This window comes from Gossypium arboreum, chromosome 5, assembly GCF_025698485.1.
Source record: "Gossypium arboreum isolate Shixiya-1 chromosome 5, ASM2569848v2, whole genome shotgun sequence".
NCBI classification, from domain to species: domain Eukaryota; kingdom Viridiplantae; phylum Streptophyta; class Magnoliopsida; order Malvales; family Malvaceae; genus Gossypium; species Gossypium arboreum.
The window spans coordinates 86,827,247-86,899,335 of NC_069074.1; the positions used below are offsets into that span (position 1 = coordinate 86,827,247).

Below are 72,089 nucleotides of genomic sequence, written 5' to 3' on the forward strand. Positions count from 1 at the left end.
AAACTGTAGCTCTGATACCAATAAATGTAACACTCCTTACCCGTACCCGATGCTGGGACAGGGTATGAGGCATTACCAGACTTAAACAAAAATAGACATGCAAAACTGGGCCATAAAATTTCATCCAATCTAAAACCAATCAAATAAAGTTAAATTGTCCATATTATGGACTTACGATGCCCAAAACATATATTATTGGCAGTCCAGGACTAAACTGAGAACTTACAAAAATTCTAAGAAAATTTCTAAGTTTTAGCCTCACACGCTCGTGTGGAGGCATTGCACACGCCCATGTGCTTGGGGACACGCCCATTGAGTTATTTGATTTATTTTCTATTTCGAACCTACAGGGGCTTTCACACGGCCGAGCACACACCCGTGTCCCTCACGCGGCCTGGCACAAGCCCGTGTGGTAGCCCGTGTGATTTTTAGCGAGCATTCTGTTTATTACGTCGTCATATAATTTTAAGGTACACGACCAAGAACACACCCGTGATCAAAGGTCGTGTCCTTCATACGGTTGAGACACACGGTTGTGTCTCTTCCCGTGTGTTTACTACCATGCATTTTAACCTAAAATTCAAGGTGCAGGGACACACGACTGAACGACACGCTAGTAGGGCTGTTCGTGTGTCACACACGGTCTAGATACACGCCGTGTATCTACCTGAGTAGACCACTTGGAGGTTATTCTCTAAGCCTTTAGTCACCCTTAAACAATCATTCACTCCCATATTTTCAATTGCTAACTCCATGATATACTTTGGACACTTAGACATGCGATGTTATAGTATCATTATAACTCTTTTTATACTAATCCATTAATATTCACACAACCTTATCTTTTAGCCATTCCACACCAATTTCATGGTTTACCACATTCCTTATTATTAATCCATTACGGGTGTTGAACCATGCATCCATATACAAGTAGATAAACAGCTATCTACCAAACAAACACATTGACAATACATACACATCTTAACATGAATGCAATGGTAACTTAGAGATACATCCCAATCATTAATATGAACCAATTCACATGGCTATATACAAAAGAATTGATGCCCAAATGAGCCATTATATTTGGATACTTCAACATGACACATATACACAAAATTGACAAATTTCCTATACATGCCATGGCCAAAATAATTAAACCCTTTTATACCAAAATTTCTTGAAGATAGTGTGATCCGAGCTCCAATGTCCCCCGATCCTTCTAGCTAGCTTGACGTATCTAAAGGGAAGGAAAAAGAGAGGAGAGTAAGCTTAGCTTAGTAAGTACATGTACAAATAATCTACATTTTTCAATTATTGATAATCTAAGCACACATACTTATACATTATGATGCCTTTCATCATGTCATATATATATATATATATAAATATATATATACTTACCTCCTATATTCACATGCACATGCTTATCCAAATACATATCTTTTCATGATATCATCATATACTAAGTTCTCATAAAGTTTTAGTACATAACTGTGCCATCTTGCATACATATGGCTTACTTAAATTTTATTTTTGAAATTCATATTACGTTACCCGTTAAACACTTGGAATACGAATCGGACACACAAAAGAAATGCATCGAAGTGCCTGAACGTAGCCTTGACTACCTAACAGAATATGCACCGAAGTGCCTTATATCACAGAATCACATGCTGCTTTCAACGGGGGCTACTCTTAGAGCTAAAGAGTATCCGAACACTACTTAGGATACCCAGCACCCGGACCTAGCATGTATCACATATCAATTGAGCTCATGAAACACATAAATATTGTAGTGACATGTCACTTGTATCCTCAACTATTCCTAAGGTTTAAACAGGATTTTAGACTTCCAGACCTTTACCGAGTGTACTCGTATAATTGGTTTCTTTCACATGGCCAACATCTCATATTCATATAGCAAGGCATCAAAACATGTTATATTATCAACATTGCCAAATAAGCATACAAATATCAATAAATCATTTTATAATAATTAATGTATTTATTTGCATATGTACTTACCTCAATACAAAATATTAGAAATCGAGCCTAAACCTCGTAAAGCTTGATTCTCTTGATCTATAATACCAAATTTAGCTAGTTTAATACATATATTACTCAATACGATCTAAATTTCATACTTGGGTAAAATTACTATTTTACCCTTATACTTTCATATATTTTCAATTTAGTCCCTAGGCTCGGATAATGCAATGTATGAGATTTCTTGGTTACCCAAGCCTAGCCGAACATTTTTCGTGTTCACAACAGCCCACATTTTCCTTCATTTCACATTTTTCTACCCTTTTCTACGACTTTTACAAAATAATCCTTAAAGCCCTTTTCATGAAAAACTACTTAGTAAAAGTTGTTTACCATCCTTTAAACTCTCATATCCCTCCATAAATCATCAAAACATAAGCTTTTCATGCATGGGTAAATTTCTAAACATGAACCCTAGCATGAAATATGGGTAGAAATAGAGAGAGCAAGTTACTATGATTTCAAAAATACGAAGAACATTAAAAATGGGGCTTGGGAGTACTTACTATTGAGCTTGGAAAGCTTGAAAACCCTAGCTATAGAGAACCCTAAAATTTCGGCAGCAACATGGAGAAAATGAGCTGATTTTTTTGGCTTATTTTCCCATTTTATTTCATTAATATACCAAATGACCAAAATGCCCCTAATGCATTTCCTTCAAATTTTTCCATACAAGCCTATTTTTGTCCAAAAACTTATAAATTGGGAAAATTTATCTTTAATACCTCCTAATTAATAATCCAAAGCAATTTCATACAAATTACTTCTAGAACACAAATTTTGCAACTTATTCAATTTGGTCCCTAATTTTCAATTGGACACCTTATACTTAGAATTTCTTCATGAAACTTTAGCACATGTATATATTCATATTCTAAACCTTGTAACAATCATAAAATCAATATTTTAACGTTGGATTTGTGGTCTCGAAACCACTATTCTGACTAAGCCCTATTTTGGGATGTTACATTCAAAATTATGAAAAAAATATTTAAATGAATATATATTTTCTCATTTCCTAATAGGAAATTTACTTATTAAAATAATAATTTTATAAATAAAACAATTAAATGGAAAAAATAATGAAGAAGACTTAAATATATTTAACTTTTCCTTTTTTTTCAAGATTAATGACCATTATGTTTAGGTTGGATTAAAAACTAAACTCGAGGATGAAAAGGGTAAGAATCAATGCCTTTAGGTTGTTAACCAGAATAAGTTTGTTGCGTTTGAGGTTGTGTTTGAGGGGGGCATGACTGGAGATATATAGGTAAGAATGAGGTCTTGGAGACTCAATAGGTGAAAGATCATGTTGGTAACTCCATAATCAATTACTAATTCAAGATGGCATGATAGTGAAGGATATGGAAATCGAAGAGTTCGAAATAAATGTTATTGGTGCCTGTGGTTGTGAGCAAAGGAAGTGCCCAGTGTTCGACAAATTTGGTGAGGACTAAGAAATAAGGTCAAATGTATGATGAATAAATTATTATTTAAAAATGGAAATGTTGTTTGTGGGGATTTTTTAAAATATTTTATTTTATTTATAAAATTAATATTTTAATAAATAAATTTCATGTTAAAAAAAAGAAAATTGGGTTCTCATCTATCTATAATTTTTATGTATTTTTATCAAAAATGAAGTTTTAAATACTTTTAATTTTTTACTTTTTCGAATCAAGACTACATTGATAAATTGTGTAAAGTTGAGAATTAAATTTGCTGAATTTTTAGTATTGAGACCAAATTGATAGAATATATAAACATTAGAGGATAAATTTGTTATTATGCTAATATAAAACACCACATCAACATTACATTAGTGATTTAATGAATGAGTGACCAAAATATTAAATTACGATAACATTAGGGACTAAAATAAAAAATTTTAAACCTAAATGACTAAAACAAAAACACGCTAATAGTTGGGTGACTATTTATATGGTTTACCCTTTTTTCTTTATGGGAAGGAAGGGTAAGTGAAAAAAGGGCATAATGAAAAATTTAGTCTTCAATATTTACATTTTTTGTCAATTTAGATCTTATTCTTTTTTTAGCTAAATTTGGTCATTGACCTTTCAAAAAGAGTCAATTCGTTTTTAATAAATATTTACTAAAACATTAAAATTTTTTTAACAATGTAAGCATCAAATGCAAAACTAGAAATTTGGTAACGGAGGCAAAAGTGAAAATTTAGTTTAAAATAGACTTAAATTAAATACTTTACAATTGAAAAGGGCTAAAACTGATATTTTACCACTTAGTTAAAGGGAGGGGGCAAGCCCACTTTTTGCCCCCTCTAGCCACACCCTTAGTTAACATGACAACTCGTATGGTAGTTCACGTGTTCTTCATAATAACATGACATTATTTATCTTATATATTATATCAACAAATAATTTAAAATTAGAAAATATTCAAAAGAATAAAAAAAAACCAAAAGTATGAAGTATATGCGGATTGTCATACGAGCTACCAGTATAAGAATTTAATGTTGTTGTCAGTATTTCCATTAAAAAATTAACAATTCAACTTTTGGGTCAAACTTAACTAAAATAATAATAAGGGTCAAATTGACAAAAGATGTGAACATTAAAAGCTAAATTTATCATTAAAAATTAGCTAAAGGGTACACTTTAACAAAAATATCTATTAACGAAAAATGCCCTCAATTAAACCCCTAAATTAAAAAAAAATTATATCAATTAAACCCCTTTATTGATGGTTTCCATCTTTTTCAATGATTATCATAAAGTACTCAGAAGTATTCTTGATGGTTGTAGGAGTCATGGTGCATAGCATATACAGAGTGGCAGCAAGGGATTCTAGCCAACATCCATTCTCTGCTTGTACAAGTCATCAACTTCAAGTCAACAATGTGCTGGTTGTCTTGATGGCTCACCTCAAATCTCTCATCACCATTCCATATCAGCCTACTGTGGGTGGATTGCTCTATATTTTTCTACAACTTCTCAAGAACCCTTAGTGCTATGTTTGTTCTCCATTTTGCTTCCCCGAGTCCTCTTAAGATGCATCATTTATATCACCAGTATTCTGATATCTTCCAACATTGTTATAATTGAATTGCACCTTGCATCCAAAAGCCACCCATTGAAAGTTTTTGCCAAGTTATTGTCTGCTCTTGTTGGTACCCTTGAAGTAGGCCTTAGACCAATGCTCAATTGGTGTTTCTAGAAGATCATTACTTCAATTATGACCCATTCTTCAACTCTTCATCCAATTGTTCAACAAATATTGCCCTAACACACTTCCAAAATTGGAATTTTCTATTTATCTCTTTCCGTTTCTTGTGCCAATTTGTCTGGCACACATTCTATGCTCGAGTTCTGGGAAAAACTCATTGAGTATAGGCAGCAGACCTTACTATAGGCATATAACACAACTAAGTAAATTCATTTGGATGATCTAAATCCACCATCAGATTTTCTAAAAACCATTTCCATGACTGTTTGCCCTCCCCTTCAACTGCCCATGCCACAGGGAACATTTGATTGTTGCCATCCCTGCCAACAACAGCTAGTAGTTCCCTTTTGCAAACTGAGTTCAAGAAGCAACCATCAATCACAATGAATGGTTTGTAACCCTCCTTCCAACCTTGCAAAATAATAAAAAAAAAAAGTTACACCAACTAATGGTACATACATTCTTACTAAACCAAAAAATAGATTCAGCAAAGTAAATACCATACCTTGTTTCAAACCAGCTAAGCAGGCATACAACCTGTAAAATATTGCTTTGCCATCATTGTCTCTGTATACTTGAATTGAGACAGTGCTACCAGGGTTACTAGAAATCAATTCAACAGCATACCCCCACAGATTGACATATTCATCTATGTAAAACCCCTTCTTCTCCTTAAGAACCCCTTTCCGACCTCTCTGACATATGTTATAAGTAGCATAAACTCTTAATTCATTTTTGCAAATCTCCTTTAGCGTGGCCACTATCATTCTTGGATCGGCTAGGATTTTGTCCTTCAACACTTTTTGGATATACTTGCCAGAGATAATGTTGTTCTTATTACTCCTAACACACTCAAGGACATGATTGTAACTTTTAACCATATAGCAGTCATACTTATTGTCGAAGCTAGTAAATAACCTCCAAGGACAACCATCCCTACAACCAACCCTTGTCCTTTTAGGTTCATTCTTAAATGAACCTCAACTAAACCCCTTTTGCAATAGCATATTTTTTAACAGCCTCCTTGAATTACTCATTATCTTTAAATCTCAGACCTAATTCCCACAAAGGGATAACACAGTTAGGATCATATCTATGTCATAGTGATTTGTTCCCTAGTAAGCTCCACATAATTCATCATCAGATTGGTTATCACTATCCCCATATTCCCCCTGATCTTCACTGTCTATATAGTCACTTTCATGCCCCTCTAGCTTGCCCTCATTTTCCTTGATCATATCATCATCAACCATGTCCACTCCCACTTTTCTCTCTCCGTGAACACCTTCATTAGCATCATCCTCATTACTATCTCCACTATCACCTTCAGTATTATCCTCAAAAATTTGCTTTTCTTGTCTAACAACTTTCTTCCTAATGGCTTCTACTTTCTCATCCATATCACTGCCTACGTGTACATCAACTAAGAATGCCTCTTCTTTTGAACCAGCTTCACTACTAGAACCACAAATCTCTACACTTGCACCCTCACCAACAGCATCTAATCCAATACCAACATCATCTACACCATCAGTAGTAACACTTACACCTTCACCAACGGTATCTACACCCTCAGTATCAACACTTAAACCTTGTTAAGAAATGGCTTACATGCAGCTAAGTCTGTTTTTTGGTGCATGCTTGTTGCAGCACGACAGCATGCTGACTTTGGTTATTTTTTGTTACTTAGTTACATTTGAACTAAGTAAGATTTTTGTTGTGATTAGGTGCTGATTGACTTGATTAAATCAGCTTATCTATGTGTACAAATTTAGTTTTATGAGTTTCAAGATGTATTAGTGGTGTTAGGTAAGTATTAGGCGATGGTTTTTTCTTTTCTCTCAAGCTGTTTGCTTGTATATATGTAAGCTTCAGTTGACATCTATGAATGAATTTTTTCAGCCATTTTTCTTCTCTGTTTTGGTCGAAAACAAGCACTTGTCCTTCTTTTGATTAAAAAAACACCAACAAACCCTCCCCAACTGGTTCTGACTCTAAACCAACACCCCTTAAACCCTCAATAGGTTCTAAACCATTAATACCAACATCCATACCCTCAACAACCCCAATATTGCCCCCAATCAAGTTTTCACTACCCTCACTAACCTCCTTATTGTTATGACTCTGTTGGGTTATCTTGGGACTGTGGAACGTCAAGCATATGGTCAACATAAAGCTCTATAGAACACCTATTGTTTAACAGATCAATCACATCCCTAATTGTGTTTTCATCATGTATCAGCACTAAACCATCCCCATCAAACTTAGTCCCAAGATAATTGTATTAAACAAATAATTACACATATATCCAAAGCATACAATATTAGTCAACTCAAAAAAAAAACAAAACCATGGAAACTCACAAGAAGACAGAAAAAAAAAAGTGATGTTCAATACTTTACTGCCTTTTTTTAATCCACCCAAAACAAAGAATCTACACATTTTCAGACATATCAGTACAGAGAAACATGATTTAGTACTTCATTAAACGTGAAAAGGGGATCTGGGGCCAACCAAGTAGGGACCATGAACTAAACAGTAAAGCATGCAACCCTAAACCAATAGTGAATCTTCTTTTTTTTTTTTTTTCCTTAGTTAACTAATTATAAAGGAAATCCAGATTTAATGAATAAATTCAAGGTTTTAATTTTTTTAAAAGGTTTTAATCTTTCATTCATTTGTTTACTGAGTTAATTTTTTTAGATAATTATGTTTATTTTCTTTAAATTAAGAGTTATTTTTTAATTTAATGTATTTTTAAATATAATTATCTTATTGGGTTATCTAAGTAATAAATTATATCTTATTAAAAATATTTTACATATAAAATTTCAGATCATATCCGTTAACTTTTTAACTGTATTTTAACTAAATCTATTAGAAACAATAGATTGAAAAAAAAACAAAAGTTAATGACAAAAACGGCTCATAAATATAATTAAAGCTATTTTGATAAAATATACAAACGGTAGGCGATTAAGCCTTTTTTTTTTTTAATCTATTGATTCAATTTACTTTTACAACCATTAATTTGTTTTTTACTGTTTCAAACCCATAGGAATTAATCAGCCACTTACTTTTTTTTTCAATTTCTTTTTTAAAAAAAATTGTTGGCACCCGTTAAGTGACACGTTAAGTATGATTTAATGATAGTAAAGATTTAATTGATAAAACTTTTAATTTGGAAATTTAATTGAATGTGTTTTTAGTTAAAGGGTTTAATTAAATTTTTTTCAAAATTCAGGGATTTATATACTTTAGCTTTAAAAATAAAAATTTAGATATAGTTTTATCAGATTCTTTAAAATAGAAATTTTTTGTTCATTAAAATACAAATACTTTATTTGTATCCCTTGTGCCTCCCAAAATTTGAAGTTTGTCCATGAACAACCCAACCATCAGATTCTTTGGAGTTGCTTTGGGTTACTTTGGTTTGATCAGATTCTAAAGCTTCAATCGGAAGTATTAATGGTAATGTTAATCAGCTTAAAAGTTAATATATAAATTAACTAATTCAACTATAATCAGAATTAGACAAATCCAAATAAATTAATTATGTGCTGAAAACAATGAGAGTAACACGATGATAAACTTAAATTCATTGAAATTTGAAGGTTAGTTTGAAATTTGGGAGAGTTTTTGGCTAAAATATTAGGGTTAAAAAATGGGTTTGGAATTTGTGTTTGTGAAAATTATCGAGTAATTGAAAATCAAAAGGAGAACCCTAAATTTTGTGAACAATGCGGAGTTGAATTTGTTGATTCTTGGATACGAAGATATCAAATGAGATACATAAGGCTGGCATGTCCAGTAACTCATGTATGGCATTTGAAACGTTTTCTTAGTTATATCGCCAATATTTTAGGCAAACCTCTTAAAGAATTAGAGGGTCTAGTATACTATGATGTATGATTTGATCAAAATTATTATTTTACAAATTAGGAATGAAAAATTGTCATCCCATTCAATCGAATTGGGATGCTCTGGATCTGACATGTCTCTTGGGAAGGGTAACAAGAAACTCAGAATTATGGGCATATTCAATACTCCCAAATAAAAAGGGAATTGGTTTATGGTTGAGTCAGTAAAAATAAATAACTAGGAATGAGAAAAAAATAGACCCATTTAAAATATGAGTCCAGCTCGGGCTTGAACATTTAATTCCCAAGCCGACTAGACCTATTTTATAGTTTGTAATATATTATATTATGTTATTTTTATATAATATTATGTAATTTATAACATAAAAGATTTAAATATATAGTTATATATAACACTTTAACGTAAACATTAAAAAAACATTAAGTTACCTATATATAAAATTGTAATAAATGAAAATTATATAAATTTTAAATTTTAAATTAAAAATAATATAATATATTATTTAAAAATTTTAAAAATAATATGGATGGACTCAAAATGGGCTTGGGTTAGCCATTTATAAATGTGAACGAGCTTGGACAAAATTTTAGACATATATTTTGGGTCGCGGAGGACTTGGACAAGTATAGAGTATATTAATATCATGCTTAAATTTAGCCTAAATTCAATTCAGCCCAACCAATGAACACCTCTAAACGAGGAAAACTATATATATAGCATCAATATATGCGGTGCATTATTTAAAATTATTATCTCCAATTTTTGTTAAAAAATTAAATTATATATTATATATACAAATATATCACAATTACGTTCATACAAATATATTTATATGTAAATATAAATTTTAAAATTATTAGATAGGTTCAAAATTTGATTTAATAAATAAAAATTTTAAATGTAATTATAAAAAAATTAAAATAATTAAGATAAAAAAAAGTTGATTTAAGATATCAAAACTTTGTACCAACCAGTACAGATCAATAGAAACCGCTATTGATCAAAATAGACTGAAGCATTCTGAAATGGCTAAAACACCTGTGAATTTTGACCGAGACAAAACATTGACTATTTAGTACCAATTTGGGACTAAAACAATATGTATCAGTCGATATGATACCAACTACTATGATTACATACACTTTAAGAAGCAAAATACACATCTCCAAGGAAGAATAAAGTGAAAATACAATAGATCTTTCATTTTCTTACATTCTTTCTTTTACATAGTATTTAGTGCTTCATTGTAAGCTATATGTATAAGTTTTATTCTATCCTTTAGTGAGCTTACATGTTGTAAATACTTACTTTGGAGAGGTTTTCTTTGTTTATTTCAGATCACCAGTTTGTAATTTGAAGGGTTTTTAATTTAGCCATAAAAGCTAAGGTGATTTTACCTTAGTCATTATAAAAGATAGGAGGAGAGGTTTCTATCTAAGCGTTGAAAAAATAGGAAGTCGTAAAGGTTATATCTTATTATTGAAAGGTAACAATTTAATATAGTGAATTGGAAAAATCCTTGACAAATGCAAGTAAGGTAAAGGATGTAACCAATTGAGACCATTTTTCTTTTTAATAAATTAATTGTGTAAATCTTTTCTATCCTTTCACTCTTAACAAAAGAATTCACCTCCTATTAGTAAAATTTGATCCATCAAAGTCAACAACTCCTATGCTATAGACTGTTTCAATGCCAAGCAACTAAATGCATTCTAATATATTGTTGGGGATGAACCCGATTAAGCAACGAGCAAGAAAAATAATAAAGAAATTAAAAAGATCGAACCCAAAATTTACGTGAAAAAATTCCTCAAATGAGGATAAAAAACCACGAGAAAAATGAGATTTCACTATCATAAAAAAAACACAAGAGATAAAGAGAATTTAAAAAAAAAAATTGGAACCCATGAGGAAAAACTCTATAAAACAAAGAACGAAATTCTCTCAATCTAAATATTTTCTGTTGTATCTAATCTAGAGTAACTATGTTTATTTATAGCCTAAAATTCATAGTACAATATGACTAGAATACTTTTAGATTAATCTGAGTTTAAATAGGGGACTGAAGTAGAGTTTAACTGGGAGAGGAAAAGTTGAAAACTTGGACCTGATGTCACGTAGTAGGGACATTGCTTCACTGCTCATCCGGATGTCAAGGCAGTCTTATCGTCGTGACGAGCTTTTATTTCTTGTCGGGATGATACCCACTGTTTGGGCCAAATAGAGTCATTCTCCCACATATACATATCAAAGGTACAGAAAGTGTTTACCAACAAGTGTTGGGTATAGTAGTAAGATATATTGTAATCTCAAGGAAGAACACATGTTCAAACCTTAGAAACATATTTTTGGGAGGGGCAACCATGAATCTTGAACATGGTGTGATTTGATAAAAGATCAAGAAATTGACGTTTATTTTATAATAAGATAATCTTTTGTAGTAATAACTATCATATATAAACTTAATAACAAATAATACCTAATTAAACTTGATTTAAATTACATATATTATGTATATGAGAGTGGATAATTAAACTTAATTTAAATTACATATATTATGTATATGAGAGTGAATAATGATACATTAGAGTTTGATGGGCAGGGATGAAGCCTTTAGAGAGACCAAAAAATGAATAATTTTTTGGAGACAAAATACAATTTTATTATTATACTAATTTATAATTTCTTAAAAAATTAAAGAGTCCATATAAGAAATTTTTCATTTTTTTGGAAAGAGGCGAAGGCCAATCTATATTCCTCCTTTCAACCCCAGTGGATGGGAATAAAGCCAAGCATGAGTAAAAATATAAAATAATTAAAACATTCCTATTATAAAAATACTCATATTATATACTATAAAATATTTATTATTAAATATTTATCAATTGTAATAATATTTATTATTAAAATAAAATCGTAATAATAAATGATTTATCAAAATAATAAATTTATTAATTATAATAATTATTTGTAATATTATTAAATATAAATAATTAAATATGTATGTTTAATAATGTTCAACATTATAATATTTTAATATTAATATTTTAATATTTTAAAATTAAAAAATTATAATAATATTAGACTTGATTCAAATTAATTTTTATATAAAATGAAATTATTCATAAAAGAATTTTTTATAAAAATTGCTTATGCTTTTAAAAGGGTGGCATGATGGTTTACCCTTGATGCAGAAAAGTATTATGAAAAAGTGATTCAGAAAAGTGTTATTGAAAATTTTGATAATGTTTACTATTGTTATCCATAAATATTTTAGAGAGATAAAATATTTATTTTAGACATAATGTTATAAAATAAAAGATTTAATAAATGAATAAAAATGTAAATTTATTAAAATCACATTTTTAGAAGCTAAAATTTTGGCTTAAATTCCTAGTTTAAAACTAAGATTTGATTTGAAAAGTTGTTTATTTATTGAGGGCTAGTCTAGCATTAAGGTTAAAAATAAGATAAATTTTAATTTTAGATATGATGTTATAAAATAGAAGATTTGAATCTTTAAGGAGAGGATAAAATGTAACATTATTAGAAATTACTTTTCCAAAAAGCAAAAACTAAAAATTTTAGCTTATTGACTTGAGTTAAAATCTCAATTTAAAATCAATGTTTAGTTTGAAAAACTATATGTTTATCAAAATATTTTGATTTAAAATCAAGGTTTGAATACTTTTAGAAACTTTAAATATTTTTAATTTAAAATTATTATTTAAATTCAAAAGTAGTTTTGAACATTTTAATAATAAACAACGTGGTTTCTTCCATCTTAAGAAACCAAATTATTTATTTTAAATAAATTTCATTGAGAATAAAGGCTTGGTGTGATTTCAAAATTTAAAATTAGTAATTTTGGTTTTGTTCTTGCTTTTATTTTAATTGCTTATAAGAATCTATACTAGCAAATCGCAGTGGTCTTGGGTATATTACTATACTCGTTTTCAAGAATATATTTTTGTGAACACATACTTAAAACATAAGAAATTGTACCATAATTATGCTTGGATTGCATCCTAATGAAGTGGACAAAAGCTAACCAACCCTATGCCTTAGTATTAAACTAATCCAAGCTTGCACCGAATATACCGTAAATATAAGAAAACAATATGTTTTCATGCCAGCTGAGAGAGAGAGATTTTATGAAGCATCATCTTTTTAATTTATATATTAAAAAAATTGAGTAATCCATACATAACAATATGCCAAAAATTCTAGATTTACAGACTGTCTCATAATGCTAATGATTTGGAAAAGAATTTACTTGTTTATATGCAAATATTAAACTCAATTTTATACATTTCTGAAATATTTTATATCTTTTTGTGCACAACTTTTCTAAATTTGCAGATATTACCGAGAGAGTGCAACAGAAGCTGGAGGGATGGAAAGTGAAGCTTTTGTCAGCAGGAGCTAGATTGGTATCAGCAACACCACTTTACCAACTTTGCTGGCCAAAGCCAATAGGTGAACTGGCTGGAATTATGAATGACACTCTCTTTTGCAAACAAGCTTGGCAAATCCTCACAAAACCACACTCCTTTGCTCATGTAATGCTATTGTTCCGATAAAATTTTTCTAGAGGTTCAAGCTCCACCATCTGATTCCTGAATACGGAAAAGCATCCTGAAAGGATGTGCAATATGGTAATGGGATGGCTTTACAATAGCATCCGCTCCAACAAGTTTCGTGCGTATTAACTGCAGAACTCCAGGATAATAACATACACCAGTGCCACATTCAATCAACAAAGGAACTCCAGAAGTATGCTTGGAAGCATAGCTTCTTGGGTAAGTTCTTTGTCAAAGCAACTTACAAATTTGTAATTACCCCAACACATGGAAATGGCGCAAATAACCCATATAACATTAATTCGAAAGCTTTTTGGAAGATCAAACTCCCCTTTATTTCCATTCTCTTCTGCTGCTCCTGTTTTCCCCCTTCCTCATCTCTTTTAACGTAATTTTTCTATGTTTTCTATTTGTTAAAGCTTTTTTTATGTTTATGAAAAATAAAAAGGTGAAAGTTGAAACTAAAATAAAACTTGCTTCACATATTCTCACCCTATAATTACAAACCCTCATCGTCCATCATTGGTTTAACGAACTAATTTGGATCTCTCAATGGCCTAGTCCACAAACTTGCCTCACTCGAAGACCTCGCCAGTCGTAACTTATGGCAGTCCACCCTCAATAAAGTTTTCCGAACCCATTCCCTTAATCTCCTAACCAACCCCACAACCACCTTATCTATCTTACCTAGAACATTCTCGTCCTCTCAAAACTAAGTTGTTTCACAAATTCTTCAAACAAGCTCTAAACTTTCAATGACTAAAACAACCATTATACGAAACTTACCCTCAACTTTACCCAAACCAGTTTGGTTCCATGCTCCCTTTCTCTCTTTAGTTCATCCATGCTCGGCTTCCAATCAAACTTGCTTGGGAATATCTAAGAAGGTTTAGATTATTGTTTGTTGGATTTTATTTGTCAAAAAATAAAAGAAAAGGAAGAGAATAATCTACAATTCTACATGATTCTGTAAAAGTTTGGAAACGGAAAAAATTGTTTTGAATATAAAGATTTTAATTTATGTTTAGATTTGATTAATGATATGATTTTTATATTGATTAGTTAGATCCAATTTTAGTTTCAAAATTAGGTTATATTCAAATTGAGATTTGATTAAGAATGATTGATATTTAGTTTTGAGGGAAATTCAATTTAGAAATCATTTGAAAGAAACAGAGACTTGGCTTATTTGGTGGCCAAAGATTATGTTTCTGTACTGAAAAATATGAGGCGAGGAAAATAAAAGGGAAGAAAAAAATGAAAATAAAGAAATAAAAAGAAACAAATTAAATTGTTCAAAAAAAAGTGTAGGGATTAATTTTAACAAATAAAAAACGTAGAGAAATTACGTTAAAAAAATGGAGAATGGAGAAAAACAGAGGGAGAAGAAGAAGAGAACATAAAATAAAGGAAAAAAAAAGGAAAGTTCAAAGAACATAAAAGAAAAAAATTTAAATTGCTCAAAACTGAAAAAAATATAGTGACCAAATGTATAATTTAACCTAAAATTTTTGTTTGAAATGATGATTTAACGTACCACGTCAGCTTACTATTATATTGTTAACGACAATTAACGTTCAGTGACTAAAACGTAACATTTCAAACATAAGTAACTAAAACGAAACACGAGACAAACAAAAGTGACTATTTTAATAGTTTACCCTAAAAATAAATAAATCGATATTGTTAATGTGTTGAAGTCATTTACTTCTCTCCCTTTCTCTTGATCCTTCTCATTGTTTCTAGAAAAAATAAAGCTTATCATCATCCATCATTATCTAAACTTATCCATTAATTAAAATAAAATATGTATAAATCGACTTGTATTAAGTAGACTTAGGAAAGGTATAAATAGGTTATAGACTTCTCATTATATGTATAAGAGGTAGAAAGGAAACAAGTAACTGAATTGTTAGCTTTCCTAAAGCTTTGGTATCATTGCTCCTTTAGACATCCAAGTTAGTTTTGTCTTATTTTCAATTTAACCTCTCCATTCTTTTGCCTAAGTTATTTATATTTGCTCTATTAATTGCTTCAACAAATAGCCTCAAAGCTAGTTAATTGATGGTTCGAGACCGTTGCATATATCAACTAGCTTGATTATAGAAGAATTTCTCTTCAAGTTCGCGATTAGGGATTGCTCATAAGAGGAGGTGCAATTTATTTTGTAGTTTGGGGTTGCAATAACTTTTTGGTCTAGGACCAAACATAATGAATGATAAGTTTAGTAGTGCCTTGTGCTCGACTCCGGCAACGGTCTCGGGTAAGGGGCGTTACAATGAAGATAGCACAATATGTATAAATCCATAATAGCGGATTTTGGTGTTCATGCTAGCACAATCCAAAAGCTCAATGAGAGCAATTATAACATGTGGAGCTTTCAAATGAAGTTTTATTTGAAAAAGAAAGAACTGTAGAGCATAGTTGATGGAAATGAAGTTGAACCACCAACCAAAGTTAAGGCGATGTTCAATTTAACCATTACAATGGAAGACGAATACCTACAACATGTTCGGGATGCCAAGACTCCGAAGGAAGCGTTGTAACACCCCCTACTACCCGTATCCATAGCTGGAATAGGGTACGAGGCATTACCGAAACTTACGGAATCAATTTTCATTTACCCAAACCAAGTACTATTTATTTATCGAAAATTATTATTACGTCCCTTAGACGGGCTTCTAAAGCCCAAATTATGCATCGGGACCAGGCCGAAACCAAATCAGAATCACAGGGAATTTTTCACAAAATCCAAAAATTATACTTACTTTAGCCATGCCAATAGCTAGGTTACAAACATTCATTTCCATGTAAACATTGGTATTTAGTCTATACATGCCATTCTTTCAAAACAAGTTATTTTCATATACCAAAAGATATGGATTGATAGTGTGATAAGGCTCCGACTAATCTTCGACCTTCGAGCTCCTGAGCACTACAAAACAGGGAAAAGGAGAACGGGGTAAGCACATTGTGCTTAGTAAGTTCATGCAACAAGAATTATACTTACTATACTTATACATCCATCATTTAACAATCCAAGCACACATCCACTTTACATAAACATATACCTATCACATACAAACTCAACTTTTGTATTAGTTAAGCAACATCATATAAATTCAATACAAAGATATATGATTAATGAGCTCATCAAATTCCATAATTTTCATGTTCTTCCATTTCTCATATTTATCCCGTTAAATTTCTTGGAATTTCGATGGATATTCAGTAGTACACTTTTACAATTCCGGGTTCATCAATTCGTACACATATGGGTATACCCTTTTTTCCAGAGAGCACACTCTCGCGAACCTCATTTCTTATAGCGGGATTACCAGTCCAGGCTAAATCCCCTGTATCATATGCTCAAAGAGTATTGTCGGGATTACCAGTCCAGGCTAAATCCCCTACAATGACAATTACTCTAATGAGCTTAATTTGGATTACCCGTCCGGGCTAAATCTATTTCACACATATTCTTAGGGAGGGCTATATCATTAGGATCACCCGTCTGGGCTAGATCCTTTGTACAGTCAATTCCCTTTTCAGTGATCCATCAAAGTCTATTTTATTCAACCGGAATTTATTTCCCCTTTTTATCGAGAATTATTAAATTGTCATCAAATATCATACAATGAACATCCAAACCATATTCACATCAATAAACATACATTCCAAGCATTTAAGAATATAATTCAAGTTACACAAACTTACCCGTAACAATTTGTAGTAGTTGTAGAGATTTCAGAGACTATTCGGTAACTTTTTCCTTCCCTTATTTATCTTCAATTTCTTGATCTATAATATAAAATTTTCGATTTATCAGTATCTAATTTTAGTCTAATTTATTTCACAATTTATACCTCTTAATTTTTAAAATTACATATTTACCCTAATTTTTATAGTTTTTACAATTTGGTCCCTACTCAATTAACCATCCAATTAAGCTGATTTTTCCTCAATTAACACTTTGGAAATCAGAATTTCAGCATCAAATCTTCATTCCAAAATTTTTCACAATTAAGTCCTAAAAATCAATTTCTACTAAAAACATTTAATAAATCCATCTTTTGATAAAATTAAAACTTCAAATCCATGTTTATTCATCATAAACTTCCAGTACTCAACCATGGCAACTTTCAATTTCATCCATAAAATAAAAAACTAATGAATTTAATAGTAGGACCTAGTTGTAAAGGTCTTAAAAACATAAAAATTACAAGAAAAAGGCAAGAATTAACTCACTTGATGCAAAAATTATGAAATACCAGATTAAATAACCCCTCTTATGGCGTTTTGGTTGATGAGAATGAAGAAAAATCAAAAGAAATCTAGATATTTCCACTTTAGTCTTAACTTTATTTTGTTAATTATGCAATATTCTAATTTTGCCCTTAAATCATAAATTTTCTTACTGATTTCATGCCCTTGTCGTCCAGCCCAAATAAATTTGGGTCTAATTGCCTTTTAAATCCTTTCTCATTAGACACTTAAGCTATTTAATCATTCTAGCAACTTTTACACCTTTTTCAATTTAGTTCTTTTTATTTAATTGACTACCCAAACGTTAAAATTTTTTAACAAAATTTTAATACCACAGTACCAACATTTCATAAATATTTATAAAAATATTTTTGACTCATTTTTACGAGATCGAGGTCTCGATACCTAGTTTTTACCCAATTTCTTCAATAATTTTTTTAATTTTTTAATTAACCACTAAATCAGTAAAATTTTTCTCTCAATATTTTCATACGACTTTCCTATCATATTAATATTCATGCAATAATTTTTGAAATAAATATTATTTTTAAATCGAATTTGTAGTTACAAAACCACTGTTCCGATAACCCTAAATTTAGGCCATTACAAGCGTGGGATACTGCAACAACATTGTTCATGTAACACCTCATACCTAACCCGATCACTGAGTTTGAGTTATGGAATACCACATTCATTGTCAGAGAAACTACAAATACAATTCCAATCAATTTAACACATTTATACAAGTTATTGAGATTAATACATCAATACAACATAAAATATGATCCTATTAGGGGTTTATATGAGCTTATGAAAGCTTTTATGATAACCCAAGACCATTTGAAGACATAAATGCAAAGTTTTCAAAGTTTACCAAGTTGGCATCGCGACCTTGAAGGTGTTATGTCACGACATCAATGATAGGAACTTAGCGTCGCGACTTCAATAGTGCAATGTCGCTACTTCAAAAATAGTAGGCTGACATCGCGACTTCAGTAAAAGACGTCGCAATTTTGAAGGCTAATGTTCCGACATCCAAAGGGTGTTGTCACAACATTGAAGGTAGATGTAATACCCCAATTTTTTTTTCTAAATTTTGCATTGCTAAATTGTGTCAAGTGATTTAATTCATTTCAATGGTTAAGTGCCTTGGATGTGTGCTTTAGGTCCTGAGTTTGATTCCCTTCTCTTTGGAAATTTTCCATTAATTTTGAAACTATGCCTGACTTGGTTCATAATGGTTATCCTTAATTTTTATAAGATTGCTATTAAGAATGAACTTGCTCGTTCAATAGTAAGGCATCCGCTTACCCTTAGGTCTCGTGTTTGAATCTTGTATGTGTAAATTGAAATTAATTTTTGTTTCCTTTATGTTGTGCAGCCAGAACAGTAGTAGGTGGGTAAAATTTGAATTCTTAGCAACTAGATAAGTTAATAACAAATATGATATTAAGGGAGAAAAGGTCCCTAAAATCTCTCATCTTTTGTACCATTCACTTCTCCACTTTTTCTGATTTTCCAAATTTTGTTTTTCTCATGTTAGTTCCTTGTTACAGCAAAAGAATTTTTTTTCTCTGTTGATCTCTTAGCCAATTTTTCCTCTATTCAACTTCTGAAATTCTACTTTTTCTCGCTATAATCCTACTTCTCCTTTTTCTTTTTTTTTTCTTTCTTCTATCTTTTCTCCTTTTGTTCGATTTCCATAGTTTGTCGAATTGTTGATTGTGTTCTTATTCTTCCTTCTTCCTTGTTGTTTCTAGTGTTACGTTCTCGGTAAGTAAGATTGTATTTCATTCAATGTTTTTTTTTTTGTTTAGATGTTTTGCTATTCTTTTTCAAGGTTGGTAAGTGTTGGTGAGTTAAGTGGATTTTTAATTGGTTTTAATGTTGAATTTAAATGTTCTTGTGCTGATAGAAGTTTATTGTGGGGTGTACAACGATCCTTCAGTAAGTTAAGTGCTATTTAAAGCTATTGTTTTCCTTCGAGGGTAAGTGTTCGGATGTTCAAATTAAGGCTGGTTTCATTTTGTTATAAGGACCGATTGCTCAGGTCGTCATTGTATGTGTGTTAATTAATTGGTTCGTTTCGGATTTCATATGCAGATTCCATGTTTGCTACTGTTGAGATGTCGTATACGAAACATTCAGGTGTGTGACCGAACCTTATAAGTTTCAAGTGTATCTTTATCACGAAAATTCGAAAACAGTGGAAAAAATAAATCTATCAACATCACACGGCCATGTGTTTGGCCGTGTGCCAGACTGTGTAAGCTACACGACCATGTTTCAAGCTATGTAAGTGGAAACACGATAATATATAGACTTTTTCAGCACCTTTTGAGTACTAATTCATACAATTTCTAAGTAATTTTTGTTAAATTTCATACTTTAATCATAAAATAATTAATTAACACTTGATTTATGAAACATGTTGAATTTTAATTATTTTTATAATAAATTTGTAGAATTTGATCTATTTTTAACAGATTTGCACAAATGATGAAAAATTGTTTGAACAATCACCTTGAGAAGATTGGACCATCGAAGCACTTTTCGTATCAATTGACCTAAGAGTATGACTGATTAATTTCCAGCCATGGACAACCCGAATTATATTATTTGAACACATTTAATAATTATTTTTGATCCAACACAAATTAGGTTAAAATTTAATTATAGTATAATTTAGAGAAATGAGCCCAAATGTGCTAAGTGAATATGACTGATCCACTAAGAAAATAGTAGCTCAAACTGTCCAAATTAGTTGACCCAATCATCTTATTTTAGCTTTGTCGTAACCTTTTTTTGGAAAAACGGGAATCGACTTGAATTTTGAAAACAAAAACGAATAGAGGAGTCGCCACCAATCCTTTTTTATGAGGTGTGATCGGGTCACCTTAAATTAATCATTTTAATGAAAGTTAAGATTTACTAAAATAATAATTTTTGGTCTACGAAAATCAGAAAATGAGTTCGGGAGTCGGTTACGCACGAGGAAGGATTAGCACCCTCGTAACACCCAAAATTGGTACCTAGTTGATTAATTAGTGTCTTTGTTGTCGAAAATTTGAAAACTTGAAAGACTTTGAAATACGATCCCTTTTTGCAAAAAATGCTCAAATGTTAAAGACCTTCTTGTCTTGAAGTAATAAAACACAATGTCTAGTAAGTTAGGACACGACATCTCTAACTTTGAGAACAAGCTTGCCTTTATTTAAAATTAACGTATTTTAAAGGATATTCGGTTAGTTAGGGTGAACGAGGAAAATCGAAACCCAGTGAGTTAGGGTACGTTTCCTCGAATTTCCGAACACCAAATATCGCCTTTATTTGCGAAAAATCTTATTTCGAAGTAACAAAATGTCATACCCGGTAAGTTAGGGCACTACACCTCGCATCCCCGAAAATAAGTATTTTTAAAATTCGTATTGTGATTTAAAAGAATATTCCGTGATTTAGGTTAAAAGAGAAAAATCGAAACCCAGTAAGTTAGGGAACGATTGTCTCGAATTACCAAATACGGAGTATTTACTTCTATGAAAGAATTATTTTGGGTTAAGTAAAATTAGTATAACATAAGTCGTAATAAAATGGGATAATAAAAGGTGCGTCAACGGATACAAGTTTGATATTGATAGACATAACAGAATAACCATAGATGCAGATGTAAAGGATAATGATAAGAGCAAAAATAAAATTAACGAATAAAAATAATAAATAAGCTAGGAAATATTCAAATTAAAAGGAACTAGTAATAAATAAACAATCATTACGTAAAACTAAAAATGATAATATAACAATGATAATAATAATATTAATAGTAATGATACAATTAATAAGAAGAAAAACAATATACTCGTAATAACAATAAATAATAATAATACTAATAATAACAATAATAATAATAATAAGTTAAGTTAATTGATAAAGAAGTATAAGTAAATAAATATGAAAAGAAGGTATATAATATCTACATGAAATTATTTAGTTTAATAATAAGATGATAATAGTAGGGATAGTAAAGGTAATAACAATATGTTAGGCCATAATAATAATAGTAATAATATTTAAAATATATGTGTATATAAAAACAGTAGTAATAGGGTATAATAATAATAATAATAATAATAATAATAATAATAATAATAATAATAATAATAATAATAATGGATATAGTGATAAAATGGCATTAGAATAAAATAAATATAAGTATAAATATAATGATAATAATAATAATAATACATTAAAATATGTTCATATCAATAATATTAGTGAGTAAAAAGGAATAATGATAGTGTAGTAAAAATAATAGTATATAAATAGAGATAATAGTAGTAAATAAAATTAATAGTAATAATGTTAATGGTAATATTAGTAATAAAACAAAAAGCAGACATAACAATAAAAGTGATAATAATAACTACTGTAATAATGACAGATAAAATTAATGATACAATAATATAAAAAAATAATACAAATAAATAAGTATAGAAAGGAAATGCAACTTTAATGGTAATAATAAGAAAATTAATAACAATAGTGCAGTAATAATAAAGTGATAACGAAAGTAAAAAGAAAAATAACTATAATAGTAGAGTATAATAATAAAATAAATTAATAAAATAAATTAATTTAATAATAAAGGAGTTAAATATTCAAACTAGAGACTAAATTGAACTTAAAAAAGGAATTCAGGGCCAATTTAAAAATAAACAAAGAGGAAAGGGACCGATTTGAAAGCACAAACAAAAAGGAGGGACCAAATCGGCAATGATCCCTCTCTCTAAAACGCGCAGCACCGTCTAGGACCAAAATGAAAACCATGCACAAATTCGGGGCGAATTTAAAAGGAATCAAAACTTAATTGCAAAGTCACAAAAAACGGAAGGACTACGCGCGTAAATATCTCATTTGTAACGAAAACACGCGGATCCTCAGGTGTCGGGTCGGGTCTCGCATGGGTCACGTAAAATGGTGTCGTTTTGGCCTTAATGAGGCCGACCAAAACGACGTCATTTTGATCGGCTATTTAAGGCAGATTTCTTTTAAAAAATTTCATTTTTCTTTGCTTCAGAAAAAAAGGGGGGTGGCTTCTCTATTCTCTCTGGCCAGAGCCAGAATCCAGCAAGGAGACCGCCGTGGGATCGCCGCCGGCCGCCGTCGTCGGCCACCGCTCCAAAAGGGTGCCTTTTTTCTTTTTTAGTATTTTCTTTATTATTATTTTTTATATATAATATATATAATGTATAAATGGACTTGAAAGTAGAAGAATATATAGATAAGAAGGAACCTTAGCAACGAATCGATTCCCTCTTCAACTGCTGGCTACTTTTTTTAATTGTTTGGTATGCTTGAATGCTATGGCTATATTTCTATTCTGTTTTTTTGTGTTTGAAAAACCTGTCGTTTGTATTGATGATTCTTTTTTCACTCAAAAACCAAAACTAAAAAAACCAACCCCTCATTCGGTTTTGACATGGCTTCTTATAGTCATATTCCTTTATAACTTACTTATTAATTAATTGCTCTGTCTTCTTTGCAGAGAAATGGGCGGTGCTAGTGTCAGGCAGTGGCGGTGGACGTGACAGGCGGTGGCAGACCTAGCACGAGGCGTCAGCAGCTGATTAGGCTAGGGTTTTTAGTTCCTTTTTTTTGTTTTGTGTTTGAGTTGGGCTGCTGTTGGGTTTTGGGGGTTATTTGGGCCTGTTTTAGATTGGGTTTTAGTTGGGTTAGTTGGGCCCGCAAATTGGGCTTGTACAAGCTTATTTTTACACTTGAAAATCAGTCCTTGAACTTTTCCTAAATGTCATTCAAACCCCTCCACTTTTCATGCATTCTATTTTTAGCCACAAGCTAAAAATAACAAATTCAAACTCAACCACTCCTTCCACTAGCATGGCCGACCATAGGATGAGGGCTTGATTGCTATTTTTAGCTAATTTTAGCCGACATCTCCCACTATAAAAAGCCTGTAACACCCCAAACCCGGCCTAGATGTTATGGCCGAATCTCGCGGTGTCACATGAGAGTGTTTTTAGAAAATCTTAGCAAGTTAAAAATTGTTCAGCTCATTATCGTTACTTAAGTCGTGAAATCTCCAAACCGATTATTAGGTGAACACATTTCATTATTGCGAAAGCTAAAACATCATTAACTCATTAATCAATAGCTTAATAGTTTAAAATCCCGAAATAAACTTAAAAATAGTTCAAGTTCAAAGACATTTTAATCCCAGAAATTAATATTTAAAATAAAGCAGACAAATAGAATGTTACTCAAAAATCCATAAATGTCCAACAGTGGTCACCATCGAGCCCTCCGTCGCACCGATCCATCTACTGCTGAGGATTACCAGACAGATAAGTAAACAAAGGGGTGAGTTTTCGCAAACTCAGTGTGTACATCCCCACAAACAGCATGCATACAGAAAGATAACAGAATATAGATAGTTCGGCCTTAGCCATAGAGGTATCGCATGCATAACAAATCAGATATCAGAAAACATGCCCACCAACCCTACACACTATCTCCAACCAACCTAACACACCATGTGGGGATAGAATCGACCCACTCAACCCTACACACCAAGCATGGGGATATAATGAACCCATCCAACCCTACACACCAAAAGGTACCGTAAAATAGTACATAATAGATATATGCAGCGTAGCTACCAGATAACAGGCTAATCACCTCTCAGACTTCCTTCTCTTCACAACAATCCCAACCTAATGCAATGCAACATACATATCATGACATGCTTAAATGCAGATATTAGATCTTATCAAAATCATGGCAGAACAGATATAAGGAATCAGACAGATACACATGCTTATAATAACATGCTTTTGCATACAATTCAGTAATCAATCAGAGTATGGGGTTTAAGTAACACTTACCGCCCCTACAGTCAGGTCACAGTCGATTTAGGCGACCCGTGTAACCTTACAGAGCATTTCAAACAAATTAGGCTCACACGCCCGTGTGCCCTGCCCGTGTGGGCCCACACACCCGTGTGGCTCACACGACCCAACTTGGCTTTCCCTGTGTGGATCACACGGCCTAGCCCAGATTCCCACACTCCTGTGTGGCCCACACAGCCCATTTGCCTGAGCCCGTGCCTCGCACACAGCCTACAAGCCATCACACGCCCGTGTCCGTCGTGCTCGTGTGGTACGCGCATGGTCTGGCTCACCGAATACACGACTGTGTATTGTCACACGGCCTCTACAGGAGCAATCCATACGCCCATATGGCGTCAACAGTAGGATTTTTAGCTTTCGTCAAAACGCGATTTTGAATTGATTGGAGTACATACACCTGGTTTGATTTCGCTGCTAATCCAACCACAAGCACTCCAAGACCTAAAATCGACAATACCGAACCCAAAATAAATCACTTAAATCGATATCCTTAAGTATTCTAAATCCCGAAAGAGAGGTCTACTTACTTTCAATGAAGAACGATGTTTACTTACTGTTTAGAACTCGATTATTGATCTATAAAGCCTTGGATATTCCCTAAACAGCAACCAAAATCCCTATTAAACAATCTCTAAAGGAAATCACGAAACTTAATTAAAGTGATACTTACCGAAACGACAGAACCGCTAGCAATACGCCTAAGCTTATCGAAAAAAGGAAGAAAAACAAAGGGAAGGAGGAAAAAGAGAAAGGAATTTTCAGCAGCAAGGGGTTTTGGGAAAAAGAAAACGGCAGAGAGCAAGAACTTTTGTTAAAAAGAAAGGAATAAGCCCTAATTATCCCTAAACCCCAATTCAGATTTTTGATAAAGCCCAACTCTTAGCCAAATCTTGCAGCAAAAATAATTCCAACGCTACTACAAGGAATCGAACTCCAACCCCTAAGCGTAATCCCTTGCCACTTAACCACTAGACCAGCAGGCTCATTCTGTTAGATTTTTACCAACAATTCCTTATAAGCCCACTGACTTAAAGCCAGGCTCTATTCAAATAAAAACCCAAAATTTGGCCAAAGTTAAAGCTTGAACTTAGGACCTCCCAAACACACCTCAGAGCACATGACCACTTAAACCAACACGTTTAAAACCAAAAATAACACAGACCCAGTTGTTCTGTTATTTCTATGTTCAACAATTACAAAATTCGAAATTAAAGAAATTTAGGGCGTTACAATTCTACCCCTTCACTTCCTCATTTTTCATCCTTCACTTCACATATCTCTCTCTCACATCTTTTCTCTAATCTTTCTTTTTCTTTTCCTTTTTAGTTGCTTTCAAAGTTTTTCTTCCCTTGTCGATTTTCCCTATTGAAAAAGAGATAACATGCTCCTTGAAGAAGTAGCAATCAAGTGTTCATGAAGGCCTTAGATCAACAGAACGGGCAGAAAAGAGAGGAGCACACTAGTTTGGCTTCGGAAAATACGTGGCAAGTTTTGAGGATTCACATGTCAATCAATCTTCGGACAAAATAGAAGGGTAGAGCGACAGGTAGTGGAAATCCACGACCAAACACAAAAAACGGACCAAAGCTTCCGATTCGTAGATTTTGTGTTGTAAACCAGAAGACAAATACCTAGCTGCATCGCTTTTGACGTTAGTTAGCCAATCCTCATTCGACACGTCATCTAAAAGAAAAACTTTCTCATCCGTGTTGAGATGTTATTGACTCTCTTCACATGGTTATCTTAGGATTGATTCTATCAAACAAATTTTTAAATTTTAATAATTTAGAGTTAATGATGCCATCCCCTAATGTATCAAGTTAAGAAACAGGCTTACAACTACGTTTTGTCTAATTTAAGAACATAAAATCATTTTTATAATCTTCCCACCAATTATAAGCATTACATAAGAAAAATTATATAGAGACAAAACTCATATAAAGTATATAAGTTTCAACTTTTATTTAAATAATATTTTAAATCAACTCGATTTAAATAAATTTGATTTAAATTTGTGACCCAATTCGACTAAATTAAAAATTTATTTAAGAGTTGTCATTATTATTTTTAAAATTAGACTGAATTAACTAATCGAATAAATTAAACTAAGAATCAATTGAAATATTAATCCGAAATAAAAGATTAAATTCTAATAAATCGAGTTGATTGATTAAACCAAAAATCGATAATGTATGGTTGTTGGACTATAGATTCAATGCGGAAAACCTTGGTTGGCAGTATCTTTTCCTTCATGCCTTCTTTACATCTCCTTTTTCATTTTTAAATTTAATTATTTTACAAATAACGTACTTTTCAGCTCAATTTTCCACTTCCAATTTTTCGGTGGAAAAAGAAAAAGAAAAAGAAAAAGCAAGAAAGGAAAAATCCTTCTTTTGGTAGTGATCGATCTTCACTGATTTCCTTCACTTATTTTTTTTCTTTAATTGTTTCTTTCTTCAATCCAATCTCAAACTTTTGAAATTCTGGTAATCCTCTGTTTTTTAAATCCATTTTCTGCAGATTAATTTAAAAAAATTCTGAATTTCTCATTCTCTTGACAACGAAAATCAACGGTGATCTAGTGATCCGATCCATCCCATCTGATGATTAGTTTCCAATCAAAGCATCAATCGCAATTGAATTTCTCAATTCTCCTTCCTTCGGATGCTTTCTTTATAATTTGTTTTAATTGCTTAAGATTTCGCCTCAAAATTTGATAAATTTTCTTTTTCTCTTGTTTCTTTTTCTTAGAAATCGAAACCCTAAATCCGTTACATTTCCAGTTAAAAGAAAATCAAAAAATTTTCAATGGCTGATCGGAGTAGGTTATTTTCGATTGACGATCTGCCGTCGCATCTAATTTTGGAAATTTTAACGACCGGTAAACGGTTAAGTGCCGTTGACCTAGTGTCGCTGGAGCTGACTTCGAGAACATTCGGAGGGTGTCACGGTGTTTATCCCACAAAATGCAGGTCGCTGGTTGATTTAGCCGCGTTTCAATTGTGCATGACGAATGGGATATATATAGGGATGAGTTGTAGTAGTCAAAGGGACATTTTTGAACGGTGTGATGGAAATTGGAAGCGACTTTTGAGGTTCTTGCAATCAGTAGAGCAATCGTCGGACATGGTCCAAACCTCTGCAGGCAATGTAACTATTTCTTTTTTTTTTTAAATATATTAATTTTGATCATTTTGCTTTTAGAATTAATAATTTTTTGTACTTTTGCCTGTTAACTTGAGAAATGGCTGAGAATTTAGTTGGGATTTAGTTTCTGTTTGGTTTCTTATGGTTTGCTCTTTTTGGTGTGTTCGGATATAATAGAAATACTAGTTCTGAAGGAAGTTAAAGTTACATTACAGTTTTTTGAATATTAAAATGCCTGGTTTTTAGTTTTTTATGGAGAATTATGATTTAAATGGTTAGCATAGATGGTTTAAAGCAATTTCCGGGGCAACATAAAGGAAATAGCAGAAAGTAAGTGATAGAAGCAACAATTGTACAAATGCTTAAATTACAACTTAAGTTGAAATTTGGCTGAACTCTACCTGCTTTCACTGTGGATTATTCAGTATTAATTTGGTTGCATTTTTGCTGGCTTTAATTAGTTGTTTGATGGTTCCTTATCATTCATTTTTTGCTACACAAAGAGGTTTGTTTCTTTTTTTTCATGTCGATACTTGATTGCATCTTTCAAATCTCTTATGTTTCTGTCTCCATCTCTTATATATCTTATATTGCCATTAAATGAGTTCTGGTTGCTCAACACTTATTATCAAGTTTGATTTACCAGATGCAGATAACAACTGGAAGGTATCACACATTGCTAATTAGGAATTCATCAGTGTACTCTTGTGGTTCCAGTTTGTGTGGTGTCCTTGGACATGGTCCTGAAACAACACAGTGTGTAGCATTTACGAGGATTAACTTCCCTTCTCTAGCTAATGTGATCCAGGTGTCAGCCTCTCAGAATCATGCTGCATTTGTTTTGCAGTCTGGAGAGGTTTGTTACTCACCTTTATTCAGTTTGCCATGTTTTTCAGTTGGCCAATAGCATACACAGGGTACATTTCATAAACGAGCCACATATATTCTTTCCCTAGCAGCTGATGTCAGTTCTTTGTAATTGCATATGGATGTTAGTGCTTGATGTGGTTTTGAATGTTTGATCCAGCCACAACCTCTGAGAAAGTCAAATATTACATGACTGGAAATGATGATAACATAATATACTGTGAATTTGTGATAACGTCAAATATTCTTAACAGCTATGTTTTTTATTGCTTAAGATGGGCACCTTTTAGTTTATTCATTGCTGGATAGATCAATTCCTAGTATCTTGATTCGGCTGGATTTGGTAATAAGTTTATGAAAATGTGAACCCTAAGGGAAGGGTTCATAGCGGTTGCAACCTCTGTGTGGTCTTCATATATTAAATTCAGGCAGAAGCAAGCTGAACCTAGCCTAGAAAGCAGAATGTATAAATTTACAAGTCTGGTTTGGTTATATTTAGCTCTTTTAGAGTATGATAGCCATCTATGAGCCTGCACTGATGGCTCTGATGCCTGATTAGTTGAGCAGGCCTTTGGTTGAACTTGGTTTGCTCTGGTGAAAAGCTTGAAATTGGCATACTTGAGCCAAACTCCAAAGCTTTGTTGAATGAGCTCAAGTGAGTTTTAATCTGTCTTGGCATGATGAACTCAGGTGAGTTTTAATCTGGCTCAGGTGAGTTCTAATCTGCTTGGCATGATGAACCAAGCTCATGTTACTTGAGTGTTATACAGAACTATAAACCTATTTTCTCATATTAGAGATGCCTCAGTTGATTATGCTTTACTGATCCATGCCTTTCAATGTATATAAAGTTCCATAGTTTTGGCTAATTTTATATGTTTTTCACCCACTTTACTTTGTGGTCACAATTTTGTGAATTCATGCTTATCGTTTCAACATTTAAGGATGTAGGTGATCAGTATACCAAGTGGTTTCCATATTCATAGTGGCACCAATACTTATGCAGGTTTTCACATGTGGAGACAATTCATCTTTTTGTTGTGGCCATAGAGATACAGGCCGCCCCATCTTTAGACCAAGGCTCGTTGAAGCAATGAAGGGGATTCCTTGTAAACAGGTGTAGTGTATATCACCCTCATCGTATAGCGTAACATGTAAATAATAGTTTTGCTCGAGAGTTTTAGCAGCTTGTACTATGGGTTCTACAATAAGTGGTTCTTAAACTTCTTTCTATGTTAGTATTAGTATCTTATCAATATTGGTTGTATTTTGTTGTTGCTTCTATCATTGATGCTCTGTCATCTTCATTATCTTCCCGTGTCATTTTGAGGAGGAGATAGTAAAAGTTTTCACCATAATAGCCTTACTTATTGCTACCATGCCGATGTTTGCTGTCATCATTATAACTATTGAGCTTCATACACTGATTATTTTCATGAATCCTGTCAAGTATGATGCTTAGATTTGCATTTTGTTTAGAAGAAGTCAGTATGTAGTACTTTGTTAAAATGCTGTTTATGTTTGTTGGTGATAAAGGTTTAAGCCATCAAAAACCATGTGTTTGTGATAGATTAAGACTAAATTTAATGTTCAAGGTCAGAGCAGAGAGAGCTTTTGCAATAAAGCAAAAATTTAGTATAACCTAAAGAGTTGATTTTGAAGATTGACTGTTATTATTGTCATGGCAAGAATTTGGTAAGAAGTTGCCGCATCTTCTTTTATCATGGTTGCAGGTTGCTGCTGGACTGAATTTTACTGTGTTTCTTACAAGACAAGGGCTTGTTTATACATGTGGAACTAACACACATGGGCAGTTGGGTCATGGTGACACTCAAGACCGACCAACCCCCAAAACGGTTGAACTGCTTGAGAGAGTTGGCTCTGTAGTTCAGATTGCTGCTGGCCCAAGCTATGTTTTAACTGTAACTGACAATGGAGTAGTCTACTCATTTGGTTCTGGTTCTAATTTTTGCCTTGGCCATGGGGAGCAGCAAAATGAATTCCAGCCACGTGCAATCCAGACATTTAAGAGAAAGGGTGTTCATGTTCTTCGTGTCTCCGCTGGTGATGAGCATGTTGTGGCAGTTGATTCGAGTGGATATGTGAGTCTCTCCATTGGAGTTGAACTTTGTGGTTGTTTATTATGCTCTTTTTTTATGGTTTTACAATTTTCCATGCTTTTTGCAGGTTTATACCTGGGGAAAAGGTTACTGTGGTGAATTAGGCCATGGAGATGAGATCGATAAGACTCTTCCTGAACACTTGATTAGCCTTAAGGGACAGCTTGCTGTGCAGGTTAATTTTCTCCATCCTTATAACATTTTTATGCTTCGTTTGGTAGGAGCATTTTTTTCAACATGTATTAGTACATGAGTTAGCAATAAATTAATTTCACTTGGTAACTTTTAGCCACTCACATGACTTGTTTTCAGCAAAGGGAATTTTTTTTTAACTAGGGTTTACTCATCCTTCCAATTTCAAGCTTAAATTTGTACTGATAACCAAACGAGGCGTTAGAGTAATGTGTTTGAGTGAATCAGAATATACTGTTTAATTCTACTTGTGAAGATGACCCATATCAAACTCAAGCACACTGTTCTCTTCATGAGTTCAAGATATGTGCTGATAATATTTAATTGTGAGTGTATCGCAAAGCTTGCTGACATGCCTTGAAGCGTATTGAAGCTAACATGGATGCTTGTAACCTCCAGCCTTCAGTATGCATGCATTTCTATTCATGACTATATTTGTCACGAAAAGAATCCAGTTGATTTACCAATAGCTGTGGCCGGGGGTTAGTTAGTAGAGTGTTGGACTCTTAGATTTAGTAATAGCAGAAAAGAAGAATGATGATGGTTACCATTCGATGTAGGTTTGTGCAAGAAAGAGGAAAACATTTGTTCTGGTTGATGGTGGTGCTGTCTATGGCTTTGGGTGGATGGGATTTGGCAGCTTGGGTTTCCCAGACAGGGGCGTATCTGACAAAATTATGAGACCTAGACTCCTTGATTGCTTGAGAAATCACCGTGTTTCACAGGTTAGCACAGGTCTGTACCACACTGTGGTGGTAACTCATCGGGGGAGGATGTTCGGGTTTGGAGACAACGAACGAGCACAACTTGGTCATGACACACTGAGAGGTTGCCTTGAACCTACAGAGATTTTTATTCATGAAATGGAAGATGAAGCAACTCTTCTTTCAGAAAGCAGATGAAATGCAATGAATTGCGTCTGCTTTTATGGAGATCAGTGACGACCGTCTTGTGTTCCTACTTGAGAGGTGAAACACCGTTTATCCCTCATTAAAATTCTTGTAGAATTGTATGAATTTTTAACTCCGCATTCTGGATGCTGACTGTTATATTTTATAAAGTTTCATATGTAGGCCGTGATAGTTGCTTTTCCCCTGCTTCTATCCATGTTTGTTGTTAAGTTTTACTTATTCGAGTTCAGAAGATTGCTTTGTTCTTTATTGCCCAATTCTTCTCTTGCAATCTGCAAATAATCATAATTCTCTGGTATGAACTCAAGATTTATGGTGAATATAATTGTGAATCTTCCATGCATACTTAAATTGCTTCAGGTCTTATTTCTATATATGATTTTGAAAATTTAATCTCAATTTTGCTTGGAATATTGACTATATATATTCAGTCTTTTACTGTGTCCTGATTAAATTTTGGTTCTGTATGAAACAAAACAACCAAAACCAGGTTGTTTGATTCATGCATAGTCATTTTCATTTACCCTTGTGTTCTCATTTTGTGTACACATGCAAATTTGATATGATGGTACAATCATCCTAATATATTACAAAGTAAGGAGGAAAATAAAGAGAGTATACCTGTAGCTATCCTTTTCATATTCAGAATATTTTCTGCATGATAAAAAAAAGACCACCGGCTGGATTGATAAGACTGGGCTTTGCAAGACATGGAAATTGATATCAGTTTAGAAAAAGGTAAAAAACTGGTTGATATACAAATTGGTATAGACTATTTAAATTGAATTTTATAATTTTATAATAATTTATTTGATTTGAATTGGACGAACTAATTAGATTAAAAATTAATGATCTGATCAATTCATCCTTCAATCTAATTAAAAAAAATTGTTGCTTTCTTCCCACCATTTCCCTTTCTTTCAGAGACAGATTGTAAAGAAAGAACGAAAGAAATATGTTGACCAACAGATATACGTATTAGTTGGAAGATGATTGTCATCATCTTTTATATGTTACAAAATCTGACAGTAAGATAACTTGCGTAAAAAAAGCTTGTTAGATTGATGAACCCTAGAGAAGTGTCAAATGGTAGCATATGATTTGTAGATTCAACCTCGAAATCACCATCTTTGAAACTGTTACTGATTAACTCATTAATTGCTTATCCGGTTTCGAAAGTGAGTGTCCACTGTGGGTGTATAATATATATGCCATACTGCTCGTTGTTCCAGGTCATATGTTTGAACGAGGAACAGAAGATATATCTAAAATCTGAGAAGAAACACAGTTATATTCTGTCTTTAGATTGTGATAATTCAACTACTTCTTTAGGACCACCATAAAACGATGGTACTGTCATTCACATGCTATTTGAGTCTCGAGCTGGGACGGTCACGAGCCACCGATGTCCCCATCCGACGATGATACAAGACTGCTGTCCGTGGGTAGATTAAGACATAATTCCCATCTTAAAACAGTGGAGATATTTGTTTCATCTTTCACCATTTTTAGCCTCATTTTAGTTGTCTCTTATTGTTTCTGCTGATCACCGACTGCTCCATAGGTGTTTATTTTACATATGCCAAAAAAAGAGATTTTTAAAATAGGAAATAAATAAATAAAACATTTTGCTTCTAAAATTAAAAAGCCATAATGACAAATTTAGTTTTCTACTGTTACATTTTTTTTATCAAATTGACTTTTATTTTATTTTAGTTAAATTTAATCATTAACCTTTTAAAAGAATTTAAATTACTTTTTTAAATGATTGGTTAAAATATTAATTTTTAACGATGTTGGTCAGTGACTCATATGGCAATCCATATGTATTTCATGTCGATATGACATTATTTGTCTTATATGACACGTCAACAAATAATTTAAAAATTATGAAAATATTAAAAAATAAAACTAAATTATAAAAAGTTCATAAAAACTTAGCATGAGGTACACATAAATTATCATTTGGATTGCTATGTTTAAAATTTAACATTTTAGTTGGTATTTTCATTAAAAATTTAACTTTTAGTCGAATTTTTATTAAAAATGATAGTCAATTTCGACTCTTATTAAAAAGTTGTGAATCAAATTTAGCTCAAAAAAGTAAATGCAATAAAATATATTAAACATTAAGGATTTAATTTGTTATTATGCTAATTAAGAAACTTGACATTTAATGTACACATAATAATCATATATATATCCGATGATTATTTATATCATTATAAGATCTAAAGGCATGTTGCATTCTCAAAGGAAGAACATGATTCGAACTCTGGAGACGATATTATTAAAAGAAATAATCACAAATTCTAAACATAAACCGTGAAAAAGATAAAAAGTATAAATAAAATAAAAATCTCATATGTAATGTATTTAAGTTAGTTGGTACAAATATTATGCTAGTTGGAATCAAATTGTGCTGACTTCTGGTTGGTACCAAGAATATTTTTCTATTGTAAGATCATTAAATAAAGAAAATATACTTTTTCAAGGATCGGGGATTTGGACCAAAATTTTGTAAATTTATCCTTATTATTATTTAATAATAAAAATTAAAATTTAATTACAATAATATTTGTTTAAACTATTTTTATTTAAGAATTTGAAAAAGATTAATTCAATTATAAAATTATCGATAATTTATTATTTTATATAATAACAAATATTATTTTAAGAGTTTTTTTATATTTTTAAAATCTAGAAAATATATAGAGATGATTAATAATTTCTATTATCTCAAATTTACTATTTCATATCTTATAATCTAATTTAACTATTAATTCTTTTCATTAATTTTTCTTTAATAAAATGGGTTATAAGGTAAGATCAATTTTTTAAAAATTAGGCCATCACTTAATTTATAGACAAATTCTACAAGAAATCACATGTTAAAATTCCTAACTCAAACCTATTAAATATCAAAATTTCCCTAGAAGGCTAGTAGGGTGTGAATTACCACAAGGCTAGTAGGAAACTTTTCGTCGTAATGAAGTGTTATTGTGGATATCTTACTGTCCTCCAAGTATAATATATATATTTTAAAAATAATATCCAATTTATATTAATGTATCAGTTTTATATATTATCGATGAATAATAATATATATTAAATTTTATGTGATAGTTTGATGGTTAAAAATATTCATCGATTTAGATATGTTTTAAGTTTGAGCCACGTTACTTATATTGGTTGTTTGAGTTTTATTTTATTATTATAATTAATCAAAATAATAATATTTTATCATTAAATAAAATAAAAATTAATAAAATTTTCAATTAAATTTTAATAATTTTTAATTTAAAATTAGAAAATTTGAATTTAGAATTAAAGAGTTTAAGATCACCTTTCACTTTTTTTTTTTGAACAAATGTCATTGTCAAACCCCACAATGAATGGGAAGATGCCCTCTTTTTTCCACTTTCCCAGCATTCACACGTCTCATTTGTTTGAAGCTTAATCTGAATCCATGCCACTGCAAGCTCAAAAGCTGCTTCTTAAAGGCCAATTTTTGTATATATATATATTCACTTTCCTTTATACAAAATTGCTGGCAACATCATGAACTGTCATCATGAACAACTTCAATATTACTATTCCACTTCAAGTCTTTAAAATGATTCCAAACTGGATAAAAACAACTCCATTTGTGCTCACATGTTGATTTCAAAGTTTAAAGTGAATGTAAATGTTGGTATTCATTAATTATTGTTGTAATAATCACGAAATTAAATAAAAGGGCAAGAGTTTTTTTATTTAATTAATAGTCGAGAATTCAATTTATTTATGGCTAGCCTTTAAAGGTTGGTGGGGTTAGTTCCACTTTCTTAATATTTTTTATTTTCGTACTTATGATTAAAGTCTATAATTATTTTTTTAATAATATGATTTTTAAAATTTGTATCTGTATTTTATTTTTAAGAAATTAATGTGATTTATAAATGCACTCAAATCTTGAGTAATATACTTGAGATTTTAAATTCCTACAACTACCATTCAAACACACATGGGGAAGAATCTTTTAACCAGAATCATGAAAGAAAAGGCTGAATCCTTTTGCATTTTGCTTTTTGTTGTTTGATATAATCTTAAAAAAGAAAGAGAAAAGATGAGATAAGCTCACAAATATATTATATATATAAAAGATAAAAGGGACTTAAAATCATACTGTCAGAAATGAAATATACCAAACTCCAAATCATCTCAATTCTCACATGACAGTAACAAACAAAACAAAAAAATTCCAGTATTCCCACAAATATTTTTTATTTTTTTATTCTTCCTCTACCAGCCTCAACTGAGTTCTCTCAGCATTGTTAGCATCGACAGAGATGATCAGCCAAAAATTATTAAGAAAACAAAAAAAACTTTCTCATCTCATTTTCCTTTTCAGGCCATGGTTTCAAAACTTTCCCGGACAACTTTTAACATATCAGAAAAAGTAACAATCCCAACCAAGCTACAATCTTCTTCTATAACCCAAACATAATTCACCCTATGAGCAATAGCTTGAATCATCACAGCAACAAGTGAACTCTTTGGATGACAAACAATTGCCTCTGATCTCCTTACCATCCTGGCTGAATAACTCATTGATCTACTTATCCTTCCAGGCCTTGAAAATGGTGAAACTTGAACCGCCATTGAAGATGATGAATATTCCTCATCTGATGAAGATGATGATGAAAACCCACCACAAGACATTGAAACTGTGAAATGTTGAAGCATCCCATTCATGTTTTTCTCTTTTAACTTTGCTGAAACAACCTTGACAAGCTCTTCTGGTGGACCTCCACAGTCAATGTAAGCCATTAAGTCCATAGATGACAAGGTCTTGAGTGCTGCAGCTACTGTCTCATCACAACAGGCTAAAGTGAAAGGTGAAATCTCACCTATTAGGGTCCTCTCACTGTCAACAACAGCCACTGAGGTTTGTTCCACCAAAGCTCTAGAGATAGCTCCAATGGCAGCTGAGGCAGGTGAGTGATACTCAATGGTGAGGGTATTGGGGCTGATTATGTTAAGTGTGTCAATGGAGAAAGAAGAGATTGGTGAAAAAAGACCAATGAAGCTTAATAAGAATCTGATAATATCTTCTTGTGTTAACCAACAAAATGGCTTTTGTTGCTGTTTTGATCTCTTGTTGTTGAACACCCTGGTTTTGATTGGTACCACAAGGTTTTGTGCTCCTTCAAGTATAAGATCAATTGCTTCTAACAAGCTGAAAATTATGAAAATTGATAAAACAAAACTTAGATAAAACTTTGAAGAAAAAAAAGCTAGAAATCATGTGTGTGTATAAATATACCTGCAAGATGGTTCCACATGGATAATAAGACCAGGGATCTTAGGTAAAAGTACAGAAACTGGTTGTTTCAAAGCAATTGAAGGTGATACGAAATTTTCATCTTTGCAAAGATAACAAATCACATCCACAATGCAAACTTTGCCTACACATCTACTACAGCACTCATCATCATCACAATTCCAGATACTAACAAAGTTGTCATCAGAGGTTTTCAAGACCTCAAGAGCTTCAGCAATGGTGGATGTGATGGAAAGTGACCTTAGTGCTGGCTTCCCAAGACACAGGTCAGACAACTCATGTGACAATAGACTTACTGCCATGCAAAAAGGAAAAGTACGGAAATTTTGAGTAACTTAAAGTGGGGTATAAAGGGTTGCTTCTTCTTTCTTTCTTTTGCTGGTTTTTGAAAGAAAGATGATGAAACTGGAGATTGTGTAGGAGATTATATATAAGAGATGTGATTTGTAAAATGAAGGGGCAAGGGGGAAGGGGAAGGGCAAAAGAGAAAATGTGGGTCCAAGTTATTTTGTTTTATAATTTTAAAGTAAATAAATAAGTAAAAGAAATTATTCATGTTACAGTTGCCATAGGTAAAAGTATTGTGCAGGTAGTATATTAGAAATTAAATTATATTATGTTTTATTTATTAAAAAAATATATTAATTTATATACATTATATTAAAGAGTAGATTAATCTTTTATCAAAAATTTATTTATTTCTATTGTTAGAAATTAATTTCTGTACATCAATATAAGATGCACGTAGCATATATAAAATAATCACTATTTAATTATTCTACCAATCACCTTAGTTTTTATTAAAATGATCAATTTATTCTTTAATTTGATATATTCTTTTTAACTAAATAAAATAAAACTTTTACTTTTTTTAGGTCATCTTCAAATGTGTAAATTTACATTTTATGGTACAGGTTAGGTTTACATTATGGTAATTGTCATTTCCTTCTGGACATCATTACGTTCTTACAATGGAAGCTTTTTATATTTATGTTTCATCAGTTTTGTATTTCATATATTTTGATATTAATTTTAAAATTAAAATAAATATTAAAATTATACATAAATTCTGATTTAATATATAATTTGATAAATGAATTTTAATTTGAAGCAATTATACATATGAAACTTTAATTGTGGTTCAAATGTATACGTGAAACTCTAATTTTGATTCAATTATATATATTTAAAATATATATATTAATTTATTTTATATAGGTTAAATATAATTATTTATATATGCAATATATAAATATATAAAATAATGTTATATCAATAATTATATTAATAATTTATGAAAATTGAATCAAATCAAATTTCATTTATATATTCTATATTTTCCCTAAAATTGATATTAAATTTATTAGTAATGTATTTTAATATAATTTATCATCGGTTAAATCGAATGTATCAAACTTGGTTATCAAGTAAACTAACTCCATAATAATAAATATAACCCCTAACATTTATCTAATTTGTCATTTGGGTCTTAATTCTTTTTCTTTTATCACTTTAGCTCTTAACCTTTAAATTTGAATTAAATTACATTTTCTTAAATGGAAAAGTTAACTGAACTGCTAAAGGTTTAACGACATTAACGTAATAATTCATATGACATTCCATATGTACCTAATAAAAATAAAAACTCAACAAACTTTAAAAAAAAGTCATATTTTTTAAATAAAATTATCCACATTGACAACGAAATACATATAGACTATCATGCGGGCTAGCACATTAGTACGGTTAAAAAATTAACAATTTTGTTAGCTTTTCTACCCAGCAAAAAACAATATAACTAAAATTTGAATGTTGAGGGCCAAAGTAATTGAAAAAAAAAAGAATTAGTACTAAAATGACAAAATAGATAAAATTAAGAATTGCACTTGTTATATGCCTAAACTAAATAATTACAACCTTAGTTTGGTTGGTGGATTTTCATTCTTAATGTATTGGCATAAATAATTACTAATTTTACAACCATAATTTTTTATTAACAATAAATTACTAATTTATGATGAGTTATCCAATCTGGTTAATTGGTCAAATGTGTTTATCTCTTCTCAAATTGCAGGAATTACTTATCAATAATTAATCTACAACTTTGAATAAAATATGCTTCCCTTCTTATAATTCTTTTTATTCCAAATTTATGCATGGCTCATGTTGTTCTTGCATCATCCTTGCTTAATTTATGAATTCTTTTCCTAATTAGAGAAAGAAAGAGAGAGATGAAATTAATATTTTATTTCTAGCTAAAATTAAAAAAACTGAAATATATAAATTAAAGAAGTGTAATGTCTATTTTATTCCAAATTTGTGCATGAGGCATGTTGTTCCTACATCATATATCCATGCTTAATTTATGAAATATTTTCTTAATTAGAGGGTAAAAAAGAGATGAATTAATATTTTATTTTAAGCTAAAAATAAAAAAATAATTGAAATATACAAATAAAAAGGTACAATGTCTTTTTTTTTTGTAAAATAACTAAAATAAGCAAATAATTTATTCATAAATAAAGTGTCTCTAGTGTTATCTTCTTTTAAAGCTTCTTGAATAATCAGAGGAGGGTCGTTAAACATATGCAAGTCTTCATCATTCGGAAAAAATCATTTTTGCTATTGCATCCACTATCTTATTAGACTCTTTAGGAACTCAAAAACCATTTCTCTTCATTTGATAAAATCTATTGAATTCTCCTAACTAGTGTAGAATTTGAGCCTTCAAGTTTACTGCCACAAATAGCTTTAACAACCTCAAGATTATCATATTGGATGGTAATCATAACCTTGTTATTGAAGTAGAAGTAAACCATCCAATTTGCCCTATAGCTCAGCAATAAAGACCGAATACTTTCTCAAAAAGCGATTATATCTCAAAATCTACTTCTCTTTTCCATCTCATATTACTCCACTTGCAACAAAAAAACTAGATGTAGTCTGTTCAATGTCTTTGATTTATGGCATTTTACCCTAAGCTTATGCCTTTAATTATATGGTTTTGTAATAATTTGTAGTAACAATTTGCTTTTAAGAACCCTAATTTAATTGAATATATTCATTCAATTGCTTATAAGAGATAAATTACAAAAAGTTATCCTTTAGGAAGGAAAGAGAGTGAAACATGTGATGGCATTGATTAATTTTAATTATTGTGATTCAGCTCCTTTTTACTCTTAAGTTGAAACAACAATAATTAAATATAATGCTAAAATTAACATGTGCATAGACTGGGGATTGGGGACCAAAAAGCAGAAGAAAGAAAACTTCTCTATTGTAACAAAATAATACCCAATATTGTATTTAGGCACATTTATTTTGAAATATTAATTTCTATTTATATTTTTGTGGGTATTAATTTTATGAATTGTAGTCGATTGAGTCTTAATTCGATTGACATGGACATTATTGCTAGTGCAGGAGAATGTGCACTGAAGCGCATTATCTTTCTATTTATGAGTTAGGGAGAGATTATGGGTAGTTCTAGACATTATGTTAAAAATAACAAATACGATCAAAACCTATAATGAAATTATTACAAAAATTATGAATTTTAATTAATAAATTCTTTTGTTATGTAATTTTCAAAATTTTAATTCAAGATGTCTTTTTAGTAGTTATTACGTACCATATAATTTAAGGGTTAGTATTTCATACATTGGTAATGAAATCTTTTAATTCTACAAAACTAATTAAAAAACTGTCACGTGTCTTTTTTTCTTTTATATATTTACTTTTTAATATTTTATTACACTCTATATGACATTTATTATAGTCCAACCGTACTTATACAGTTTAAAAATCTATTGGTGATGTACCAAAGCATTTTTTTTCATAATTTAAACAGTCAATTCTCATTTATATTTTTGTTTTGTCGTACTCACAATATAAGTGAAATATTATGTAATAAATATATAAAAAATGTTAAGAAATTCAAGTAAGGCTTTAATTAAAATGATATAGTTAAGAAATAGGTATAAAACATAATTTATAAAATTATATATAAAACTTTCTCAAAATAATATTCGTTACTTTTTAAAAATAATAAATTTTAATAATTTTACAATTAAATTGAAAAACAGATAAGTGAATCAAACACTTAAAATATAATATATATATATATATATAAATATATTCTAATTAATAGCATCAAGTAAAATATATTCTTTTGATAGTAACTTTCAAATTAAAACAAAATTTTTTTAGTGAAAAATAAGCAATTAATGAGCATAAATTAATTCCCAAAGAAAGATATGTTCTTTTGCAAAAGGTATGGTCATGCTCATTTTGTAATTAAAGACATTCAGCCTTTCATCTATGAGATATTTTTCTTTTAGCGAAAATAAAATTAGTTTTTTAAAAGAAATTTGTTGGGAAAAATTTTATTAAAAAATAAAAATTTATTATTATTTTTAAAGTAATGTGGTTTTAGTTTAATTTTTAGTGTTGTTTTGATTTTAGTTGAAATGGATTTTGTTTTCTTAAAAGGGTTTTAATTTATTTTTTTAAAAATATTTAGATTCAATATAGTATCAAGGTTGAAAAATATTCTAACTTAAATCATGATTTCAAACCAAAAGCAATGATAAACAATGATTTTTCAAACTAAATCATGATCTTGTTGTTGCAGCTAAGAAGTATTTTTGAAAAGTGTTGTAAAAAGTATATATTGTTAATTTAAAGTGTTTGGCATTATTATCAAAAATTGAAATGAGAAATTAAAATGTTCATTTTGCACATGATGTTAAAAATTAAAAATACATTAAATTAGTTAATATTTAAATAATCTAATATAATTATACATAATATATATATTTTAAATACTTTTTAATAATTAATTATTTATTTGTAAATTTAATTCTACATGAAATATTTTAAAATTTTAAATATAATAAATAATATTTAAATAATTTAATATAATTATACATAAAATATAAATTAATTCAAAATTTTTAATATATTTTAAATAATTATATAAATAAGAGTATTTTGATGAATTATACTTCAAAACGTAAAAACCAAAAGCACCTAAACTCCAATATTTATCTTTGGATGAAAAAACACTTTTCACTACACTTTTAACCTAAAATCCAGATATTTGTGATTGCTCCTGGGGTGAAAAAGTGTTTTTCCACCCCCAACAGCAATCCCAAATGTCAAAAAACTAAAATTTTAGCTTTTGCCAAATTATTTTTGGTTGAAATTATTATTTTTATCATCGTTAAAGAAGTCCAACATATCTTCTATTTTAGAGTATCATATTTAAAATAGACATTTTACTTTTTAAAAATATTTTTTGAAAGCAATGACAAACACAGTCAAACTTTTTAAAAACACTTTTTCTACAATATCTTTCTAAAAGTATTTTTCAACTTCAATAGTAAACTGAACTTTAGCTTTATTGTGCTGTGGCACATATATGTAAATTACCTACACAAGTGTGTCGTTAGATCTATTAGAAACAACTAATGGAGGGCTTTGTCAAAATAGATCAATGTGATTAAAAATGTGAAATTTGTATCCTGAGATGATGAGGAAAATGATAGGTCACTTGAGATCTAGATTTCATGCATCACTAATGTGGTGAGGTTTTTTGTGAGCCTTTAGCAGTGTCTAAATGGTTGACTGGAGTTTGTTGTTAGTCAATTTGATAGTGATGAGGCTATAATGCAAAATAGTTGATCAAGGTGATGCATCTCTAATTAACTTTTAAAACTTTAATATAGTAATTATTATCAATTTGTATCTCTCCTCTATTAAATTATTCTTGAAGAAAATGATATTTGTGGACTATAATCATTGTCCTGTTATGCATTCAGTATCACTTTTTTGTTCTTATTAATCAAGTTATCTTTTATTTAAAAAAGGGTCTTCTTTTTAAATAGCAATGGTATATATGTGTGTATATATATATAAACTAAAATCAAATTTCTAGAATTGAATTTTGATCTTTAAACTCACCAATTGTCTCCTTCATAAGAATCTATATAACTTTTGTTTTGCTTGTTTTATCCAATAAAATTACTCAATATTAGAATTGAAAGGTTATACTAATGAAGCCCAAGATTGAGGTATTAACAAATTTGAGATTTCAAGTTTGAGTCTCATTTCATATAATTGAATTTATTCTTCTCTAGTTTTATTTTGATTATACTCAGTTAATTTTAGCTTAGCTGTTTACTTATTTATTTAATTTGATACTTATACTGATTGATTCTGATTGGAGTTAATATTATGGATATAACTTAAAAAAAGTTGAGGGGTTACCTTTGTTAATATTAGAATTGTTCCCCAGTTTCACTGAGGATTTTCAAATTTTTAATGAAAACTTATCAACTGATAATTATTCATTTAAATTCTTTTATCCTTAAATTGTAATAATATGGTTGTAAAAAAAAGATGAATATCTCGTTTCAGGTTTAGTTTAGTTCGTTTGTAAAATTAATTAACCGAGTGAAATATTGATCAAATATAAGTGTTAGAGTGCTCCGGAGTGCTTAGGCATAAAAAACGATACAGGTGTGTACCCGAAAACATAGAAAACGAGGTTTCAGTGAAAACCAGAAACTTTATTGTTGATGCTACACTGGCGTATGGTTGCCCGTGTGGTAGGCCGTGTGTCCTAACACGGGTATCTGATCAACGAGGCTAGGCCGTGCGCACCAGACACGGCCGTGTGATGGCTAAGTAGGCCATGTGCGAAACACGGGCTTGACCGATTTGGGCCGTGTGGGCAACACAAGCGTGTGGCCCACACGGACGTGTGGGATTCTGGGTAGCCCTTGTGTTCCACACGGTCAAGGCCAATTTGGGCCGTGTGGGCCATACGGTCAAGGCCAATTTGGGCCATGTGGGCCACACGGGTATGTGGGCCCACACGGGCAAGCCACGTGGGCTTATGAGCCCATTTTACTAAGATGTTTTCTAAGGTTGCACGGGTCACTCAAGTCAACTATGAACCTACTGTAGGGTCGGTAAGTACTATTTAGACCCTAATTGATTGAAATGACCGTTTGACTGATATATACATATTTACATGTTACCGAGCATGATGATATTTAGTGAATTGATATTGTATGCACTGTTGCCATGTTGTAGCATGTCATTATTGTATGTTGCATTGCATTGAGATAGGGGTTGGTATTGTTCGGAGGAAGTGTACTGAAAAGCCTCAAGCCTAATTTATTGGCAGCTCAGCTGCATACCATTGTTTAGTGCCGCATTCGGTACTTTTTGGAGTGTAGGGATGGGTGGGTTGATTATATCCCCACATGGAGTGTAGGGTTGGACGAAGATGGTATGTAGAGGCTGGCTGGGTAGGATTTTGTGATTGCATATCTATCACTGCTACTGATACGTTAATGGGCTAAGGCCCAACTGCATGACTGATTCTGTACTGAGATGGGCTAAGGCCAAACTGAAACCGATACTGTTACTGAAAAGGGCTTAGGCCCAGACTGTGATCATGTGCATACTGGTTGTTTGTTTATATGGGGATTACACACTGAGTTTACGTAAACTCATCCCTTCGATTTAATCTGTATAGGTAATCCCCAGACTTGAAGGATTGGTGCAGCGGAGGACTCAATGGTGGCCATACGACCCATTTGACACTGTTTCGTACTTATTTATGATTTTAAAATTTTATTTGTTTATTTTATTGTAAATATGGCCTTTATGGATTTTTATTTTTGGATTTTTACTGGTTATGGTTTATAACTGCTAGTATTAGGAAAACTCGGGATTTAAAAAAAAACAAACATTTTAACAAAATACTCACAAATATGCAAACCGTTTTAAAACCTTCCGCGTTGAATAAATGTTTTGAAGACTTTCGACTGATTAAATAACATGATTTTAAAATTAACAAGTAATAATAAAAAATTTCTAAACGGAAATTGTTTTAAGCAAAGTTACGGTTTTCTAACACACTACCATGTGACATCGCCCGATCCGGCCATAGCGTCCAAGCCATGTTTGGAGTGTTACACACACGGTCGTGTGGCGTTGATAATCCAGTTTTCAGTTTTCTATCGTTCGCTGTTTTTCAAGTTTTTCGATGCAAACATAGTCGTTTTACTAATTGAGCAACGATTTACTAATTTGACAAGTAACTCACTTGATCAAAATTGCTAACATACACATTACTAAATCAAAAATTAACCTTTTGGGTGTTCGATCACTTACCCAAACAATTACAGTAATCTTCTGAAACATCTATATTGCTGGTAACACGCCGTTCACCTTAGCAATTCCTCCTAGTAGAATACGAACCAATTAACCCAAAGAACCTACTTTCAAATAACCACAATAGCAAATCACATAGCCCAAAACCTTATCGACTCATTATGCGGATTGAGAAAAGTATCCCAAAATAGAAGTAACCACGAAGAATAAGGAGAACCCAGTTGATTATGAAAGTTTCAAGAAAAAGCTAGGCGAAAATCAACACCAAATTATTTTCTGTAACCAAAGGAAAATTGAATAAACAAATAAGAGAGAACTTCTTGATTGCAAATAATGTGAGAAAAAGAGAAAAAAGAAATAGAATTTTTTTGGGGGGAAATAAGAGAGAGAGAAAGAAAGAAAAAAATATGGTAATGGACGATTGAGTGGGTAAGTAGATTGGGGAGAAAATCACTCACCATTATCTTTTTACAACTTCTCCACTAACTCCTATTCTCATCCACATCAGATCTTCTCGAAGTTTAAAACAAAAATAATTTTCCACTTCACATACACAGTGATTCCCACATAAGATTAAAGGGTAAACTAATACCTTACCACTAACCAATAAGTTTATTTTGATATTAATATAGTGAAAATAATGTATAAATGAAATGTTCGAAGGTAGGGGTTTAAGTAAAAATAGCAAAAATTAAAAGAAATGATTCAAACCTAAAAATTCACACACACAAACACAACACCTATCCACACACTTAACATAATTTCACAACCCAATTCTTCTTATCTAGTTTTCGAGACGTGACATTCACAAATTTTATTTATGATGTTATTAAGTGGTAATTGACAAAGGCATTAATGGAACCTTTAGGATCAAGTCGTCAATTTTAAGGCACGAGGTCCATAAGTAAATTTCCAAGAAATATTCCCAACTTTTTGCTGTTCTTTTCACTTTTTCTAGTTTAGGTTATATAGTAAGTACAACTTTTCAAATTGGGGGTAATAATTTGTGGATTATTATAATCCACTTACCAAAACATTATTATACCATTGACAAACACAATTAGCCTGTACAACATATGAGTATGTAAACTAGTGTATATATATATATTAAAAAAACATTTATATGGAAAAATAAATGAAAAAAGAAAAAAAATAACTTAATTTGTTGGCCACATTTAAAGCTGCTTACTAATTTATAGTAAATTTTTATGAATTGAGGGGTATCTAACCAATCAAGTGCTTGGCTAAATTAAGCATTTCCATACCAAGCAACAACAAAGGGTGTTCACATATGAAACAATAAACTCTTATTTAAAAAATTTAAAATTGAAATTTTCTTCAATATTATTGTGTAATTTTTAATTATACATTTTAATCTTGCAATACAAAAGAATTCAAGGAGAAAAAAAAGAAAACATAAAAAGTACTTTAATAAAATTATAGAGAATTTTTTTTGTTTTAATTAAATTTAATAATGTGTAACAAGATTTTAGTACAATACTTAGAATTACTTATAATCTCTTCTCAACTCATAAATAGAAAGATAATACACTTCCGCACACTCAAATTCACATCATTTTATATGAATAACAATACTCATGATAATCGAATTAATACTCGATCGATATTTTGGTACTAAGTTTTAGTCAAATATACAATTCTTTTTTATTTTTGAAAAACTCAAAATTTTAAGAAAAAGTCTAAATTACTCCCCATCATGAAATGCAGATCTGTGTTGACCGATGGATGTGGTGGGGGGTCCTCCATGTGACTATCTGAAAATGACGTTTTTGTCCACGTTATCTAGGTCCTACTACTTCTATCCACCAACGCTTTCGTTGATTTTGTATCATTGCCTTTGTATTTTAAAAGTAAATAAATAATTTCAATATAATACTGATTAAATAAAAGGTCATTGTACTTCGTACCAAAAAAAAAAAAAACTAATTGTACAAACAAGAAAATTTGATTGCAAAACGAAAAGTGGAGTGGTGAAGGTTCGAGTAATCGAAAAAATTATTATTAATTGAATTATTTAAAATATAAAAATTTTTAATCGTTAATTAAATTAAATTTTTTAAATATGTTAATTGAATTAAAATATTTTAATTAATTCAGTCGATTAGAATTAATTAAAATTTATATGTTTTTATCTTTTAGTTAAAATAAATATAAAACATATAAAAATACATTTCTAATGTTCATTTTCTTTTATTTAATAGTTCAAAAAACTTTAAATGAAAATGAAAATGACAATCAAGACATTAGGAATACTACATAAGTCTTGAAAATAACAAATATTTTGATTAATTATCGATTTCAAATTGAATTAACCAATAACTGAAATTTTAAAAAATTATTAACCGACCTCCAACTCGACTAAATTCAATCACCGATCGATTAATTGAATTAAATCGATTAATTGAATTTTAACCGAACTGTGAGCAACCTAATCAAAAGTATTATATCATTGCAAAATATAATGCTAATAAATAATAATATTAATTTTTATATTGTTTTTTTATGTGTGCTTAATCCAATAAATTTATATATATTCAAATAATTATAATTAGAATTAAATCAAATAATTAGAATTAGAATTAAATCAATAAATGTATGGCCCAAATTTTGCCCGGGGCCCAATAAAACCAAACCCAAATAAACATAACTCAACTACCCAATTAAAACCCAATACCAAACCCAAAACTTAGCCCAAAACACTAACCCAACCCCAAAAAAAAATCAAAAAAAAAATCAAAAAAAGAAAAAAAACCTAATCTCACCTACTCCACACCATAATTAGCCACCCACCCCCATTTTGCTCCATTTGCCTACAAAAGAAAAGGCAAATAAATTAAAAAAAAAAAGAAGAACAAGTGGTAAAAGCTTATAAAAAGCCACAATCTCAATGTAAAAGAGGGAGGAGGGAGGATTGGAGAGAGGAATTTATTGTATTTTGGAGAGAAGAAATTTTTTGAGATTCAAGAAGAGATTTTTTTTTTTGAGATTCAAGAGGAGATTTTTCTTTTTTTTGAGATTCAAGAACAAAAAATCAGTATATCAATAGCAATCAAAAAAGGTCAAAGGGCTATTGTCCGTTTTAGTCCTTCCCGGTTATTTGCATGTGCGAATTAATCCCCTCTTCTTTTATTTATTACGGATTTGCCCCAAAATATTGCTCTCAGATTCGATTATGTCCTTCCTATTATTTTTTATTTGTTTCATTTACCTTATTTATACTATTATGTTTGCATTTATCTCTTATTTCATTCTAATACTAATATTATTAGCACTACTATTGTTTTTACTATTAATTAATGTATGTTTATTATATATGTACGTATGTACATTTCTATAAATAAGTACTATTTTTATTACGTCATTTTAATATTACTATTATATCATATCTACTTTCTGCATTTTAATATTATTATTATTATTATTATTATTATTATATATTAGTGTATATTTTATGTACATATATGTATGTATATACTTTTATATATAGTATTGTTTTTAAATTTAATATTTTTATTTGCTCTTTGTATTTCTATATTATTATTATTATTATTATTATTATTATTATTATAATATGGTAATGTGTATTTGCATTATATGTATATATATATTGATATATAGTATTATTTTTGTTTACTTTATTTTAATATTGTTATTACCTTCATTCCATTATTATTATTACTATTATTATATTTTACTATCATTATTTTTCATAATGTATATATGCTATTGTTTATATTATTATTACTATAACTACTATATTTTTTTACTACCTCTATTATGTATTACTAATATATTATTACTACTATTATTACTGTTATTATCATCACTTGTTATTCTCATCACTATTATTATAATTTATTATTGTTACTTATTATTTTAACTATTATTATCTAATATATCATCATTATCATTATTTTCATTATAACTTAATAGATTATTATTATTATTATTATTATTATTATTATTATTATTATTATTATTAGCACTACTTTTACTACTATTATTTAATATATTATTTTTACTATTATCGTCATATTGTTACTATTACTATTATATTATTATGTTATTATATCTTTTACTATTATTATAGTTGTATTTTCTATTATTGTTATTATATTTTCCTTTATTTTTGTATTTACTTATACGTTATTATTTTATATTAACTAATTTGATAACTGTATATTTTTTAGCATATTTATTTTATTTACATATCATTACTTTTATTATTATTTCATCATCTATTCTATTTATAGTTTTTTTAAATAATTTCAAACATTTAGCTTATTCATTATTTCCTTTCTTATTATTTATTCGACTCATTTATCTTACCTTCGTATTTATCGTTAGTATTCATATTTGTGTTTATGTTTATCCTGTTATGGTTATCAAGTTTTATTTGTTATGCATTCTTTATTATCTCGTTTCATTACGAATTTAGGTTTTATCCAATCCGATAGTGATTCTTTCACTAAAGTAAATATTTCGTATTTGGTAATCCGAGACAATCGTTCCCTAACTTACTGGATTTCGATTTTTTTTCTCTCACGTTTAACCTAAATAACGGCATATTCTTTTAAATCATAATACGAGTGTTAAATAAAGTACTTACTCTCTGATATTTGAGGTGTTGTGTCCTAACTCACTGGATATGACATCTTATTACCTCGAGATAAGATTTTTTTTTTTTTTGCAAATAAGGCGATGCTTGGTGTTTGGAAATTTCGAGAAAGTAGTGCCCTAACTTATTGGGTTGCCACTTTCCTCGTTGAATTCGAATAATTAAGCACCCTTCTAAGTTTTTTTTAAAGGTTTTCTAAATGCAAGCTAGTATCTTGGAATTTCAAAGCAATATGTCCTAACTTATTGGATATAGCGTTTTGTTGCTTCGAGATAGGAATTTCAAAAAAGGGATAACTTAATGTTAATACTTTGACGCTAGTGAATCCTAATTTTCAAAGTTAAAATATTTTAAAGAGGACTACATCTTAAATTTTTCTTTCTTTCGACATTAAAGACATTTGATAATCAATTAGGTACCAACTTTTGGGCGTTACGAGGGTGCTAATCCTTCCTCGTACGTAACCGACTCCCGAACCCGTTCTTTTACTTCGTGGACCAAAACTAATGATTTTAAAACAAAATGTTTTAAAGGTGATCCAATCACACCTAAAAAGATTGGTGGCGACTCCCGTTTTCATTTTTAAATCGATTCCCATTTTCCAACACCACGATTTGAAAATGGTTTCGACAATAAATATATAAGTAAATTTAAAATTGAAATATAAATTAATTTATATTAGAATAAATTTTGAATTATGAACTTAAATTTTGATAAATCTGAAAAAAAACAAAACTGAAACATTAGAGATTCTTATTACCAAAATCTTATCATTCCATTCAAGGCTTCATCTGGCCATTTTGAACGATTTTAAAACCAAAGATGACATCATTTACTTTCTTAATTTTAATGTATTTGGTAAGTACTATTTGAAGTTGTCTATAAGTTGTGTCTCCTGTCGGTATTATTTGATTTAGGTCAAGCTTAAAAATAGAGTTTTTGTATAATCTAGTTCGGTTAGGTTTAGATTTAAATTAAATATTTTTAAAATATTTTTATTTATATTTAACTATAAAAATGTGTAAATATCAGTATAAAATTATATATGATAATATTTTATTGTTTTTAAACAATAATATGAGCTTTTAGAAAAGACTAGATTTAGGTTCAGACCCTTATTATTTCTTTTAAAAATATGTAAATCATTTTATTGTTCTTTCTATTCTATCAAGTAAAGCTTTAAAGTACTATCAAGTTTTATTACGACATGAAAATAAAAAGAACAAAATGACACGTAAAAAGGCTTAAGAGTTAAAAAGAAACTCTTGATTTAAAAAAATCAATTAAATCAATTCAAAAAAATACATTTAATTATTAACAAATGTTGGGTGCGGTGGTAAAATACACTGCATTTCTATAAAAAATATGTTTAAAATGATATTATTAAAAGAATAATTATAAATTTGAAAGGATTAATTTTTATGAACCAAAATAAATATAAAAGATATCATAATCATTAAAAAAAACGTCTAATTGAGTCCTAAAATGGAACTGAATACGTGCACTAGCCAATAGTGCCAATAGCCTCCCTGTTTCTCACATGCACAGTAATCCTCCACAGATTTCAAATGATTTATATGATAAATAAGTCAAATATATATATCATCATATTGTTCTAATAAACTATTTTTTTATTTTATTAATATAATATATTTATTTTCATGCACGTGTTTTCTAAATTTTTTATTTCTAAAATATTAATATTAAGCTATAAATATTTGAAATTATTAAAATGCATATTTATAGGTAAATTTTAGTCCCATACTAGAAATATGAGACACATCAGATTAACTTAAATTTTAATAGTGTTAATTAAATTACTAGAAAATACTTTAACAATTCCAACAAAAGCCCCTATTTTAGAACTTTCATATTATAAAATTAAAATAGCTTAGACGGTAGAGGGCTAGGCTCTTGAGACAAATTAAAATGATATATTTTTACATTAAAAAATGAAAAAAAAAAGATATCCATGGCAATAAATTTGCCTAGTAGATACACGAAGACTTTCAATTATATCATACCTTTTGTTTTTTATGGTGGATTTTTTTTGTTATTATTAATTTCTATAAAATTTCAATGTAGGTTAGTTGTCGGGCCATTTGGGATAGTAAAAAATTGAAATAGTGAGAACAATTGTAGTCAGATCACTCAGGATGATCGAATATGAAAATAATGAAATCTATTATTGTTAGACAACTCGGGATGACAAAGTAAAGTAAAAATTTATTGATGATAAAATATTAACACAATATGTTTATCTAGATTTGCTAATTGTGGCAATGTATGAATTGAATCATATGATATGAATAGGTGAATTGAGATGGATGACAAATTGATTATGCTTTGGATGTATCTTTAACACGTTAATGCTTTTATGTTATTCACTTGAATTATGAAAGTATCATTGAGCTTTATCGCTAACATAAAATTTGTTTATTCTGTGCATAAGTATTAAGGAATCTCAGAGTCTTGGGGATTGATTTAGCATCCAAACTGCAGCTCTCGACTCAACAAAGTTTGTATAGTTCCTTTACATTTTGAAATATGACATGTACCTAAGATTGAGTCGGTTTATAGTCTGAATGGTCATGTTAAGACTTAGAATGATAAACGTAGATTTGAGCTTAATTATATGATTGTAAAGACATTTCTATAGTTAATATGATGTTAAAGAAGTATGTTATGTCAATGATTATATAAATATTGAAAGGTAGTGTTTTGGTATGCTGGTGCCATGAATGAAATGTTGTATGGCTTGTGACATATATGCTTATTTGTGTCAAATGGTTATCTGGTATGCTGACTGAAGTTTAAGTGTTGATTTGGTTGAAAGCTAAGTTGCGGTTTGTAACACCTGAAACCCGGCCTAGACGTTATGGTCGGATTTAGCAATGTCACATGATAGGGTGTTTAAAAGTCGTGCTGTCGCGATAAAACCATTTCCATTGAATTACTTATCTTAATATCTTATTAGTTCCAAAATCGTGTTACTCATTTAGTCGATAGTTTCAAAACGTTATTTGTTGTAGAAGCTTTTAAAACAGTTTAAACAATCGGGCATTTCCGAAAATCATTTGTTTTTTTTGAAAACCGAGGTTTCCTACTACTAGCAGTTGTAATCCATAAGGTAAACATAATTAAAACCTAAAACCAAACCAAAGTCCAAAATTCCAATTACAACCAAAAAATTTAACCAGTAAAAATAGACTAAAAATAAAACCAATAATCATAAATTAAAACCATGACAGTTCAGAACTGTGGTCACCATCGAGTTCTTCGCCGCACCGATCCATTTAGCTCTGGGGATTACCTGTGTACATTAATTTATATTTTTACGTAGCAAAGGCAAACAATGACTTTTCAAAACAAATGAACTTTGGGTTTTTTCAAATGATTTACAGTAACATCTTTGGACCTGGCCATAACGTCTAGGCTGGGTTTGAGGTGTTATTAGCAAAAATCAACAACTTAATAAATTATATGCACCAAATTATCAAATTTCAATAATTCAAATTCATGTAATTATCAATAATTGGATTAACTTTTCAATTTTCATGAATTATGAAGATTGAATTTTGATGAGTTAAAAATAGATAAACTAACTTTTCAAGTCTTACAAAATAAATAGATGGAATTTAGAATTACACTTATGGTTGATAGTGATGATGACAGTCAAGGCCCTATAGACTTAATATTTTCTTTCAATACTTGCTTTAATTGTTTCTCCAACTTAGGGTTTGAAAACTACCTTTAAAAATTCTTTTGGTTTAAAAATTAAGTGTTTAACATTGTTGTAAATAAAATACTTTTGATTAATAAAAAATATATTGTAAACACAATGTTATAAAATAAAATATGCATTTAAATGATATTTAATTTTGTTAGTCTTATTATATATAATATATAAACTTAAATTATAATAAAATATAAAAAATAATTCATTGAATTCATTATTAATATTTTGATATATGAAATATAAGATTTAAATACATTTTAAGCAATTAATATAAATTATCGGTAAAATTTAATTTAAACATATAAATTATTTTTGATTTTTAAAATCACATGTCAACATAACTATTAAAATTCATATATATAATGGATTATATTTGAAATAAATTTTAAAAGAGAATAATTGTATAATCAATATAAATATTATAAAAATACATTGGACGAACAATGAAGGTTAAAATGTGATTTTGATTCAATTTTTTTAAAATAATTAAAAAATTATAATTTCTGTGTTTGGGTTAAAAAATATTTTTAAAAGTTTAAAATATGTTTATTGTTGCTTATGGCTCCATTTTTATCATTACATGCGTGCTATTGTTTAGATTCAATTAGTTCTTTACCTTCTTCATTTGTCAATTCATTAGTTGGGTCAAAATGTGGCTTTGATTAAAATGGTAAAGTTGAAGGAATGAAGATATTAAGGTATTGGGTTCAAATCTAATCGCATGCATATATTCCAACAAATGGTTGTAAGAAGTGGTAGTGGACTTCTTCCTAAGCATTTGAACCAAGTTTTACTTTTGTCATCATGCCTTAAGCTAAATCTTATCAACTTTAAATTTATTAGTTAATTTGAATACTATTAGTATTGGAAAGCATAATTTTAATAAAAAAATCCAAGGTTTAGGAATAAGAAATGAAAATTTGCATATATGATGATGAAGTTCCATCCTAATAAGGATTTATTATTTTTAAAAGATGTAGGTGAATTATTGAAGTTAAATATTCATAATCAAGAAGTAAATTCATTAAAGCTAAAATTTAATATATATATATATATAGATTAATGTAAATAAAATGTAAAATGCAAACATTAATTTTAAAAAGAAAATATAAGAAATTGAATTAAAATGCTAATTGTTATTCAAAATAATTCAATATATTTTATATTGTTTAAAATTAATTATAAATCCTAAATACAAATATTATAAAATTATCTTCATTTGTAAAAATAAATATCTCTACCTTATATTAAAAAAGTAAACATTTGAATCTTTTGAGTATATAGATTAAGGTCAGTTGAAAGAATCCTTTATTGGTGTTGCTAACTTTGGCAAGGTTTTCGATCTTTTTTTATGATTCCTAATATTTATTATTGGAAAGCAATTTTAACCTATTTTAAAAGAGCCCTGATGTTTGTCATCATTGGTTGTAGTTTCTAGTTTGAAATGGTGTGTCCTTTAAAGATATTCCTCTATTTCATGTTCTCATTGAAGCAAAAGCTTTACTACACTTTGGCTTCTTGTAGGTGAGAAAGAGCTAATCTTACAAGCATGACATGGGCTTGGACAACTATTTGAGCATTGATATTTCTACATATGATGATTGAGTTTCTTTTCTGGCAAGATGCAATTGCTCTTCCACCAAAGGTGAGGTCCCTATTGCCTTTGATCACTTCTAACATGATCTTTCTGTACGTGTTGAGAAGTTCTTGATTGTAATGCCCTAGCGAAGATTAAAAGGTTGTTTTCTTTCGCAGTTGAGGAGACTTACGTTTTTGTTTACTAAATGTTTTAGGGATAGAAGAGGTACACTTAGTTGCTAGCGTTAAGGTCTTATATGCTATCAGTTGACTGATATGGAATATAATTTCATTGATGTGTTCCCAAAGAGCCTAAAATGCATGTGTAAGGTTTTATATACTAAATTCTTGTTATCTATTGGACTAAGGTTTAAGAATTAGTGTATCCATTTCACAATTTAGTTGAGTTGAAATTTCTCAACTCTAATTGATAAGGAAGTACCAAACTATATTATCCTTGCAAAATCACATATAGAGAATAAATGCTTAGCATCCTTCTTTTCTTTGCTACACATTAAACAATAATGATAGACATCTAAATTATGTTTCCTAAGAATATAATGAGTTTAAAAGAGAGCTTGATTTTGCAGATGACCTTTCATTTCAAATCACTAGTTAGTAATACCTTTGTGCTAGGATGTTATAGACTATAACATTGGAGTCGCATTTAAAGACCAAGTTGTCATCTTTTTTAAAGAATGATAATATTCTACTTATAAAATCTTTGTAATCTTCTTGTCTTAGTGTTGTCCTTGACTTTTCACTTCTCCATGATTTATGAACGTAGTTGATGAATTCCTTAGTAAGATCATTGGTTTGTTACTACCTTCCTTAAACTTGACAAGGCTTTGAATCAAGTTAGACAATCCGTTGTTAAGTTTACTCTAAGTCTATACATCTAACCCGAGTTTACAAACATCTTTGTCTTTTAGCATATCTTCCTACATCCATGAATATGGAGGCTTAGGAATAGTATCATCAATGCTGATACTTTTACAATACTTAGCCTTTAGAACACGAGATAGAAGAGAAATAGGGGAACTCATTATTCTCTAAGTCTATTTTCTAAGTAAAGCTTTATTGAATATGTAACAGCTCATTTCTAGTGATACTGGAAACATTGGTTTCGAAACCTTAATTTTTGATGATCAAGTTAGTAAATATTTACAAGTCTATGATAGTATTATATTAAGTTCGGTCTAGTAATTTTAGTGATTGAGTAGTAATTAAGGTATAAGGACTAAATAGTAAAAATAACAAAACTTGATTATTATGGAATTTTAGTTAATAAAAGGTTTGTTAAGGTATCAAAATGAAAATTAAGCAATTTTCATTATAGTTGGACGACTTGTGCTTACTTTTGTTATATATGATAATTTAATGTCAAAATAATTAAAATAAAAGTTAAAATATGAAAGCATGGTATTCTTCCATTTTTTACTTTCCACCACTAAAAATAAAAAACCAAAGCATTAGAAGTCATTTTTTAAGCTTCCAAGGTTCAGTTAAGTGCATGTAAGTCAAATTCAAACATGTTTTTAATGATTTTTATGTTTTTGAGATCGTTTTAGCTTAATCTAGCTAACTCAGGTGCTATTTCATAAAACTGTTAATGGTTTTAATAGTTATCATTAATGATTTATGAAAGTTCTTGATGTTTAATGGTAGATTTGTAAGCTTGGTTGTTAAATAGGGCTAATTTGTAAAGTGATTTTTATTAATTTTGTGTTTAAGGGCTAAAATGAAAATATGTCAATTTTAGAAAAAAGTCCAATGTGATCTCCGTTATTGTGGCTGAGAAGTTGGTTTGGAAAGGGTGTGAGGCGTATTTGGCTTATGTCAATTTTTCGGTTTCTAGGGACTCTTCTATCGGAGATATCAGAACTGTGAGGGATTTTCTGGATGTCTTCCCTGAGGAGTTATCGGGTTTGCCTTCGAACCGAGAAGTTGAGTTCGGCATTGAGCTTTTACAGGGTACAGCTTCGGTGTCCAACGCTTCTTACCGAATGGCACTGAAAGAACTTACAGAGCTTAAGGCTCAACTTCAAGAGCTTTTGGATCGTGGTTTTATCTACCCTAGTATGTCTCCGTAGGGGGCACCGGTTCTGTTTGTGAAGAAAAAGGATGGCACCATGAAGATATGCATCGATTATCAGTAGTTGAATAAATTGACTGTGAAGAATAAGTATCCACTTCCGATGGTCGACGATTTGTTTAATTAGTTTCGAGGGGCTTCAATGTTTTCGAAGATTGATCTTTGTTTTGGGTATCATCAGTTGAAAGTTAAAGAGGTAGGTGTCCATAAGATTGCATTTAAGACTCGTTATGGGCATTACGATTTCTAGTTATGCCTTTTGGTCTAAGGAATGCTCCATCTGCATTTATGGAACTGATGAATCGATTCTTTCAGCCATATCTGGATTAGTTCGTTGTTGTCTTCATCTATGACATTCTGGTTTACTCTAAGACCGAGGATTAGCATGATGAGCATCTTAGAGTGGTGTTTCAGATTCTCCGTGAGAAACAGCTCTATGCTACGTTGAGCAAGTGTAAGTTCTGGTTATGTGAGGTGACTTTTCTAGGGCACGTGGTTTTTGTTGAGGGGATCCGAGTTGATCCTAGGAAGATTGAGGTTGTGCTTGATTAGAAACAACCTAAGAATGTATCTAAGATCTATAATTTTTTAGGTTTGGCGGGATATTATCAGTGGTTTTTCGAGGGGTTTTCTTTGATTGCAGCTCCTTTGACTAAGCTTTTGCGCAAGGGTGTTCCTTTTGTCTGGACTGATGCGCAACAATCGAGCTTACAGAAGCTGAAGTCTGTTCTAACTCTGGCTCCTATTCTGATACAGCCAGAATCTGATAAAAAATTTGTGGTTTACGGTGATGTATCGCATGTTGGTTTAGGATGTGTACTGATGCAAGATGGTAAGGTTGTGGCTTATGCGTCCCGTTAGCTTAAGGCACATGAAGGGAATTATTCGATGCATGATCTCGAGTTGGCTACGGTAGTTTTTGCGTTAAAAATCTAGAGGCACTATCTGTATGGTGAGAGGTGTATTATGTACACTTATCACAAAAGCCTCAAGTATCTCCTTACCCAAAAGGAGTTGAATTTTAGGCAGTGTCATTGGATTAAGCTGCTCAAATTATGACTGCACGATAGAGTATCATCCTGGTAAGGCTAATGCGGTGGCCGATGCTCTCAGCCATAGAGCAATGACTGATTTGAGGGTGATGTTCGCTCGCCTTAGTCTATTTGATTATAATAGTCTGTTAGTCAAGTTGCAAGTTAAGCTGACTTGGATTGATCAAATTTGAGATAAGCAGTTAGGGGATGAGTCTCTGGGTTTACGGTTTCGTTAGATTGATAGTGGTAGTACTTCTGACTTTGGGTTAAATAATAGTAGAGTTCTATGTTTTTGAGGTCAGATCCGTGTGCTGAATAATTTTGATTTGAGGCAGTCGATTCTGAGGGAGGCACATAGTAGCCCCTATGTTATGCATCCCGGTGGTAATAAAATGTATCGCGATCTACGTGAGTTGTACTGGTGGCCGAGTTTGAACCGTGAGGTTACGGATTTTGCTGCTTGTTGTTTGACGTGCCAACAAGTTAAGGCTAAGCACTATTTGCCTTCAGGTTTGCTCCAACCCGTTAAGATCCCCTTATATAAATGGGAACGAGTGACGATAGACTTCGTTAGTGGGTTGCCCTTGACACCAACTAAGAAGGATTTTGTTTGGTTCATCGTGGATTGATTGACCAAGTCCACTCATTTTGTTTCAGTTAGGACGGACTATTCTTTACAGAATTTAGCAAAGCTCTATATCTCTAAGATTGTAAGACTGCATGGAGTTCCTGTTTTGATAATTTCTGATAGAGATCCTAGCTTCGTTAATTGGTTCTGGAAGAAATTGCACAAGGCTTTGGGTTCGAGATTTGACTTCAGTATTGCTTTCTATCTTCAAATCGACGGTCAATCTGAGAGGGTGATTCAGATACTAGAGAATATACTTCTAAATTGTGTGATTGATTTCCGAGGTAGTTAGGAGGATTATTTACCGCTAGCTGAGTTCGCCTACAATAACAGTTTCCAGATTAGCATTTAGATGGCACCTTACGAGACTTTGTATGGTCGTAAGTGTCGTACTCCCCTGTGTTGGATTAAGTTGGGTAGGCGTCAAATTTTGAGTCCTGAGTTAGTTTTTGAGACTGAGGATAACGTTAGACTGATTCAGATCGTCTGAAGGCAGCTTCTGACTGACAAAAATCTTATACAGATCTGAAGGGGCGAGATATTGAGTACTTTGTGGCGGATTTCGTGCTTCTTAAGGTTTCTCTGTGGAAAAAAGTTCTGAGGTTTAGTCATAAAGGCAAGTTGAACCCTAGGTTTATTGGGCCGTATCGGATTCTAAAGCGTGTGGGACTGGTCGCTTATCAGTTGGAGCTACCTCCAGAGTTGGACCGTATCCACGATGTGTTTCACGTCTCAATGTTGAGGCGGTACTGGTCTGATCCATCTCACATTGTTTTTGTAAGGAGATTGAGATTAGACCGAATTTGACTTTTGAGGAGAAGCCGGTTTAGATTCTGGATCGAGATGTTAAGGTTTTAATGAGAAAGTCCATTCCGTTAGTGAAGGTTTTGTGGCAGAATCATGGCACTGAGGAAGCCACTTGGGAACCTGAGGAGTCGATGTGTCAGCAATATCCTCATCTGATCTAATCAGGTAAAATTTGAGGTCGAAATTTTTTTTAAGGGGTAGAGTTGTAATGCCCTAAATAATTTATTTCTGCTTCTATAAATATCTGACACAATTGTGTATCTAGTTTAGTGGTTAAGTACTCTAGGTGTGTGTTTGAGATCTTAGGTTCAAGTCTCACCTTTGCCAATTTTGTTATTTTTGGATCCAAGCCTTATCCATGTTCAATGGGCTTATATTAAATTTTCTGTAAATTCATCTTAGAATAAGCCTACTGGTTTGAGTGGTAAGCGAGTTAGTGTGTTGGAGGTCTTATGTTTGAATCCCTAAGCGAGTATGGGTATTATTTTTGCTCAGTTTTGTGATAGAATTTCAGTGGAATTAAAATTCTTAGGAAGTTGAGATTATGTGGTTAGTGGGGAGTTGGGTGTTATCTGATTTATTAATTATTTTATTTTTTATTTTTGAATTTCTCATCTCTATTTCTGACGTTTCCTCGTCCCCATCTCTCTTCTTTGTTTTTACTCCTTCATTTGTTCATGGCTTTCCTCTGATCCCTATTGGATTCTTTTTGTTAAATCATCGCTTTTGTGCTATTGATTCTCTATTCGGCTGGTAAGTGACTTTTCAACCCTTTAATGTTTGGTTTGGGTTTAGCAATATTAATCTATAGTGGCTAAGCGATGGATTCTATGATTAGGAGAAGGTTGTGAGGCAGGATATCGCACTTCAATGGCTTGATTCGAGGTGGTGGTCGTTTTTGCATAAGCAGTAAGTCAGTTTTACGTAATTGATTAAATCGTGTTGGGCTCGTAATTGATTACTAAAAGGTGTTTGGCATTTCGTTTTAGGTATTGGTGGTCTTAGGAGTGATTTCGCTACGAAAATGAACCAAGTGTGTACCTGAAACGCAGAAAAATCAAATTTTTGTGAAAGCTGAAAACTAATCTATAAACACCATATGGGCGTATGGTCACCCATGTGGTTGGTCGTGTGAGAGACATGACCATGTGGTCAACGAAGGCATGGCCATGCGCAAGATGCAATCGTCTGATGGCTGGAGTGTGGCTGTGTGAGCCACACAGGCTAGGCCAAGTTGGGCGTGTGGGCCACATGGGTATGCCACACGGGCGTGTAGGTTTTGGGCCAGACCGTGTGGGCCACACGGGCAAGGCCAATCTGGACATATGGGCCACACAGGCATGGGTCATTCTGATCGACTGTGGGCTTACCATAGGGTCGGTAAGGGCTAACCAAACCCTAAAATTGTAGATATGATTGTTTGATATTCTATTCTGAGTATGATAATGCTATGCATGTCTGATTTTTTCGTTATCTGTATATAAGCATGTTGAGCATGTGTACAAGCCCATTTTGGCCCGGGCTAAACCGAACCAATCCAAAACACAAACCCACCTATCCACTAAATAAAACTAATAAAACCCAAATCCCAAACAGCCCAATAAAATCCAAAGCCTAACTACCCAAGCCCAACTAGACTTAAAACCCTAACACAAAAAAAAATCATATTTTTCAAACCCTAGGTGCGCCGCACCTAGGGCCTTCTATCTATCTGCCATCACCACCTACCTGGGTCTGCCATGGTCACATCCACCGCCACCTGCTCCTCCACTTGCACCTGCAAGAATTAAAATGGAAGTGACAAGCATGTATTTTTAATATTTTTGTAAATGGCTATAAAAGCCAAGAAAACCGAATGTAATTTTTTGGACATGAAATAGAACAAAAAAAGAGATATTCAAACCCACAATCGCAGCAAGAAACACCAAAAACCGAGTCAAAGGTTGATTTATTTTCTTTTTATTTTTTCTTTTTTTTTCGAAATTATTTGTACATCTAATCTCTATTTTATTAAAAAAATAGTATATACGTTTAGACAAAAAAAAAAACCTTTTGGTGATTTTCGGCCATCGTGTGTGGTGGCCGACACAGCAGACGGCGCAGCAGACGACGACCGGTTCGGCGTCGGAGACCCTGGGCTGAGAGAGAGAAGGGGAGAGCAAATATTTGATTTTTTTGAAGGGGGTTAAAATGGAGTTAAAAAGAAAAATTTTAGCCTTATATACTAGGTGTGAAACGGCGTCGTTTCACCTAGGCCATTTAAGGGCCAAAACGGCGCCGTTTCACTAATGCCCGTTTGACCCGACCCATACCCGCTTAGGATCTGCGTGTTTTTGACGGAAGGGATAATTGCACTTTTAGCCCTTCCGCTTTTTTATAGTTTTATAATTAAATTTTTTGTATTTTTAATTTTGCCCAGAAATTTTGTTTTTGTTTCATTTCGGTCCCTCTTGGTGCTGTGAATTTTGGAAGGATGGGATGTTTCCCATTTTGGTCCTCCTTCGTTATCCACGCGCCTAAATCGGTCCTATTCTTTATTTTTTATTCCGAATCTGCCCCAAAACTTCACTTTAAGTTGTCCCCTTTTTGTTATTTTTGATATTTTAATTAAATTAATTAATTTAAGATGTTACTATTATTCATATTTTCATTATTATTATTATTATTATTATCATCATCATCATCATTGCTATTATGTTTTAACATTATTATTTTCTATTATCATCAATGTTTATATTATTATTATTTATTATCAATATTAATATTATCATTGGCGTTTTATTACTATCATTATTATTATTTACTATTGTTTATTATCATTATTATCACCATTCCTTAGTATTTACTATTATTATTATTACTATTTTCATTATTGTTATCACTATTTTTATTTACTAGTGATATTATTACTCCTTTTATTATTAATATCTATTATCATTATATTATTACTATTATTATTATCTTAGTATTAAACTAATTAATTCCATATTGTTATTATATTATATACTTCCTTTTATGTTTATTCGCTTATTACTTTATTACTAATTAACTTAACTTATTAATTATTATTATCATTATTGTTATTACTTTACTATTGTAATTTAATGTATTATTAATATTACTCTTATTTTCATTATTATTATTATTACTATTATTCTTTATTGTCATGGTTATTATTTTTATTTTTATAGCTATTATTTTTATTACTAATATCATTATTGTTATATTTAGTATTATTTTTACTTTTATTATAACTACTACTATTATTATTATGATTTTTCTTTTATATATTTACGTTTTTTATATAATACATTGATTCTATTTTATTATTTTATTATTTATTCGTTTATACTTTTATGTAATTTCAAACTTTGAAAATTTTTATTATTTTGTATCATTATTTTGTTTCATATAATACTTATTTATATTTATGTCATTATTATTATTTTATCATTTTTTAAATTATAAATTTGTTTACATTTTACATAATATTTATTTTTTTATTATCATTATTATTATTATTATTAAAAAAACAATTCCACCTACTGTTTTTTTACTCATATGTTTATTTACTTATCCCGATTTAAAATTAAATTTACACTATAATTTGCTTTGTTATTTCATTTATCATCGTATTTATTTCATTTTATTTCGTTTTGTTCTCATTATCATTATTTCATTATATTTATTCGTTTATTCATATATGTCTCTATATATCGCAAGTTTATGTTATTCGTCATTATTATTGTGTTTATATCATCATCTTTGTTATTATTATTTTATTATGCATATTAATGCTGCAATTTGTTTTCTCATTTCACCATGCAATTATCATTACATTAGTCTTTTACTCGACGCATACAATTGTGTTTTCTAAAATAAAACAAGCTTCGTATTTAAAAAATTTGAGAAAATTGTGCCCTAACTTACTGGGTTTCGATTTTTCTCGTTTAATCTAAATAACGACATAATCCTTTTAAATCACAACACGAGTTTTAAATAAAATGCTTATTCTCGGAGATACGAGGTGTTGTGTCCTAACTTACTGGATATGACATCTTATTACCTCGAGATAAGGTTTTTGCAAACAAAGGCAATATTCGGTATTTGGCAGTTCGAGATATCGTGCTCTAACTTACTGGGTTTCAATTTTTCTCGTTTACTCTAAATAATCGAATACCCTTTTAAAAAGTTAAAATACACGAATTTTTAAAGGCAAGCTCATTCTCAAAAAGTTCGAGATGTCGCGCCCTAACTTACTGGATGTGACATTTTATCACTTTGAGACGAGAAGTTCTTTAACGTTTGAGTGTTTTTTTTTACAAAAGAGGGATTATATTTCAAAGTCATTCAAGTTTTCAATTTTCGACACTTAGACACTAATTAATCAACTAGGTACCAATTTTTGGGCGTCACGAGGGTGCTAATCCTTCCTCGTACGTAACCGACTCTCGAACTCATTTTCTGATTCTCGTAGACCAAAAAATTATCGTTTTAGTAAATCTTAACTTTTATTAAAATGATTAATTTAAGGTGACCCGATCACACCTCATCAAAAAGGATTGGTGGCGACTCCTGTTTTTTTCGTTTTCATTTCCAAATTCAAAGTCGATCCCCTTTTTCAAAAAAATGGTTTTGACGGCATGTTTAAACTATTATTTTTGTATCTGTTTTGGGGTGGAATTTGAATATGTAGAGGAAGTGTTCTGTATGACGATCATTGCCTATATTCTAACAGCTTGGCTGCACATTATCTGATATGTGTCGTAATGGCACGGTATGGTGTGTAGGGTTGGGTGGGTGTTTTAACCCCACATGGTGTGATGAGATGGTCGGAGTTGGTGTGTAGAGGATGGAGGTAGGATTCTGATTATCTAATCTGTATGTCTGACTCTGTTATCTGTATCTGAAATGGACATGAGCCTGAATCTGTATCTGATTGTATGTGAGTTTTCTGCATGTTTGCATGTCTAATTTTTTTTGGTTAAACACTGAGTTTACGTAAACTCACATCTGTTTATCTATTCTATACAGGTAATTCATAGACTTAGACAGATCGATGTGGCGGAGTCTTGCGGTGACCACTAGTCTACGAACTGAATTTAATTAAAATTTTTATTTATTTAAAGGATATTTCTGGGAGTTTGTATTAATGGACTTTCTGGATTGTTGATTAAATTTTTGGGATTTGGATTTTTATGTTTAATATTTTGTTTGGACAACTCGCTAAAAACATGATTTTTACTAAAATAAGGTTTTTTTAAAATACGAACTGCCTTCTTGAAATACAATGGTTTTCGTAAGCTTCCGCTATAAAACACGTTTTAAGACAAATTAATTAATAGAATAAACATTTTGACAATAGACACAAGCAAATAGGAGTTGAAAAATTGTGACCCTCCGGATTTGGCCGTAACGTCTAGGCCGAGTTTGGGGTATTACACACAAGGCAAGAAACAAAAAGAATTCCCACATTATAAACCCCTGGATTCAAACTCAAGAACCTTAAGTAAGCTAACACCCTACCACTTAACCAACAAGTTAATTGTGTCATAATTTGTACAGAAATAAGGTTTAAGTCAAAAGATTAAAAATAGGAATTGAACTAAAAATTAATAAAATTTCAAAAAGTAGAATTTAAATTTAGGACCTCTTACACACATGCAAAACACATAACCGAATTAAATTAAATCACTTGCTTTAATTTAACTTTCTAAATTAAAGAAAATTCAGGGAGTTACAATTAGTAAAATCAAGAGTTGTCAAAACTTTATTTTTTACTAATTTTTCAATCCTTTCTTTAGAGACATGACGTAAATATTCTATGCAACATGATGTATGAAGCCTTATATTGATTAACACATTCGATGCAAATATTCACATTCACATGGATCGGAAAAATATCTAATTGAGGTTCACTATGTATAATCCATCAAATAAACAACTTAAACCAATCAAAATATTTTCTATAAGGTTACAAGATTGTTTTTAAAATAAAAATAATAGGACAAGTTGAAATTATATAAATCTATGGTCTAGCTACATTAAAAAAATAAGTTTGTAGTTTCTATTTTTAACTTTTGAAAGGATATTATTTCCCATAAAATGGTCTTTCTCTATCTACGAAAGCTAGTTTGGAAGAAATTAGAAATGTGAATATCTTTACACCAATATCTAACCACCATGTATTATATGAGTAACATACATAAAATTTATTGCATTTATGAAAGAAACTAGATTAAATTTGCTTCCAAAATATTCTTTTCTTTGTAGGTCATTCCTTTTTTATTTATATGTCCATTCTTCTTATGAGGTACAACAATATATCACCTTCATCCACATTACTTGATGCGCTATTTTTTCTTTTATTTGGTGATTTTCTTGTATGCCCCTATGATATTAAATGGATAATTTGCATTCATTTTTTCTTACTTTTGCACACATATATCTATTACTTCATTATGGTCCATTGAGCCTTTTGTGTGTTGTAAGTTATCTTATATGGACCAATCTAAAGAGTAAGAGAGATAAAAACATATTGCACTAGAAATAATTTTGAAATAATCATATTCAAGGAGTTAAATTGTTCTGCCAAGTTATTCATTTCCATTATGTGCTCACGCACACAATACTCTCACTGACTATAACGTATGCTTTAATAGTCAAGTTGCTATAAGCATACCTAGTAATGTTGTATCACAGGCATCTATGCTCAAGAGACTCAAATAGTTGGAAAGCTCCCAAATTTCATGTAGATTTTCTCTTATCATCTTTAGTGTTTTTAAGTTTATCTATCCTTAGGCACAATCCAAGTCTAAGCATTTCATTGTAACGAGTCTTTGTTCATTCTAATAAGATTGATTGGAACTAATGAAATTGAAATGTTAGACAAATAGCCTTATAAGAACCTAGAGTAATAGCTATAAACATACCACAGGACATAAAGCCCTAATGTGACAATCAATGCCTTACAATGAGCAATCTAGTGCATCATCAAGACCAACCTTTAAGGCAATCACATGCGATTGATTCACTCTCAAGTAAGACGATTAGTATCTTTTAATGAGTAATCTATTTTATCATTATAACCAACCTTTAGGTTAAGGATATGAATGCTAGTGATTGACTCTCAAATGTGAGCATTAATATCTCATAACGAGCAATCTTGTAATCAGCTTTAATATCTCATAATTTTGTGAATAATAAGTATAATAATGTTCATAAAATAAAACTCATACAACATAATTTTATGAATTAAATAAGACATACTTTGAGGCATCTTAAGTCTTGGAACTTGACCACTATCGATTTTAGGTCTTGTAGAAATTCAATTCTGAACATATTAACACTTATGATGGAAACTTGATTTATGTCATGATGCACACTTGATCTTCTCTCTCCTAGCTCACTTTGATGTTTGAACTTAAGTTATAGGAAAACTCTTAAACTTGGTTAATTGGAAAGGGACCGAGGGCCTTTTATATAGTAAATCCATAAGACATAACCCATCATAGTGTCAATGTCCTTTTATATAGTAATTCCATAAGACATAACCCATCATAGTGTCAATGTCCATGCCCTATTCTTCCTCCTTTAGCACATGAATGTACAAGTGTCACGGGCTACTAATCAAAGTCCATGATGAATGCACACAGAACATTCCATGGAGGTCAATTGATTAAATGGGACCTATTTAACCCACATGAATTGGCTCGATTTGTGGAACACATGGAGAAGTCCATCTACTTGAAGCCTTGGTGGACCAGTGGAACACTCCCGTAAAACTAGAGTTACCATGGTTAATATTTGTAATCCTAAGGGATAAGACTGTATAGAGTTTAAAACCCTTAGAACTCCCATATTGTAGATAGGCTTTAATATTGACCATTGATTTAATTTAAATTGTACGGTTGAATTTGGGGGAGCTAAACTATAAATAGAGACATTCCCCATCATTTGTAATCATCCCATTATATCCTATTCAAAGTTATTAAATACACTTTGAGAGCATTTATTCAAACACTTGGTGTGTTTAGTTTTATTGTGGCCTTTCTGTTCAATCTAGGTTCCTTTGTCTTTTCGAGTTTGCTTCCACTTTATTTTGGTGCCTTAGAGAATTTCCATGAGAATTCTCATCTTTCGAGAGTTTAACTAACTTAAGGACGTGTGATTTTTCAAACTTAAGTTCTAGCCTCGTAAAACAAGAACATGAATCATTTTAATGCGATACAATTAACCTAGGAGATTAATCTTAATCATATATTGATCTAGGGACAATGCCATTTTTTTAGGGGGCACAAAATTAAGCTATATATTTTAAAGAAAGTTAAATTGCAATTTCACAATTTTAATAGCTTATATCTTTATAACTTTTTAAAAGACTAAATTAAAATTTTGTCATATTTTTGAAGGAGAGGTTAAGTGCAATTTTACCATGTTATCATTTTTTCTAATTTTAAAAGGTCAAAGATTGAATTTCCCATTTTAGAGGACAGAGGCCCTTGCCAACCTCCTACTATTTCCCCTGCATTGATCATTAAGGATACATAATTTGGTTAATGTACATACTAAATTTTAATGTCTATACTTTAATTATACTTTGAACATTAAAATGCATGACTTTGATGAATGTAACTATTAATGTTTAATGTATATATATATAGTACATAACTTTGGTTAACGTACTTAATAAATAAATTAATAAATAAATCTTTTATGTTCATGAACACATTATTCTTAAGAATCTTCTTAGAAGAATGCTTGTCGTGACGCCAAAGAATTTGGTTGATATCACCTAATGCAATCCAAGAATTGTCATCTTTGTTAAGCAAGATTTATAAGTGTGTCTCAAACTCTTTGCCTTCCTTTAACTCTAGGGTTACCCTAAATGCATGTTATCCAAAGGGAACAATTAGCTATAACGATGCAAACAAAATAAAATTTGTGTTCACATATAATATTGTATCCAATGTTACTACTCCATAACAAAATAGTTCCCCCACTATTTTCAAAACATTTGAATTAAGTCAATACAAGAAAGAAGGCCATGAAACACAAGGGTTTTTACTATATGGTAATATATTCAACTTACTTGAAACCCCAAATTTTATCTTTGGCTATTCAAGCTGACCACAATTAGAAATAATTAGTAATGGGATGAAAACAAATTACTTGTTTATTTGATGTCTATTTTTTATAGTTTTTCTTTTTCGAATAATCGCATTATAAGTTATGATCATATCTTCTCTTTTTGACATAATATCTAAAACTATCCATAGCTCCTCATCAACTCATAAATAGAAAAATAATGTACTTCAGCACACTTCAACTTACGTCCTCCTATATCGACAATAATGTTCATGCCAATCGAACTAAAACTTAACCACCTTTAAAAACGACTTATATATAAATATGTATAGTTAGGTGAAGAGATTTGTATTGCTTATAGGTTTTATTTTATTATATTTACTCCTATATATTGTATTACAAGTTGCTTCTAATATTTGTTTAATTTTCCCCGAGTCTCTCATTTTATCATATTTAGTATTTGTTTATTTAACAAGTAAATATATAATATCGAGAAATGATTATAATTTATACGAAACAATTATGTCACATCAATATATCTTCATTTAAATTAGGCAATTATATTTTAAATGAAGAAAAAACAAACAGACTATTATTAGATATCATCTATAATAATCAAATTGTTTTTATTATAAATGGTTGATTTTAAATTTTTTTTACTAGGTGACAGTATTTAAATGAAAGCTATATAGATTGTTCATACAAATCTTTCTTCATATATTATCAATTAAAATTATTTAATTGAATTAAAAATAATTGTTATAATAGTTTAATAGATCTTTTGTAGATAGTTTGGTATTAAAGGGAGCAATATTCGATTCGATTCGAAAAAAGTTAAAAAAAATTGAAATTTCGAGTTAACTAAATCGAGTTATTCGGATTATTTGAGTCAACTCGAATTTCATTCGAGTTAATCGGATTATTTGAGTTATTCGAAATTTTTATCCTTATCAACTTTGTTATCTCTCTCAACAAAAATTACAAAATAATTCAAACTCATGAACCCGATTAACTCAAAAAATTTCACTCGATTCGATTGAACACTAACCCCTACTTAGTATGGTAGACTCCAACTTTATTATTTATTAAATATTTTATTTAAATTTAATTATAAATATATATTAATATTAATATAAAAAGTTAACAATGAAATAAACTTTTGATTAACCTGTACTTAATAAAAAATTAAAAATCATATCATAATCCAACATATTTAATGTTTATCATCAACATCATGATTTGATTATCATAATGGCATCCTAATGCTTAGATAGTATACAACACATTTTCAAAGTGTGTTCCATTCATAATCACTTCCTTTCAATACTACAAAAGGACAATTCAATATTATCACTATACCTTTTCTTTGCATTTTAAATGTTTAGCCAATGAAATCATTTGTTTTTGCAACAATATCCAATAAGTGGCCACATCCAACCATATTCTTGAGTTATATTCCTTTTCAACATTGGGTGAAGAACTTAAGAAGAAATTAAAAAGCATATGGCCTTTTGAAGAAGAGGAACATTTCATACATTACAATAATTCAAGAGTTTCTTTATATATATATATATATATATGTTGTTGAGATGATTATTCAGGACCCTACTTGCTTTAATTTAATCCCTAATTGCGCCATTAAAATGTTGAATAAATAATCTTCATATAATTATTTAAGGTGTGTTTTTTACTGTGGCCATCATTTTGTTTTTGCTTTAATTTAATCCCTAATTGTTAATGTATTTTTTTAATTTTACAAGTAAAGTTATAGATATGTTATGGGTTTTATTTTTATATTTTTTTACTAAATCTTATATAAAATTTTCATTAATTCAATCTCACTTGTGAAATTTTTTAAATTGTTTTTTAATATTTGAAGTTATAAAATTAAATTATGATCTATAATTAAAATAAAAATTTTAATATTTATTGATTAAAAAAATATGTATGGATCGGTTTAGATCGGGTTTGGGTTGAGTTTAAATTGGGTCCATGTTTGATATTAATATTATACATGGTAGTCCAAACCCAACTCGACCCAAAATATGACTCTCGAAAATCCGTTCATATTTGTAAATGATCAACTCAAGTTCATTTAGGTCCACCTAAGTTATTCTTTATTTTTTTATTATAAAAAAACACTTTCATTTAATATTTACTAATTTTATATATTTTTTGTTTTAGTTAAATTTTTTTATACAAAGCCTAAAATTACTCATAGCCCCTTTCCAATTCTTAAATAGGAGGATAATGCACTTTAGTGCACTCAAACCCACTTCCTCCTGCACTAACAACAATGTCGATGCTAGTTGAGTTAAGACTTAATCAGTTGTTTTAATTAAATTTTAAACATGAACAACTTAAATATTTTTTAAGATTGAAAAACAAATCAAGCCATTAAAACTCAAATCTACCCATATTTTAAATAAGTTTAATTTTTTGCCTAAACTTATTGTTAGTGCCTATTAGTGTCTAATGCTTTTACTCAAATCCTCTCAAATCTCATACCAACCTTTAAGGTTGACGAATAACTCGACTCTTGAATAAATCATTCTTACATTTTTCGTTAATTTTTTACTTTTAATATTCATGAAATCATGTTAATAACAACAATGAAATTTATTTTACATTTTCCTTTTCACGAAACTATTGATACATGAATCACTTCCAAAGTTCCAATAAACTCATATCATTATATTTTGAGAAATAATTTTTATCTCAACAACATAGGAAGAAATGCAAAAATAGTGACTTAATTGACACATTAACTTCCATTAAAGATATGCATATATGTATAATATAATATAGTTCACGCATGTAAT

At 30.5% G+C, this 72,089-nt stretch overlaps 2 protein-coding genes across 3 annotated transcripts; one reads left to right on the top strand and one right to left on the bottom strand.

The window, feature by feature from the left end:
• Window positions 1-27,151: 27,151 nt before the first annotated feature.
• On the top strand, window positions 27,152-32,401 carry LOC108453874 (uncharacterized). 2 transcript variants are annotated; one of them, XM_053028757.1, is made up of 7 exons: window positions 27,166-27,393; window positions 27,659-28,057; window positions 28,701-28,910; window positions 29,928-30,038; window positions 30,655-31,023; window positions 31,109-31,216; window positions 31,794-32,401. In XM_053028757.1, the coding sequence occupies exons 2-7, from the start codon at window positions 27,716-27,718 to the stop codon at window positions 32,133-32,135; spliced, it is 1,482 nt and encodes a 493-aa protein (XP_052884717.1). In that variant the 5' UTR covers window positions 27,166-27,393; window positions 27,659-27,715; the 3' UTR covers window positions 32,136-32,401. The 2 variants fall into 2 exon arrangements, with proteins under 2 accessions (XP_017607719.1, XP_052884717.1); XM_017752230.2 differs by having other exon boundaries at window positions 27,152-28,057.
• A 3,925-nt stretch (window positions 32,402-36,326) lies between these two features.
• Window positions 36,327-37,901, bottom strand: LOC108450047 (CBS domain-containing protein CBSX5-like). The gene is made up of 2 exons (XM_017747478.2): window positions 37,453-37,901; window positions 36,327-37,365 (listed from the first exon to the last, which is right to left on the bottom strand). The coding sequence occupies exons 1-2, from the start codon at window positions 37,770-37,772 to the stop codon at window positions 36,534-36,536; spliced, it is 1,152 nt and encodes a 383-aa protein (XP_017602967.1). The 5' UTR covers window positions 37,773-37,901; the 3' UTR covers window positions 36,327-36,533.
• Between the last annotated feature and the right edge of the window lie 34,188 nt (window positions 37,902-72,089).

Coding starts and splice junctions, on each gene's coding strand:
- LOC108450047 (XM_017747478.2), bottom strand. CDS start 37,772: ATGGCAGTAAGTCTATTGTCACATGAGTTGTCTGACCTGTGTCTTGGG. Junction 37,366..37,452: donor CATGTGGAACCATCTTGCAG/GTATATTTATAC, acceptor CATAATTTTCAG/CTTGTTAGAAGCAATTGATC.
- LOC108453874 (XM_017752230.2), top strand. CDS start 27,716: ATGGCTGATCGGAGTAGGTTATTTTCGATTGACGATCTGCCGTCGCAT. Junction 30,039..30,654: donor AGGGGATTCCTTGTAAACAG/GTGTAGTGTATA, acceptor TCATGGTTGCAG/GTTGCTGCTGGACTGAATTT. Junction 31,024..31,108: donor CAGTTGATTCGAGTGGATAT/GTGAGTCTCTCC, acceptor TGCTTTTTGCAG/GTTTATACCTGGGGAAAAGG.